The sequence below is a fragment of the Siphateles boraxobius genome, unplaced genomic scaffold, assembly GCF_051911475.1.
Source record: "Siphateles boraxobius isolate OS27281-9 unplaced genomic scaffold, OSU_SipBor_1 130, whole genome shotgun sequence".
Lineage (NCBI taxonomy): Eukaryota > Metazoa > Chordata > Actinopteri > Cypriniformes > Leuciscidae > Siphateles > Siphateles boraxobius.
Window position 1 is genome coordinate 28,440,902 of NW_027508734.1, and position 72,089 is coordinate 28,512,990.

Sequence of the window (72,089 nt, forward strand, 5' to 3'; positions counted from 1 at the left end):
CCTGAATGACTCCACTGCTTCCACAGTGCTGTTCATGATGGTGAGTGGGGGGAGTGCTGAGCTGTTCCTCCTGAAGTCCACGATCATCTCCACTGTTTTGAGCGTGTTCAGCTCAAGGTTGTTATAACTGCACCAGGCAGCCAGCTGTTCAACCTCCAGTCTGTAAGCAGACTCGTCACCGTTTTGGATGAGACCGATGACTGTGGTGTCGTCTGCAAATTTCAGGAGCTTGACAGTGGGGTCTTTAGAAGTGTGGTCATTAGTGTACAGGGAGAAGAGCAGTGGGGAGAGAACGCACCCTTGGGGGGCTCCGGTGCTGATTGTGAGTGTCTTGGATGTGTGTTTCCCCAGTCTCACTCGCTGCTGCCGGTCCGTCAGGAAGCTGGTGATCCACTGACAGATCGAGGATGGTATGGAGAGCTGGGTCAGTTTGGCTGTGAGAAGACCAGGCATGATGGTATTGAAGGCCAAACTGAAGTCCACAAAGAGGATCCTTGCATAAGTCCCTGGTCTGTCGAGATGTTGCAGGATATAATGCAGTCCCATGTTGACTGCATCATCCACAGACCTGTTTGCTCTGTAAGCAAACTGAAAGGGATCCAGCAGGGGTCCAGTGATGTCCTTCAGGTGGGCCAGCACCAGTCTTTCAAACGACTTCATGACCACAGACGTGAGAGCGACAGGTCTGTAGTCATTAAGTCCAGTGATTTTGGGTTTTTTGGGGACAGGAATGATAGTGGAGCGTTTGAAGCAGCAGGGAACTTCACACTGCTCCAATGATCTGTTGAAGATCTGCGTGAAGACCGGGGCCAGTTGGTCAGCGCAGGCTTTTAAACAAGCAGATGAGATGCCGTCTGGGCCTGAGGCTTTCCTAGTCTTCTGTTTTTTGAAGACTCGGCTCACGTCCTCCACTCAGACCTTAAGCTCAGGTTGGATGGCAGGAGGGGGGAGTGATAATTGGAGTGCAGGAGGTGATGGTGAATGTGTGAAGTGCAGATCAGACCGGGTGTGTGGTGTGAATGAGGGCTTTTCAAACCGGCAGTAAAATGAATTTAAATCGTCAGCCAGGTGTTGATTGTCCACAGATCGAGGGGATGGTGACTTGTAGTTGGTGATGTTCCTCAGGCCATTCCAGACTGATGATGGGTCGTTGGATGAAAACTGTTTTTCAGTTTATCAGAGTAGTTCCTTTTAGCAACTCTGATCTCCTTTGTCAATCTGTTTCTGGCCTGGTTATACAAGATTTTATCCCCACTTCTGTAAGCATCCTCTTTGGCATGACGAAGGTGTTTGAGTTTCCCAGTAAACCATGGTTTATCATTAGTGAATGATAAGAATGTCGTGGTAGGAATGCATGTATCCTCACAGAAACTTATATATGATGTTACAGTATCTGTGAGCTCATCCAGATCGGTGGTAGCAGCTTCAAAAACAGTCCAATCAGTGCAATCAAAGCAGGCCTGTAGATTCTGCTCTGCTTCATTAGTCCATCTTTTTACAGTCCTTATTCCAGGTTTAGCTGATTTCAGTTTCTGCCTGTAGGTCGGTATGAGATGAACCAAACAGTGATCAGAGAGCCCCAAAGCTGCCCGTGGGACGGAGTGATACGCATTTCTTATTGTGGTGTAACAGTGGTCCAGTATATTACTGTCTCTGGTGGGACATGTAACGTGCTGTCTGTATTTTGGTAGTTCACGGGAAAGATTTGCTTTGTTAAAATCCCCAAGAATGATTAAAAGAGAGTCTGGGTACCTTTGTTCCGTTTCAGATATTTGTTCAGCCAGCTGTTGTAGCGCCGCGCTCACGCACGCGTCTGGAGGGATGTAAACATTCACGAGAATGAAAGAGGAAAATTCCCGAGGCGAGTAGAAGGGTTTACAGTTTATGAAATGTGCCTCTAAATTAGGAGAGCACATCTTCTTCAGTGTTGTTACATCTGAACACCAACTTTCGTTAATGTAGAAACACAATCCACCACCTCTCGTTTTCCCCGTTAGCTCCGCGATGCGATCCGCTCGGAACAGCTGGAAGCCCGGCAGATGTATTGCGTTGTCCGGTATGGCTTCACTCAGCCAGGTTTCAGTGAAGCACAAAGCAGCAGAGTTTAAAAAATCCTTGTTAGTGTGGGTGAGGAGAAGTAGTTCATCCGTTTTGTTAGGAAGGGATCGGAGATTCGCGAGATGAATACTGGGGAGTGCAGTGCGCAGGCCGCGCTCGCGGAGTTTAACCAGCGCGCCGGCTCGCTTCCCGCGTTTGCGTCTGAACGCGCGTTTGAACAACATCGCTGCCCCTCCGACGAGAATGTCCAGCAAAACGTCCGAATAATCAAAAGCTGTAGAAAAGGTTTCTGGTGTGTGTTTCCTAATGTCCAGTAGTTCGTCTTTGGTGAAACTGATAGGAAAAGAATGACTAAACGCAGAACAAACGAACAAAAACAACACAATAGCTGGAGAGCTCCACACCGAGGCAGCCATCCGCGGCGCCATCTTGGATGATGACAGCTGACTATCTAATATTGTGCCCAGTAAATTGACTTTATCAACCTGTTCTATAGGTTCCCCAGACAAGATCAAACTCATCTTTGGTGTAAATGACAGTTTATGACTCGATCCCAAGATAATTGATTTGGTTTTCGAGATGTTCAGCACCAACTTATTTTGTTTTATCCAATCAAAAACCATATTTAACTCAGCTGATAAAACAAGTTCACTGACAGTTTTTCAGCATAATACAATGTGGAATCATCAGCATACATTTGTATAGTTGCTTTACACAAAACTGATGGTTAATCGTTTGTGAAGATGGAGTATAAAAGTGGTCCCAGGCAGCTCCCTTGCGGTACCCCACAGTCCAGGACATTAGAGTGAGACCAGCTGCCAATGTAATAAACCCATTGTGTCCTACCTGTGAGATAACTCTTCATAAACTGGATGTGTTTGGACTAAATCCATAGCATTCCAGTTTACCAATGAGTAGATTGTGATCTATGACATCAAATGCTGCACTAAAATGAAGTAATACTGTACCAGTCATCTTTAAATTATCCATTTCCTTGAGCCAGTCATCTTTCAATATTGTAAGGGTGAACAAATTGAATGGTTATGTCTATAAGCATGTTGGAAATCTGTGTTCAAGCAGTTACATTCAAAGTATTCCTGTATTTGTGAGTGACCTATTACCTCCATCAGTTTACTAAGAACTGGGAGAAAAGAGATAGGTCTACTGTTCTTCCCCGTAAGTGCTAGTCTGTCATCTTTAGGGTCTATCTAAGGGAATAATTTTACCTTCTTTCCATATAGTGGGAAAAACACCTTTCATTAAGCATGCATTTAATATTTTACATAACGCACCGCAAACATAGTCAGCTGCCAGGCCAAGTACTTTACTGTCCAGCTTGTCAGTACCTACTAAGCTGTATTCTGGCAAGGACTTCAACAACTTCCTTACTTCCCACTCCTCCACACTATTGAACTGGAAAGTGCAACTCTTATCTAACATCACATTATTTTTTTATGAGCTTTAGGTAATTAGAATCAGTATTGACCATATTCTGCCTTAGTGCATGGACCCTTTTTATGAAGAAATCATTAAAATAATTTGCTATATCAGATGGTTTGGTCAGAAACTTGCCTCTGATTCTTCAAAGGACGTCCCCCAGTTGTCCGTCTCCCCATTATTTCATTAAAGGGATACTCCACCAGTTTTTCTTATTAAACTATGTTATTCCCTTAACTAAGACGAGTTGATACATACCTCTCTCGTCTCAGTGCGTGCACTATATCGCTCTGTATTGCCGCAAAACTATGTTAGCACTTAGCTTAGCCCATGCACTAAATATGGGCCAAGCAGAGAAGCGACCAAACACTTCCACGTTTTCCCTATGTAAACACAGTTACTCGAGTAGTGTAACTTGACCTGGGCTGGTGACACAAAATAAACCGTTGCGCTTTTCTAAGCATTTAAAATTGATGACTATATTGTATGGCGGAATATCATAACAAGTGCTTTTGAGCACTTCGACTTGGCGCAATAATATCTTCACTCGTGAAAAGTCCTCTTACCGGCTCCCGCTTCCTCTCCCTCTGACATTTCCGTCAATACAACGAGAGGAAGCGGGAGCCGGTAAGAGGACTTTTCACGAGTGAAGATATTATTGCGCCAAGTCGAAGTGCTCAAAAGCACTTGTTATGGTATTCCGCCATACAATATAGTCATCAATTTTAAACGCTTAGAAAAGCGCAACGTTTTATTTTGTGTCACCAGCCCAGGTCAAGTTACACTACTCGAGTAACTGTGTTTACATAGGGAAAACGTGGAAGTGTTTGGTCCCTTCTCTGCTTGGCCCATATTTAATGCATGGGCTAAGCTAAGTGCTAACATAGTTTTGCGGCAATACAGAGCGATATAGTGCACGAAATGAGACGAGAGAGGTATGTATCAACTCGTCTTAGTTAAGGGAATAACATAGTTTAATAGGAAAAACTGGTGGAGTATCCCTTTAAGGGTTTTCCAGAGCTCTTGCTTTACAGCATTTATTCTTTGCATGTAATATTCTTTTTTCATCGATTTATTCAATTTTTTAACCTGATTTCTCTGTTGACAGTACTTGAATCTGTCCTCCACTAATCTAGACTTTACTAATATAGATTTTGGTTCTTCTCTTTCCTTCATGAGACTCTTTATAGTCTCATTTAGCCATGGGGCTCGTCTTGCCTTTACAATACACTTTCTCATAGGGGCATGCCTATCAACAATCTTCATGAAGCTTTCCATAAAGATATTTAAGGAAGCCTCAGGCTCCTCAGCTGCATACACATCAGTCCAATCAATATCACCAACATCTACCAAAAAACTTTCCGGACTTTACGCCGCTCTGCCATAGGTTGCTTTTCTTGAACATCCCTTTATGTACTATATTGACCTTATATTTGGGAATTTTAGTTTTCCTGAATCTAATTTTAGCTCAATTAAGTAGCAAAAATCTATAAGTATGAATATCATCCACCGCTTTGCAAATGGTTTCTTGTAAAATATAGAGTCTCATGGTGGATATTTAAAAAAAAATTAAATTATTAAGTTAAGATGAAACACTTGAAGTGTTGAACACTTTGCAACAGCGAAAAAAGTGATGCCATCACAAGGGGATATATATATATATATATATATATATATATATATATATATATATATATATATATATATAATGTGATTATATATGCCTGTATGATTGCTGACCCTTCCTTGCAAGGGAATAAAAATTCTTTAAAGACAATTGGTACATGTTTGTCTCTTATTCAGTGATAGAATTTTGTTTGCCACCACAATTTGACGTTGTTGGTAGGATTCCTTGGATGTGCCTCTTGGACCAGAGAGTGGACGGTGACTGATCATCCTGGACTGCAGTTCCAGCCCTACCTCGCAAACTTGAAAGAGACGGGCCGACCGCAAGGGCCCAGGAGGGACACCACTGGAATCATCAAAAGAACTAAAGTGGCGTAAGCTGAGACTGGTACGAGACTGACTGTGCGTTCACACAGCCGTTGCTGAGAGCGTCAAAGTGGCCGGAAGTCATTCATTTTCAATGTGAGCTGGCACGAGTTCCGGCGAGGGAGGCGCGGCGCGTCTTGGATGGCGAGGAGACTTGAAGTCAGGTCAACTTTATGGTAATGAGCTATGACACAGTTCGGCAGCAACCAATCGGAATGTAGAAGTCATCCGCTTGAGAGGATTCCAGAGAATGCAGTAGGCTACTGTAAATGAAAAGGAGTAAAGGGTTGCTTAGGTAGCTAGCTTGAAGCCAATGGGGCTGTCGGTAAGAAAAGGTCCAGTCTAGTCACTCAGGTATCAAGGTCTTTATTTTACATCCAAGCAGGTATTGTATGTGTGTGTGTGTATGTAGGGGTGTGTGTGTGTACGCGCGTTTGTGTGTGTGTCTGGTTTATGCTCAATTACGTACATGCATGAAAAAACAAAGAAAGGAGAAAAACTCAGTCCTCTGCACAGTACATCCGTGTGCAACAGAAGGAAGATGCTGTGGGCACAGGTGCAGTTAATAAAACCTGATAGAGTCTTAATTGGCTTGAGATCAGGTGGGTGGAGCTAGAGGTTAATAGGGAAATTAACAGGCTAACTGTGCGTTCGAGCTCCGGCGAGAGTGGCGCGGCGCGTCTTGGACGGTGAGAGCGGCGAGGAGAGTTGAAGTCAGGTCAACTTTATGGTAATAAGCAATGACGCGGTTCGGCGGCAACCGGCAGCAACCAATCGGAATATAGAGGTGCTCCGTTTGAGAGGAGTCCAGAGAACGCAGTCCTGTAAACTTTGGTTCCGACCACATTAGTTCCCAAGCAAAATTGAGGAGGTTGATCACTTGAATTTGATAAGGCGCGCAACACTAGTATTTATAGGCAATATTTTCGCGCTAGAACGCTTGTTTTTCAGCGGGAATGCAAATTATAATAGCACTTAACCATGAACACAAAAGCCACACCACACAAATGGCTTTTAATTTGTTTATTTCATTAGCAAACATGTCACTATAATTGTTACGTTTTTTCCATTGATCAAATTTCTGCAAAAATAACGATCGACATGCTTGTTTACTTTGTGGGCCCTTTAAATACAGTTGTAAAAAAGACCACGCGTTCGATCTACGTCAGAGCATCAGAGCGTCCACGAATCTTTCCACGGCGTCGCTGGCAGGGCGGCGAGAGCGAATTTTGCCGCTCTCGCTGGCGCCGGTGTGAACGTACAGTAAGAGGGGTGTGACATGCTTTGCATCTTGCAGCTAAAGCCTGGTTCACATGGGACGATTTTAAAATTGTCGGCCGATTTTCCAAACCTGAGAGACCCCACACACGGTGATACAAGTGATCGCGCGCGCTCTGTTTCTGACGCATTTCAAGCACTCGCTGGGCGGGGGAAGATTGATGTGCCGGACCGGAGTCGGGGGACTTAGTTAAGTTTTTTGCTTTATTTTGTAGTATTTTGAATTAATGTTTTTAAAATAGTATTAGTAAAAAAAAAAAATCTAAAAAAAAAATTCACTCGTTCACTCATTTTGGCGCCCCTAGCATTTGCCTAGTCCGCCTATGCAACGGGCCGGTGTTCTGACGATTCATGCTACCCATCGAGATGTGCTACTTACTGGTTATGCGCATGTGCAGACTAATTTTTCTTCTGCTTACCACGCCCATAAATCTATGCATCCTTGCTGTGGAGACTTCTAGGAAACTTTGACAGGTCAAAGATGAATATTTGATGATAATTTTTACTTTTCACACTGTTTTAAAAATAAAAACAGTACAGTATACTGTACTCTTAACTTCTAATTTTATTATAATTATATTTCATATAATAATGCCATTTTTACTTGTTATATCAAAAGTGATAATTGATATATGAACTATAGTTCATTTAAAACATCAAAATATGCTTCCCACACACCTACCCTGATTTAAATGAAATAACGATGTCATAATATTGTGAGATTTACACAATTATGGAAACAATAGAGAATGTATCAACATTCTCTGCGATCGATTCGCGCTGGGGTAGTATTTTTTTGCGAAGGCAGCACAATTCGACAGACTCTGCTATCGATTCGCGCTAAGGTAGCATTTTTCAACAAGGCAGCACAAATCGTCAGAACACCGGCCCTGGGTCTAACAGTTTTGGTCGTACCGTGTGTGGTGCGCAGCCACACTGCAAAATCAACACATCACACACGAACCGATTTGACTCCCGAGCATTCCCAGGTCAGACGGAAAATCCCTCGAGATCAAACGTGACTTCAGAGTAAACAATCATGGCGGACGAAGAGGATACAGTGGCGATAGTTTGTAGTTTGTTTTTAACCGAATCCATCTCCGACGTCCACCGGAATTTCTGGTGCGCCATGCCACCGGCTGTTTGATTTAGTTTTCCGGTGCTTCCTCTACGCCTCATCGTCACCTCGCTTTCTGATTGGCTACACGCCACAGGCTGCGTGCTCGTTTGTCCCCGGGGGACACTACACACAAGGAGAAATCGGGCCAAAATAATCCAACATGTTGGATATCCCCGATTTTAGATCGGAGCCGTCCCGACTATGGAAGCAGAATATTTTTAATTATAATTCACGCAAAAACATAATTCACACATGCGTAGACAATTTCACATGCATGAAACCTAATTCACGTACACACAAAAAAAATTCACGTGCGTGAAAAAAAATGTATATTCACAACAAGCAATTCATATGCGCAAAATAAAATTAGATATTAATAAAATACATTTCACAAATGCACAACACAATTCGTAGATATACAACTGTGCACAAAAACCTTTGAATGTTTAAAATGTACGAGTATCGCCTTGGATGTGTGTGTGTGTGTGTGTGTGTGTGTGTGTGTGTGTGTGTGTGTGTGTTTTTGAGACTTTCCTGGCAGCACTCTCCTCCTAGCAGTTGTACTTTTAGCCAATCAGATTTAAGCTTATCAATCGACCAATCAGTATCACGTGAGGGCGGGCCTTCCTGCATGTTACATCATCAGCTTTCGACTACAGTTCATAAGCAGAGGTAGTGGTTTTGGAAATAAATTCATTCAGGCTGTTGAAATGTTTTACAAAGGCATTAATAGTTCCGTTATATTGCAGAACAATACTTCTAGAAGATTCTCCATCAACAGAGGAGTGAGGCAGGGTTGCCTAATTTCTCCATTTTTGTTTTTAATTGTTGTTGAACTATTAGCGATTAGTAGGCTATAATTAAAAATCCAAATTTACATGGTATAACGTTATTTAATAGAGAAATAAAAATGTCACAATTGGCTGATGATACAACTTTATTTCTAAAAGATAAGACTCAACTTAAAAATGCAATCGAATTAGTTCAAACTTTTTCTGATGCCTCAGGTCTCCAGTTAAATATTACAAAGTGTGAAATTCTCCCAGTGCATGATTCTTCTGAACAGTCAATGTTTAACATTCCAGTGAAAGAATGTGTTAAAAATTTAGGAATTTATATATCTAAAAATTTGACAATTAGACAGCAACTCAATTTTAATAACAAGATTAAAAAAACAAAAATTATTTTTGACAATTGGTTAAGAAGGGATTTATCTATTTTAGGCAGAATCTTATTAACAAAAGTAGAAGGTTTATCAAGATTCGTTTTTCCTGGACTGTCTTTATTTGTTCAAGATTCTATAAAGAAATTAGTCGATTATTAGTTGATTTTTGCTGGAAAAATAAGCACCACCATCTTAAGAAAAATGTATTAGTCGGAAAGAAATCTGAAGGAGGTTTTGAAATGCTAGATTATGTAGACATGAACAATACTTTTAAGATTATTTGGATCAAAAGGTGTGTTATTGATATTGATTCAATTTGGTCGTTTATTCCACATAATATTTTTAAGAGGGTCGGTGGTCTTACATTTCTTTTAACTTGCAATTTTGTACCATCTAAATTACCTATAAAACTGTCTAAATTTCATGAGCAAGCATTCTTGGCCTGGAAATTGTGCTTTGTGCATAATTTCTCTCCTCACAGAATGAAAATATGGAACAACGAATTGATTACAGTTAAAGGCAAGAGTTTATTTTTTGAGAAATGGTTGGATCACGGGTTAATGTATTTAAGTGATTTATTTGATTCATCTTTAAAAATTCACTCTTATGATTCTTTTTTGTCCAAATTCAATTTTCCTATAAAATTTAAAGAATTTTCTGTAGTAATTAAAGCTATTCCTTCTGGGCTTATTAATTTAATGTGCAGCCATATGACTTATTATAAAATTGAAAATAAAGATTACGATCACCTTATAAATGGTAAATATATTTTTGATAAAAAATTTACCAACAAAGATATAAGACAAGTATTTAACGAACAAAAGAGAGTTACTCCAAGAGGGAAAGTTTACTGGAATTCCATTTTAAGAGATGTTAATTGGAGGAAAGCATCGCTGCTCCCTTACAAATTTTGTATCTCTAACAAAGTAAGAGAAATTCACCTGAAGATTTTACACAAAATATATCCTGCAAGACCATCCATTATGACAGTTGTTTCAACAAGAGGTTGCTATGCATTCATTATTAAATGTTCTTGTCAGAATAAAAAAGATTCAAAGACATAGTTACATGTGATGTAAACGCAGGGCCGTGCAGAGACCTCTGGAGGGGCAGGTGCTCAAAGTATAAAAGGGGGCACATGCGGAACAAGGATTTAAATAGGGCTGTGCTCAAAATATCAATACAGTAATATATCAATACGGATGATTCTGTATCGATACAGTAGCAAATGCATTGATGCAGTTTTGAAAAAGAAACAGAACAGAAAAGACAAATTTTACGTTTAAAAGTTAAAAAAATAATTAATGTGCAGTGTGCTCCTTAATAATTAATAACTCTGGGATTAGAAAGTGAAGTATCTTAAGTTGTCCCAACCTGATGGCTTTTTCATCTCTGTTATACAGAATAATAAAGAACAGCTGTTATAGTAAACTGTGTAGGACAAAATCAACGTGGCCCATGTTTCGTACAGTATAGTTTTATTTAATGCCATATCAGCATCTATGGCTATTTTCATGGCATAAACTGATTTACACAAATACAAGAGTTACATTTATACAATGAAAATAAAAACAAAGCAAACGGAAACAGCAATTAATACTTTACAAGATTTTTAACATTAATGTGATATCTGTTCTGGTACATTCTTACTAAAGTCCTTAAAGTTGCAGTAGGGAGTTTTGAGAAAATGTTGACTTAGCCTGAAAATTTGAACAAGCACAACTTACAGGTCCAACCCCCTTGCTCTCTGCTACGCTACAGCTCCTCCCTCCACAGCTCCTCCCCCACAGCGGAGCCTGCCGTGAACGCGCAGGCTAGTAAGCAGGACCCCCGATGATGGCGGATTATAAATGTTATGGAACATTCACTAATAGGGACGAAACATCAACAATATGCTTTGCATTGACTATGGCCTCCCCATACTTTGACTACAAACTTGGTCCTCAAATCATTATGTATTTTGCAATACATGTAACTTTATAACGCTGCACTCTTTCTATAAGTTATAAATAGCTAGTAAGATAACGTTAAAGGATTAGTTCACTTTTAAAAAAACTTTTGCTGATAATTTACTCACCCCCATTTCATCCAAGATGTCCATGTCTTTCTTTCTTCAGTCGAAAAGAAATTAAGGTTTTTGATGAAAACATTCCAGGCTTTTTCTCCATATAATGGACTTCAATAGGACACAAACGTTTCAAGGACCAAATGACAGTTTCAGTGCAGCTTCAAAGGGCTTTAAACGATACCAGACGATGAATAAGGGTCTTATCTAGCGAAACGATCGGTCATTTCAAAACTTTAAGTTTTATAAGCACAAATGCTCGCCTTGCTCTGTTCTGTGATGCACGTTCGTGATCCTGTTCGAACTCGTTCATCAAAATGAACAAATCTTTTTTTGCGTCATTTCGTTCGTTGAATGAACGAAATGACTCCAAAAAAGACTCGTTCAAAATGAACAAATCTTTTTTCGAGTCATTTCGTTCGTTGAATGAACGAAATGACTCGAAAAAAGATTCGTTCATTTGGATGAACGAGTTTGAACAGGAGAGTCACGAACGACGGTACGCGCTCGCGCTGTGCAAGAGAGGGGTGATCAGCGCGTACACGAGCGTGATTGACACTGCTAAGACATTCCTCCTGGCTCTGATTGGTTGTTTCTGACCGGGAGCGGTGTATTTCTGCAAATGGCAATAGGACCACAGGGAGGAGCCAGAGGAGCTTGATTTTTTCCACAGATTATCTGTCTCATATTCTACTGTCAGGACATAATGACAGTTTTAACAAATATTTGTTTACAAAAGTGACCTACTGGAGCTTTAAGCGAGTTTGCCGCCTTTGCTGTTGTTGTTACTGCTGCTGCTGCTGATACTGCTGGAGCTGATCTGAGACTGTAGACATTAAAACAAACATATAGAGATATATTAGCTGATTACATCATTTTTATGTGACCATGACAAGATGTAAAGACTGCTGACAGTGTTTGGAACCTTCACTAGCTCACTGACCTGCTGTAAAGCTGCAGATTCTGCCCAGGCTGCTATAATATAATAATATAATAATAGTAGCCTATATAATAGTACAGGGGAGATGTTCACAGAGGCTTCTGCACACAAAACATAAGATATTGGTAAGCCTAAAGCCTGTTTTATGCTTCTGCGTCGAATCGACGGCGTACCCCCGCAGACCCCTCTGCGTCGCCGCGAACCCCACCGCCGTAGCTCGACGTGCACCTCCAAAAAATTATAACTACCCGTCGAGGCGACGCAGACCCCAAGGGCTGTGATTGGTCAGATGCACCACGATGCAACTCAACCTGACGCAGAACCATAAAACAGCCACGGCGCCGTAGGAGTGACGGCGTAGCTACGCCGTGGAGTTGACGCAGAAGCATAATGAGGCCTTTCAGGCATAAAACAGGCTTAACGGTATGTGATAATAAGCCTAAACTCTTACCAGATTTGTGATTATAATTTTTATGGCACTATACGTTTTTTAAATAAATACTGTAATAATAATAATAATAATAATAATAATAATAATAATAATAATAGTTTAAAGTAAAAATAATAGTTTTTAGTCAAATAACATAAAAAGACCGGAACCCTCGACGCCCGTGAAACTTTTCTCCCTCAAACAGCAAGCTAACGTTACTTATACAGCCTACACACAGCAATATAAACAACATCTCAGCAAGCTCTTCACGTCGTTCTTGTAAAATAATAATAATAAGTAAACAAACATCAAAATCACTTCGCTGAGAATAAAACACCACTTACCAGCAGCCGCAGAGTTGAAGATATCCTCTGGTAGTGCGCGTAGCCGCGCGAAATTAAAAAATGCGCGTGCAGCGTGAGGAATCGTTCCGGATGAGTTCGTCAGGTGAAAGGCCCCCCCACCCCCCATCTGCACGTGCCTCCTGTGTAAACGCTTTATTAATTTGAAAGTTTCTAAATAATTTGCGAATAAAATATATATAAAATGACTTGATCATGATTAATGTTCCTGTTATATATGAAGATCATGAACTGACAATCTTAAGCATGAAGCACAGCATTCAGTACAGAGAAATATAGGTCTCTTCCAGTTGTGAGATCCAGTCAGAGTCTTCTTTGCTTTTAAAGTATATAAGTGCAATACATCAAGTGAAAAGTTAAAAAATGAATTGTGTTCAATCCAGCCATCAGTAGACCTCTCTGTTAGGAGTTTTTAAAATAATAAAAACCTATAGTACAAGAGGTGCAGACAGGGGATTTGGGAGATTAAGTGATGGTATTTGAATAGAGTTTGCTGAGTAATCTTAGTTACATGATCTTAATTGCCTCTCTATGATAAGTATACATTTTTCTGATCAGCATAAAATAAGATTTGCCTGTTTCACTAGGCAAAGTAAAAGTAATAGTTCACAACATTGTCCTGTGACACTAAAAACCTTGAGATGACAATACAGCACAAAACATAAGGAAAGGAATGTTGAATATATTGGTACCACTTTTACAATAAGGTTCATAAGTTAACATTAGTCAATGTAACTAACCATGAGCAATATATTTGTTGCTGTGTTAATCTTTGTCAATGTTAGTTAAAAATACAGCTGTTCATTGTTAGTTCACAGTACATTGACTAATGTTAACAAGATTTTAATGAAGTAATAGTAAATTCAAATTAACAAAAAATAATAAATGCTGTGTACATGTAGTTCATGATTAGTTCATGTTAACTAATGAAACGTTAATGTAAAGTGTTACCAATTAAGACATTAATACAAAAAAATAAAGTATAAAAGAGAATAAAGAAACAACATGAATTAAGATGTTTGTGATTGCTATCCAGATGTCATGCCAAAGGTGAGTAATCGTGATAAATGCAGGGAAACAACAGGTGTTTATTAATTTAACAACATACACAAATGGCAAATAAACAATGGGTGCTCATTAAAATAGGTATATTCACTATTTAAAGAACAATCTCGATGGGTATTGACCCCAGATTATTGTTTTGCAATCATTAGCGTGATTGTTGTAGCTGTGAGAGCTGTCTGTACCTGCAGCTAAAATAACAAAACAAGCATCATTCCTCTTCATTTCTGACACCATATGGAACATCTGATTGTCACAGCACTTGCTTACATCAATTAATAGTTCATAAACTATTGCTTCAACTAATGTCGAACTTATTTAACTTCAGTAAACGCACAGAAATGAACTATTCAGACATACCTCTGCTTTTTAAAAAAAAATTTTTTTTTAATTTTTCGACATGTGAATAACATTACATAAAACAAAACAAAACAGCGCTTTGGTGGCCATTCGGTCTGTGAAAGCGCTATATAAATGCAGTCCATTTACCATTTACAAAACAGGCATGAATAACAAACTCCAAAGATGATTAAATAAAAGAAAAATAAATAAAATAAAATAAAAAGAGACATTCACAAGACAGAAATACAGCAAATACAGATTCATAATATCTTTACAATAGACATAGCTTTTGAGTTTTTTACAATTTTAAGAGACTTCATTAACAGAGTGAGTTCGTTAGAAAAAAACTTGTATAAGGGAGGAGATTTTGACAATCTACATTTATGAATGAAAAACTTGCCATTCAAGATGATAAAATTTACAAAATTCTGAATATTTTTATTATCATTCTCAAAGTAGCAAATAATTTCTTTTACATTCAGTGTTATCGTCAGATTAATTTTAACTGAAAAAGTAAAAAAAAAAAAAAATCTTTCCAAAATGATTTTACAATCGCAATCAACAAACAGATGATTTAAAGACTCCTCACAGTTGTTACAAAAGGAACATTCTTTCCCAATATCCATAAAATTAGAAAGCCACATATTATAACTGTTTTGTTACAGAATTACAGTAGGAATGGTAAGATCACAGAACTGGTTGTCTGCAACTTTATACATCATCCGTCTCGGAAATCTGAAACCATACAACTACATAATGTGGCAGCTTAAAACAAAACAGATGTCTTCTGTGCACGCCATTAAATAGGCTACATTATCATCAGTTGAATCTGTGGTGGAGGACATGAAAATCCATCAACACTAAAAATAAATGTTTATGTTCACATGGGGACTAAACAGCAGTTAATAAACTATGTCTTCAAATAATGTTGAACTTATTTAACTTCAGTAAACACACAGAAATGAACCGATCAAACATACCTCTTCTTATCAGTGACGGATGCAGAACGTGACAGATGGGTGCATGGGCCTGGATTAAGTCGAGGTGGGCCTATATTTATGGAGATGAGAAAACCGCACTGTGCAGCTATGATCAGGTGTTCGGCCGAGCTTTTGAAGTTGTTAATACGGAACGACCGATGCTGACCGGTTGGTTTCTGTCAAATGACCTTGCGGCACTCTCTGAAAAGTTGAGATGCTTTTCATCTCGCCGCGGCATATAGGCGCGCCTGGAAAAACGAGCGCGCTGCAGTCTGCACCACATGCGTATGGCAAGCAGTGTTGCCAGATTGGAAATGTCCAATTATCGTACCAGAAGTTCAAAATGATCGTATTTGGAAGAACATTATCGTACACGACGTAAACGTGCAGAATACAGCTATTTATCCCAACATGTAGGATGGATTAGATGGAGTAGTGTTGACGTGCGGGCCGGGCAACACGTGTGCCTGTGTGTGTGTGCCTGTGTGTGTGTGTGTACGTGCTTGCGTGCAGGCAGGTGAGCCTGCAAAATGATTCTGGGTCAGAGAGAGAAGCGGTAGGATGTGTGTTTGGACGAACGACTGAAAACTCTGAAATTATCGTACATTATGGGATTTTTTTCATTATTGATCGTACATCGTACAGAGGTCAAAATTATCGTACAAACAAATACGATAATTATCGTACATCTGGCAACACTGATGGCAAGCTATTCATAAAGCATGCGGGACGCGCGATTTGCCATAAAAGCGCGCGTTCTTAACGTGCACTTTGTGGTCACGGAAAACGCGCGCCAGAAATTTGTGGTTTTTGCATTAAAAAAATAAAATAAAATAATGTATGAAACTTTATAGTAAAGTGTTACCGGAATTACAACTGGAAAATTTAGGAGATTTGTCTAGAAAGAAGGGATCAAGGGACTGTCCGAGGTGCTGAAATAAAAAACAGTGAACTTGAAACCGAGAGTTGTTTTTCTTTTCTTGTTACAAAAACACTTCAGAGGCATAAGACACCTGCAGACAGAAACAATATCATTTAAATAGCAGATCACACGTCGAGGACGCACGTTTTGATGCAAAAAACGCGCGTTTCTGACGCGCTTTTTCCGTGACCACAAAGCGCACGTTAAGAACGCGCGCTTTTATGACAAATCGCGAGTCCCTTGGCAGTCGAAACGCATGCGTTTGACGAGTCAATCAGATGCCTGACCACGTCTTTCACGACCGCGTCGCTTCCATTATGAACGCATACATCTGAAATAAGAAACTTGAGCGCGCAAAAGACGCGATATGTGAACGGGCCCGACTTTGTCTTTCCAAGACACGGTGTTCATGTGAACAATGAGCCTCGTCCCCTCTCCTTGCAAGGGTGTCAAAGTCTGGACAAAATATGTACAGTGACATGACATAACTGCCAGATTCAAACTGTGCGTTCGCGCGTTGGCTGGCGCTGAGCCAGAGATGGACGCGCTCAGGCTTGTCATAAAGTGTTCGGCGGGCCGTATATGGCCAAACTTAATTCATTATTATTATTATTAAAATAAAAAAATTTAAATTTCGTTTTTATTAATCTGATTGGGTGGGCCACCTGTCACCCAGGCCCGCCCATAAATTCGCGCCTGCTTCTTATGAGGCTTGTTCGACTTGAACCGGCGCTGCACAGACCGATCGGTTGATGACATCAAAGTACCGCGAGAGCGATTAGAGAGCAGACGGCTCCTTATGCTTTTGAATCGCTCTCGCGGTACTTTGATGTCATCAACCGATCGGTCTGCGCAGCGCCGGTTCAAGTCGAACAAGCCTCTGAACTGTAGTCGAAAGCTGATGACGTAACATGCAGGAAGGCCCGCCCTCACGTGATACTGATTGGTCGATGGATAAGCTTAAATCTGATTGGCTAAAAGTACGACTGCTCTGTGTAGGAGGAGAGTGCTGCCAGGAAAGTCTCAAAAACACACACACGCATCCAAGGCGATACTTGTACATTTTAAACATTCAAAGGTTTTTGTGCACAGTTGTATATCTACGAATTGTGTTTTCCATTTGTGAAATGTATTTTATGAATATGTAATTTTATTTTGCGCATGTGAATTGCTATTTGTGAATATAATTTTTTTTCACGCACGTGAATTTTTTTGGTGTACATGAATTAGGTTTCATGCATGTGAAATTGTCTATGCATGTGTGAATTATGTTTTTTGCGTGAATTATAATTGAGATAATTGCTTCCATAATCGACATCAGAATAAAAGGCAAGGTCACATATGACTATGATTCTTATCATATAAAGCCGCTTTGAAACATTCAGTATTATATTAAGTGCAATATAAATATGTATTACAGTATTTATACATTGTCATGTTTTTTCAATTACCCAATAAAGCCAATTACCATGCAACACTCTCCAACATTATCAACATTACATTTATGCATGCAAACACCATTCATCCAAAGCGACTTACAAGGGATACATTTTATCAGCTGATACATTCCGATCTTTTGACCATATCCGTCACGATTAGATAAATACGATTTTGTTTTTTTTGAGAGTCTGGAAGCTGCTCTTAAAGTGTGGGGGGGGGGGGGGGGGGGGGGGAGATCTGTCACGGTTAGCCACGCACTCCCTGGGTGATCACGCACTACATTTCCCTTCATGCATCTCCCTGGACTGGTTACACCATACACCTGCACTGCGCTGATTACACCTGCATCTCATTCACACACATACATATATAAACCACTCCACGCACCACACCGGTGTGAAGTCTTGACTTTCCTGGCTATCATAACCAAGCGTTTCTTCCTGTGGATTTATTATTATCTTGACCTTGGACTGTGTATCCCGTTTCTGCTTGTTCTCTGCCCGTCCCGACTTGGATTGCTTACTGGACCTTGCTTCTCGCTGCGTACCCCCGACCATTGCCTGTTATCTGGTTTGTCTCTGCCTTGTCTCCATTGCCCTGTTTGCTGTTGTTGATTCCTGCCTGTTTGACTACTCCAATAAAAGCCGCAGGTAGAGGTAGAGGAGGAGTTCCGTGAACCCATAGTATCTCCTCCTGCCGAGACCGAGATCCTTCACGTTTCTCTACCAAGCCTGAGAATCTTCGCGTCACGCCAGCCATCAGGTCTGCCACCGGATCGGTCTATGGGCGTTCAGAGCTGATGTATAGCTTGGCAGATCCCCCGCTAAAGTCCGCACGATCTGCAAAGATCACCGTTCCTCCTGAGTCTCATCCCGCCGAGACCGTTCTGCCTGAGTCTCTTCCCGCCGAGCCTGTACTCCACGTCAGCCAAGCCTGCGCTCCACGTCAGTCCAGCCGTGCCTGCGCATCACGTCAGTCCAGCCGAGCCTGTGCATCACAACATGCACGCCAAGCCAGAGACTGTTCACGTCACGTCTGCCGAGCCAGAGACTCCGGACAAGATGGCCGCCGCCGAGCCAGCGTCTCAGGACAAGATGGCCGTCCCGGTGTCTGTTCCTGAGCCGGTGTCTGTTCCGTTTGTTTCTGAGCCAGGGTCTGTTCCTGAGCCGGTGTCTGAGCTGGGGTCTGTTGCTGAACCGGTGTCTTTTCCGTTTGTTCCTGAGCCAGTGTCTGAGCCGGGGTCTGTTCTGGCCCATAACCCCATAGCTGCCCACAAGAAAATTTTGGGGTGGGCAGTAGGTCCCCTGATGGAGGCCACGCCTCTGTCTGGTCCACATTGGCCACTTGAACTGTCTGATCCACCTTGGTCCCCTGAACTGTCTGGTCCAATCTCTGCCCGCCCCGACTTGGATTGCTTACTGGACCTTGCTTCTCGTTGCCTAACCCGACCATTGCCTGTTATCTGGTTTGTCTCTGCCTTGTCTCCATTGCCCTGTTTGCTGTTGATTCCTGCCTGTTTGACTACTCTAATAAAAGCTGCAAATGGATCCCTTTGAGTCTGATGCTTCATTACAATATCTGATTTATTGTCCCACCTGTTTACACTCACTTTAGGCATGACCGGTATCCGATATTTGTGTTTACATTAATTCCCGCCCAAAATGATTGTAGGTGATCGCTTTACTAGGCAAATCATCAAATCAAATTATTATCGTTCTTGGTGTGAACAGGCCTTAACCGACTGTAGGTAACTGGCCCAATGACGTGACGTGCAATTTTGATGTCCAAACCCCTTTATGAAGTCAAAATAAGGAAATGTTTAATAAAAAGCACATTTATTGAATCTATTAATCTCTGTTTATCAAATGATATGAACATATAGTGAGGGTATTACAAAGTGTAAGAATTATTAGACATTATAGTCTTATAATGTCATACCGGATAACTGTTCGGACCTTAGAGTGACATACAAAAAAGCCAAACAAACTGTAAAAAAATTAATAAACCCTAACATCTCTGCCACAGGCATTATTGTATGAGTCTTGACAACAATATATTTAAATATTACAACGAATATGACATCCAGTAGATTGTTATGCTTTGGTGCATTCTGTCCCAAAACTGGCTGCCAGCCAATGTCATACGGGATAACAAGCAAATTGGAGCAATTTTATTGTAAATTTTATTTTGACACGATGTGAGACAGCATGTTACACAATCAGGAAGACCCTGAAGGACCCCCAAACAATGGTGAAAGTCTTTTATGTCTTTCATAAAATGTGTTTAACTTACCCTTTTTCCTCACTAGCACACTATGTAGTAAAATCCTGTGTCATATGGGATAACGCTAAAATAACATATATAATGTGGATTTTATGTCAATATGTTTATTTAGCATGAATTTATATATTTGGAAGTTGAAGGTAAAGGTTGCAGATTTCTATAGGTAGCCAAAAATACTGCCTGATTAAGATTTAATCTGAGTTTTGTCATACCGGATAACAATTTTGTCATACCGGATAACAGTTGTTAGCCCATAATGTCATCCGTTATCTTGGATGACGTGTTTGACAATATATTCTTATACAGTTTTCAGCTTTAATTTGCATAATTTCCATTCAAATGGTGATATTAACATATCATTAACATTGTTTAGTTGAATATTAGCAAATTATATAATTCATAATAATATTCAATTACAGTTACATTACATTTACTATAGACAATGTCTAAAATAACATTGTGTTCATTTAATGTAATTTAGTGATTCAGTGTTTAACCCATTAATAAGCTTTTTCTTTATAAATATGTTGTTCAATTAGATGCTTTTGTAAATTTGTTCAGTGAAATGAGTGAAGGTCGCCTACTTTAACCCTTTACATTATTTATGAATATTGATGTAGATTGACTATTATCAGTAAAATGGTTCAAGGTACTTTTCAGTAATAAATGAAACCTAATGTTGAAAAGTTGTGCTGTTTTGATATTCATAAACATGAAAAAAAATGGTTTAAATGTATTTACTTGCCAAATCTGGGAAGAAACCACACTGAGTTTGTGTGTAACAGTTTACACACTGAAAACCACATCTCTATTTCTTTAAAGTGGAGCCTAATTAATTTCCTTGGAAAAACATTGCATAACATTAATTATTTATGAACATTATTATGTGTAAGTGTTGTAAAAATGACAATTCATGTGTTAACTCATATGGTGTCATACCGGGTAACAATTTAAGTCAGGCGGGATAACGCAGTTTTTTCCCATTGAAATGCATAATTTCACTTCATGGAGTTGAGGAAACAATAATAACATGATATCAAGTCCTGTAAAACTTTTTCAGACATTTTGCATTTTAAATCACATTGCAGTGTTAAAATGTGTGTAAAGAACTTGAACAAATAGGGTCACGTTTAAAGAAATCACAATATAATGAGAAAAAAATAGTTGTGCAGATTTTTTTTTCTGAGCTTTAAATATTGTTTTACTGCATCACTTTACATATTCATTAAGTATTTTTGATTTGAAAAGTTTTAATATTATAATATTTAGAAAATGCATTAACGTTATCCTGTATGACATTTTGACTGGTGTCGTCACATATTTCTCACTTAAACCGCTTAAAATACATTGTTTAAAATTGAGATTTTAGTAATAAGTAAAAAACATCCCCATAAAGATAATAACTACTTTGATGTGCAGTTTTAACCTATTTGAATTTTTAATCAGTTGAAAACCTTATTTGTCACTGGCCCAACTACTAATTATTATTAAAATTATTATTCACAAATAAAATTTGTATATACTTTCTGCTGCATTCAACATTTTATAATAATTCAACATAACATGTAAAATAACATTATACTCAAGTAATTAAAGGGGTCATATAATGCCATTTTTGTACAAGTTAATATGAATCTTTAGGATCTAAATGAAAACTTTGTAATATACTTTTATAAAAAATTATCATTAGTATTGTAAGAAAACACTCATTTTACCTGGTCAAAAACAGCTCTGTTTTCAGCACGCCGATCAGTGCATATGCCTTTAAATAATGAGCTTTGCTCACTCCGCCCCTCTGTTCTTTGGGGCGTTTTGACAACGCACGTGGAGTGATGCCTTGACAACAGTTGAGGGTATATTTTGGAACAAGAATGGCAGCGGGAGTCTCTAAGGACACATCTGTGCAACCATACCAATTTGAACAGGAGTTGGACCAGGAACAAGATGACGGCCCCGAAGAAGTTCGACAATTAAGGCTCTAACAGGACGTTTCAGAATGGTTGGTTAACGAGTTGTTCATTATAAATGTGGGATTATGAATTATATTGGGAACGTCGTAACGTTACATAGAAAACATGACGCGATATACCCTGAGTGTAAACATTAGCCGCATTCCTCGAGAAGCGTGCAAGCGATTTGCAAAGATTAATATTTAAAAGTTAATAAAACTTTACACACACTTCTTCTGGAGGTGCAGCAGGAACATGAATAGTTGGTACCTATTCTTTTTTCAGGACCAGCTTCTTAGCAAAACCAGATTTACACTGACTCTCGTTTATAAAGCAGTCTGGTGAGAAATGATTAGCGCAAACATAAAAGCATTCATGTCGATCGTTGGGAATATTCCCTTCAAAAATAAAACTCAGCCACTGCGTCTTCAGCGTTCGAATTTAGGAACATTAAAATGACTGCTGTGTTCCTTATTACACCCAAGAACAGAACACCACAATCGCTTAGACGCCATTCTGCTCCAGTGTATCAACAATGGCGGACTATGATGACAGCTCGCTCAGGGCGGGTCTGTGTTGAAACGCTGCTGTCAATTATCAATCGTGGGAGGGGCGTCCGATCTAGTGTCGTCACAAGATCGAACGGCTCAATTTGAGGCAGGGGAAAACATATAAGGAGATTAAAACAAAAACACTGCATAGATTTTTATCATTATATGATGGTTGTGTACAGGCACTGCAACACACATTTCAGTACAATCAGCTTGTAAAAGTGCATGTACCATTATATGATCCATTTAAAGGACATTTTAGAAATGAATATTTAAGAGGAACATGCAGGATACGAAGGGGTTTAAAATACACAATAGGTACACAATAGGATTCTTTTGATAACTGAGCCACAACATCTAAACTAATGGATGATTACATTCAATAAAGAAAATTACTAGGAAACTTAACACAAGGTTGACTGGATACTAAATGAAGTAAAGACTCTGACTGTTTCTGGTTTGTCAGCATGTGATGGCACCATACTGTGACAGGGAAATCCACACCTGTTCTTCAGTGATGATTGAAGGTTACACAAGACTGAACTTACTGAGTAATGAAAAAAAAAAAACACTTGCATGTTTATCTTGTTTTCTTTGAATGTTTCAAAGATAATGTTTGTATCCATACCAGCATGTACTGTTTTGAGCATTCCCACGTCTGAACATGTCACTGGAGATATGAATTCAGGACTCATAAATTACTGCGGTCACAATTTCAAGAAATTTCAAATGCTTTTATATTATTATATTTGCATAAAATATGACTCAGATTTGAGCTGATAACTATAGATTTAACTATATTATGTTAGTTATAGTGTTGGGTCCGAGTCCACCTTTGTCGAGTTCGAGTCAAGTCCAAGTCCTTAACAATCGAGTCCGAGTCCAAGTCCGAGTCCAAAGAGGGCCGAGTCGGACTTGAGTCCGAGTCCTTAACATCCGAGTCCGATTCGAGTCCAGCCAAGTCCACAAAGATTTAAATTATTTGAAATTGACCTTTCACAAAGACCCGCCCCTCTTAGTTACTGTTGCTACGTCCGACAAGCCGTTCCGCTCTCAATCCAAATGTTCTCATACAGTGAAAAATATATTGCGTAGCAAAGAGGACACTGAATAATCGCCAACATACAAGACAGAGCAGCCTACTTTTGGTATGAAATAAAGTCTCATCTTTTACATTTTTATAATTATTATGAAATTCAAACAATAAATCCTGTTTTGTGGTGCTTTAATGTGTAGGCCTCAGTTCAAGCAGCGCATGAACTGATAATCTCTTAGTTATAGCACAAATTAAACATGAATGAAAATCAGAACTACAAAAAGATATCAATACACACCATTTTTCAAGGTCAAGTCCACTGACTTTAATCTACTAACTGATTTTGTATGTTTGTCGGACAAAAATGGCGGTATCTGCATTATGATTGGTCAGATCGCCTGTCAATCAAATTCTGGCGAAAGGTCTCAACACTGAGCTCTTAAAATAATATTTTAAACCTTACAAAATGATTGCAATGTCTAGTCAAAGTCAAAGTCATACGTTTACCTATTGTACATCTTTCAGATTCTTCAAGGTAATGCTCAAGAATGCAACACGATGCATTAAGAGCCAGGGGTAAACTTTTGAACAAATGGTGATGTTTAAAGTTTTCTTATTTTGTTTTACATGCTAATATCTTTTTTAGCCTCTGAAGGGCAGGACTAAATTAATATAAATTTTCAACAAAATAAGAACAATTCACATCCAGTTTCATACTTAATGGACTTATTGAGCATCACTATAGTGTTTGCAGGGTTTGTAATAGTTGTGTATGAGTCCCTCAGTTGTCACCAGTGCGAAAAGATGGATCTCACAATCATAGTCACTGCTAGTAAGGAGTCAAATATGCAGAAGATGCTGGAAAAGCTAATAATGTGCAGGAGCTGGAGGATTTTTCCTCATGAACAACCATTACAAAAACAAAAAAACAAAAAAACAGTTGTGGATACAAACACAAAATACAAGATAAATTACTTGATTGTAATATTGTGTGTCAGGTAATGATATTTACAATCAAGTAATTTGTCTTGTATTTTGTGTTTGTATTTTGTCTTGTGGACTAGGCTATTAAACATCTGTTATGTGAAAAAGCTTTTTCAGTGCAGTACTAGAAACAATGTTTTTATGACCCTACTTATTAATAAATAAATAAAAATTCCATTTTGGAGATTTTGAAAGGTGTATGTAAACTTATGACTAAAGTGTAAATGTAACAAAAATCATTAAATTATTAGACACCAAAATGTTGCTATGGTTATCACTTTCTCATGTTGCTATGGTTACTATGTCAATCATCGCAATTTCAAGACTCACAGGACTAACATTTAGCGGATTCACTCCCACATTTAAATGCATTTATCACTCTTTATAATTTGCAGTGTGAACGTAACCACTGGTCCTCTAGAAGCACGAAAAACAAAACTATTATTTAGATTGTCGATAGCGCTCCCTTTAAGCCATCACTTACCGCGTTCTGCACTCTCCCTAAAACTCTCGTCATAAACACTGAAGTGTCCACACTGCCCAGTGAATCTCTCATTTATATCGCGTCAAGACTTTGTTTATGAGGGGATTTGCGAAAGGATAAAGCTTGTGCTGATTCTGAACATAAATTTTAAGCGAATTCTCTGCATGTTGACTCTAAAATGCCTCCGATTTGCCACTGTGTTCATGCGCTTAATATACATGTCTGTGATTGGCTAATGCTCAACGCGGAAACAATACAAGTAGTTTGGTTTCGTTTTTGAATAATATTGTGTCCTCTAGTGCCCGGACTCGACTGGACTCGGACATTTTTCCGAGTCTAAAATGTCCGAGTCCGTGTCAAGCCGAGTACAAATTCATCCGAGTGCGTGAATTCAAAATTCCGAGTCCGAGTTCGAGTACCCCAACTCTAGTTAGTTGTTAGTAGCAACAGCCAAAATGTTTAAAAAGTAGTTACCTGCAGTTAAGGCCCATTCACACCAAGAACGATAACTACATATATAACTATAACGATAAGTATATTAGTGTCCAATGCACAATAACATTGTGTTTAATATAAGTGCATGCTGCAGTTCTGTCATCTGCCGCTTTAAATGCTTGAGAAAAAGGTTATATTAGGCATTATATATAAAAATATTTATTATTTAAGGTGATTAGCTTTTAAAATACAAAATACAATAAAAAATTATTTATGAAAAAAAGTGTTTTAAGAAGAGAACCCATACGTTCTGATGCATTCATAAGAGTTGTTTATGACACATGCTCCTATGAAGGGAATTTCACACCTGTTCCTTTTCAAACAAGGTTAAACAAATCTGAACTCTTTTGCCCGTATTTGTCAAGATCATTTTGATATGGACTCGAACCATGGTATAAAACGTGTTGCTCTATGAAGCTTGAGGGACTGAGGTGAGAATAGTGGTATGTTTGAGGTGTCTGTTCAAACATTTTCCAATTTATGAAGTTCATGGATTTTTTGAGCAGAATAGGAAATGAGGAAGGCAACATATATTTATTGAATACTTAAATAGTTTTTGTACCATTTGAAAAGGTTATGGTGTCCACCCGAACTTTTAATTTAATTAAAAAATTATACTTTTCATGGCTTTGTATTTTATTTGAGATTTCAGGTTTCACACGACCAATAGTGTATATGTAAATTCTGTCTCACCAAACTGCTGTGCCCTGGTTCTTTCTGCAGGTCTTTTATCTCTCTCATCATAGGTCTTTGGCTGCCATGTTTGTGACTAGGGTTACTTTTGGCCTGTTGGCCCTGCTGGTCTTCTCCATCGAGGGGAAGGTAAAACACATAATTATACATGAACACACGTAGTACTTTGAAAATGATGCATGCAATTTCTTCATATACTAATTTATGTAATATTGAAGAATATAATATGCTTTGACTTCACTTAATGTTTAAATATTTATTTTCCATGTCCGTGTTGTGTGTGGTGTTCTGGCTTAACTCACATTCAGCCTGGTAAGTCAAATACTCCAGAAGCTCTCACTGTAAATATGAGATTGTAAAAATCTTTGAACTGAAACATTAAATAATTCATCAAAGAAACAGTTCCTACATTATGAATTGACTGAAGTAATGGTGAATGTGTTGATGTGTTTTAATAATAGTCGAGGACAAGTCTGCTGAGCTGTCTGTGTCTGAACTGCTGCACAGAGCCAACAGAGGCATTGGTATATACGCACTCATCACTTACTCACCAATAGACATGTTGCAATTGTCCTTCATTAAAAAGTCCCAAATTAACTGTTTATGTGTTAGTTCCTGAACCTGATGAGCCCAAGCTAATGGATGACATTGCTGTGAATGAGAAAAATGCTGATCCCTGTACCTCCTACGGCTGCCTCTGGTCCAAATACAGCGATGGCAAGATTTATGTACCTTACGTCATCGCCAACCATTACTGTAAGTCACTGATATTATGATAAATGTTTTGTAGGACAAATTCATGAAAGTAACCTTTGCATGCTGCTGAGATTTAATGAAAGGATGTAACTCTCCACAATAGCAAACTCTGATCTCTTTGCCCTTTCAGCGTCCCGTGAGCTGGAGATCATCCAGCGTGGTCTGGAATCTTTCTCCTACAGCACTTGTATCCGCTTCTTTCCCCGCAGCAATGAGAGAGACTATATTAGCATTGAGTCTCGCAGTGGGTACATAACGCAACTAATCTTTTCAAGATAAGACAGAGACAAGGCGAAGACTATACAAAACTCAAAATTATTTACCATCAAAATGTAATTTGTGATGAAAAGTAAATCAAGATGATGAATAGGTGAAGATAATATCTAAGATTGGGAAAAATTTTACAATTTATGGATCTCTGTCTCACAGATGTTACTCGTACGTTGGTCGTCAGGGTTATGCCCAGACTGTGTCTCTGGCCCGTAATGGCTGCCTTTACCACAGCACTGTGCAGCATGAGCTGCTCCACGCTCTCGGCTTCAACCATGAACAGACCCGCAGTGACCGTGACAATCACATCCAAGTCGTCTGGGAGAACATCAGTGATGGTATTGTTTTTGTTGTAAGAAGAATGCATGTATATAGTGTTATTAGGTTAGTTTATTTAATACAATAGATTTCTAGATCCATAGGTAAAAGTTGCGTTTGCTCATCAGACATGAAGTACAACTTCAACAAAATCAACACCCTGAACCAAGGAACTCCCTACGACTACAGCTCTGTGATGCAGTACGAGAGGTGAGTGAGCTCAAGAGGAGATGAGGTTTCTCTCAGTGTTCCAGATTATAATCTAACGGCATCTATGCCACTTGCTCTATCAGATATGCTTTCTCCAAGAATGGCCTTCCCACCATGATTCCCATTCCTAACAATAATGTTGCGTTGGGCACATCTACTCAGATGAGCCAGAATGACATCATCAGAATCAACAGGCTCTACCAGTGCTGTGAGTGTAACGACACAAACATTAATTTATCTCCTTCTCATTCTGGAACTCATGCTTGCAAAAGTACAACAAAAAATACACATTACATTTGGTGGAAGTTTGGACATTTCAAAACATGACCAAAATGTCTTTAATTCACATTAAAATGTTCAGTTTTTTATTTACATATTTAAATGTAAAGCTTAATTAAATGCAATTTGTAATTAAATTAATTTGTTCGACCTTGGTGGTTTTCTCATTCATAGGAGCAACAGAACTTGCCTTCAGCACCTAGATCTGCAGCCCAAACTACAACAACAATCACTCAAGTATCATGGATGGTGTTGACTTCTGCGCTTACCTGAATCACCAATAAATTTTCAATCAAAGAGAACACCAAACCCAGTGAATTTTTTAAGACTCTGGCCTGACTGACTGTGTGACAAAAGGGATAATTCACACTGATTTAATAATTATAAAACAGTGTGAATCATCCATTTTTTGATGTCTTCTGTAGTTTGCTATTTTAAAAATGACAATGTAAAGAAAAGAACAATTTTAATGGTTATATTTTATTTAATTGACATGAGAACATTTTACAAACAATTTCCAAAAGTTCAGTAGGCCTACCATATTCCTAAATTTAAAGTATTAAATGAAATTTTGAAGCTGGTGGGTCATATTAGGCTGAAAATGTCATGCTTATGTAACCTTTGGTTCGATATAAATATACCGGACTACGCCACCTAGGTTCCGTCTCCACCCAGGAAAGTATAAAGTAATAAAAATAACCCCCCCCAAAAAAGACAATTAAACCAAAAAGAATTACAACAAAAGGAAGGACCCTGCTGGTTCGGTTTGCACTGAAGACAGAGACGTGACTTTCCAAAAGTATACCAAATTTATTTATCACAGGGAATAAAATCATCCACATAAAAACATCAAAATAACAGGGTTCCCACTCTAAACCAAATGTCAAATTCCCTGACTTTTCCCTGACTAAAAAGATGAATTTCCATGACCTATAATATGGAAGTAAAATAATGCCAAATGTTTTTGAAACAAAAAGCCTGTTGAATTGCAGATGGAAATTAGCCTAAGGCTATAATCTGACATATTTACATTTGTGAAAATGTTCATTAATATGTATTGTCCCTTTTGTTTTTTCAAAAAAAAAAAATTGTACTACTTGAAAAAAATATGCATTGCATTAACCCTGCTTGTATTTTAATGCATTGTATTTTTAGGGCTTGCATTTTTATGGGCTGAAATTCACCATGGTTGAATATTTAAGCTGTGAATATTTAAATTCAAAACATTTCAAACACATTTTCATTAGTAAAATTTCAATAATCCATATTAACCCTTCATATTTCACTTCCAAAATATTCAAACTGATAAAAAAATACAACCTATAATATTCAACAGTTGGTTTTCGGTCCATTTTATTTCGCTTTGCAAATTTACTTCTACAAATTCAGTGGTTCAAATTCGACAGTAAATTCAACATTGACGTCCAGGAACTGCAGGAAAAGCAGTAGATTACCGAGCATAATCTCCATCTGCTGTTAGTCGACCTCACCAGAAGGGGGTGCAAGCGCGTGTTGTTGACGAAGACCAGAGCAACAACAGTTAGAGCAGCCATTCATTCATAGAAAATAATTTACAACAATGTAAGTGTATCTGTGATTATTATGTTTTATGTGAAATTCAGTGTCTTCACAATTACTTTTCCTGTGTAGCCTACATGCATCTCTACCGTGAACGAGATTATAATGTTATTCCCCCGATGCGGATGTATACAGATCCAATGTTACATTTGAGTGACATATCTATTGGTTGTTTAGTTGCCTCAACCTTATATTGCGGCGATTGTGCTGCATGCAGTAGCTAGGGTTTCCCTCAATACGTCAGGATTCCCCTGCTGGACATATAAAACGCTTAACGTAGCTTAATGGACTAACAGTGATATAAAAGACCAAACTCGCAGGCAAGCAGAAGGACTCAGAATATGAACTTAACGCGCAAAGTTAAAAGCTCAGCGTTTCTCAGTGATACTGGCATAAATTGGCTTGACATTTGGGACATTTAGGGACCGTCTCTAAAGTTACATACGACATTGGTATACACGTTTCTAACTTCAATAGCATTTGAAGAGAACGACTTGCAGTCATAAAACCAACTGTAAAGTGTCCATGTATGTGTACAAATAAATTGAAGTTAGAAACGTTTAGGCCTATAGGACTACCAATGTTACTTTAGAGACGGTTTAGAAATGTGCGAATGTCAAGTCAATTTTACATTTAGTCTTTTAGCAGACGCTTTTATCCAAAGCGACTTAAGTTACAGTTAAACTAACAATAACGTTATAGGACAACAATATGAAAGTGCTATGACCCTTCCCAGATTAATCATGTATGTAGGAATATTAACATGTAAGTAGGCATACTTCCCCAATAAGGTGCGAGTTTGGTCTTTTATATCACTGTATTAGTCCATTAAGCTACGTTAAGTGTTTTGTCCTGATGGAAGGGGAATCCTTGAGTATGATGAGATATTGAGGGAAACCTATTATAATCCCATTCATGGTAGAAAAAGTTGATAACATGTAAGGCTACACAGGAAAAGTAACAATGAAGTTAATGAATAAAACATAAAAACAGCTTTTGTGCCTTTATCATCTTTTCCGCATATATAATAACCCAGATAGATAATCATCACAAAAAACTTAATGCATGCTCAATTGTTGTAAATGAGTTTTTATGAATGAATTGCTTGCTTTTAACTGTTGCTCTGGTCTTTGTCAACAACACGCACTTGCACCCCCTGCTGGTGAGAATCGGTATAGAAAAATCACATTTTGATAAATGGAAACTAAAATTTAAAGCAACAAACTAAATTCCCTGATATTCCATGACTTGGACAAAAAATATATAAAATTCCCTGACTTTTAATGTCTGGAATAGACCTTTTAAAATTCCATGACATTTCAGAAATTCCATGACCCGTGGGAACCCTGAAATAAGTCTCCAATACAGCTTACCAATTAATATCGACAGAAACAAGAGACCACAATTTGACCACTTTAACAGAAGGAAAGAAAACACAGCAAATCAGTGAATAAACAAAACATAAAACACGTGTCACACCAAATAAAAAGAATATCAAAAGAAAACCAATACACTCCCCCTTCTGTTAAGCCTCAATATCGCAGTTCTAGCTACCAGCGGGTAGAACTGGCAAATGGATTTAACACAACAACAACCGAAAAGAAAATAATTACAACACTCAGTCACAGTAACGTCATATTTCACTTCTCAATTAAGACTTGAGGTTAATATTGTTTGCGCTGCTTGACATGGACAAGGCTACCAGCATATCAGTGTACTATAACTTAATAGCTCAAACATACATTAGGCTACGTCAGTCTTTCACCACATTTCTTACGAGCAGCTCGTTAAAGAGCTCGATCGTTAGCGGTTCACAACCGCAATATCCGCAGCCGCCAGTTGCACTAGGACCATGAAACAGTGACCGAAAATAAAGATAATAATTAAAAAAAACAGCAAAAAAAACACAGCAGCTAGCGCTCTTGGGCCGCACCTCGTAGGGGATTTTAAGCTATAATAACCTTTATGTCCCCTGCCCTCTTCACTTCACGCACACACATTCCAGAGAGTCGACGCAACTAGAAATGGGTAGCCGGTTACTTCACCCCGCACAGAGAAGAATAACCATTAACCAACCTTAGACATGGTTTTTATCACACCACTAGCCATAGACGCGCCCGCCTGATTGCACCGCGCAGGTATACTCAATATAAACCGCGGCTCAACAACGGTGGGCGTGTCCAGTCATTTGCAATGTGTAGCCCAATTCTCAGGAACAACACTGAACGTTAGATTATCAACCGGTCACAATCTACCCCCTAGTTTTTAAATTCGGCGACCCAACGATAATCAACGCCAAGGCCTAAAGAGAGTAGTATCATTGCTAATGACAGTTACATGCGAATTCACAATACCTCCTCTGCCCCCCATTGTCACTGGCAAATGATGGGCATTGGAATGGTAGCCTGCGGTTTTTCGAGTGGTCCGTCGTAGTGGTGCCCCTTCAGTAATGGAGACACCCCCTGACGCCATTGAGGGATCACTAGAACAATGCTCATGGACCACCGAATGCTCAGGAACTCTACTAGAGGGTATGGAGGCACACTCAGGGATTTGGGTCAGAGGTGGCACACCACGTGTAGGTGAAGGGACAGCAATGGGTACGGTCACTGGGGGAGGAACTTCTTGTTCTGGCAGCACCACTAGCCACGCATCCAGTATATCCTCCTCTCCAGGGTCCACCGATGCTTGATCTGAGTCTGAAGAAAGAGGGCTAACATGTTCTGCCAGATTCCGGCCAGCTGGTTGGACTCTTAACAACGTACGATGCACATGTCTAACCTTCTCCAAATCTTCTACAGGCGCAATGGTGTACACGGACCCACCAGGTGTCGGGGCTCGCAGCACTTTATAAAGGACAGAACTCCAGTGATCTTGGATCTTTGCTCGGCCTTGCACACAAAGGTCCCGCAGGTTCACCAATTGACCTTGGCTCAAAGGCTCATCCTGTACCCTCCGATCATGTCACTCTTTCCTACGGCCCGCTGCAGCCTTCATACGACTTCTAGCTCCATCAAAGGACACTTGAAGTCTTGCTTGATGGTCATAAATCCAATCATGGACACTGCCCCGAGTAGGAGTATCGATTCTGCCCAAAAGAAAATCAACCGGCAATTGTGGATCTTGCCCAAGCATTAAGAAATATGGGGATTCACCTGTAGACTGGTGTGGAGTAGTGTTATAAGAAAATACCACTTGAGGAAGATATGCTGCCCAGTTCTTCTTGCACGAGGGCAGAGTACGCAGCAGATTGTACAAAGTGCGATTAAATCGCTCGCATTGACCATTTCCAGTAGGATGGGCTGGGGTGGTCCGACTCCGTTCAATGCCATACAACGCACACAACTGTTGAATAAGGGTGCTTTCGAAATTCCTTCCCTGGTCCGAGTGGATGCGACTAGGAACGCCAAACTTGTAGAACCACTCATTAACTAATACTTTTGCCACTGTAGATGCTCTCTGGTCCCGGGTAGGCACGGCCTGGGTGTACTTCGAAAACACATCTGTCAGAACTAGAACATTCTCCATTCCATTCTGTGATGGCTCGATCAAAGTAAAGTCGATGGCCAGAATTTGGTTAGGCCTTGAAACCAACAAATGACCCATATATGCAGGGATTAAAGTGAAAAAAATTCTTCTGACTGAACTTTTTTTCAGGCCAAGTCATATTCCTTTAACTTTATTTAAATTGTCGAGACCAATAGCGTTTTAAGGGGAGATGTTTTAAACCGATTTAATATTGCCAGTTTGCGTATTTTAAAATCTATTTTAATCTATGAAAAAGAATTACTTAGCTTGACAAATAATCAACCATCTACATAACTTTTCAGTGCATGTTTTTATTTATTTTATAAGACCAAACATGCTGTATTAATATATAGTTTGTTCCATGGCAAATCGTTTTGGCTGAGGGCAAAGTGAAGTTTCATAACTTTATATATTTAGGCTATTTAACTTTAGTCAGCTCTCTAATAGGCTACAATGTTAATGTTTGACTGAATTGTTTGCTTTATTTCTCATTGTATAGCTTCTTATAGCCTACCTATTAGGCTACTTATACTTTTATACTGGATATTATTGATCATTAAAACTGACATTTAACAAAAAGAGACAGGGTTGTGTAATGTTATATATTCTAAAATATATAAAATATTATTTATATATATTTTAATATGCATTCTCTTCACTGTATGTGTACATGTATAATAAAATAAAACGATACAACCCTGTGTTTGTTAAATGTCAGTTTTAATGATCAATAATGTTTGATATTTTTAAAATGAAAACAAAAAGTAGCAGGGTTGTGTTTTATATTTCGTGTTGTTATAAATATATGCAGTGAAGATAATCAATGTGCGTTGCCTGAACCACATTTGTTTGGCCAATATGTTTATGATAATATGTTCATTTATTATGAAAAGAGGTGTTTTATATAAGTTACATTTCGTTGTATTGTTGATGAAAAGAGGCAGAGTTGTATTTTATACCATATTTCGTTTTATTGTTGCCTAAAATATACATAAAGACATAACCGGAGTAGCAGAGCGAGCTGAGTGACGCGATCAAGAACGCGCTGTTCCATTTGCAGAATAACCGGACTCGCGTCCTCTCGTCCTCCGGAGTTCGTTCTCCTGAGTCGAACTTGGCAAGTCTGAACTACCAAGGACGCAAGTCCGAAGTTTGCGTAGGTTACTTGGTATTGAGAAACGGCCAATATTGACCCGCGTTCTGTTTTCTAGCATGCGCCAAGTTGAGTGTGAAACAAGACCAACGCTGCGGGGGGCTCTGGGAACAAACGCGCTCGAATTCGGACCGCAGCAAACCAGCTGTAGCCTGACATGCACTTCTCCAAAAGTGAACACGGAGCAGTTTTTCCGTGCGCGGGATTTGAAAACCCGGAGTGGACCAAAAGCGAAGCGATTACAAAATGCTTAGAGTGGATGGAACGTGCATTCGCTCCAATCCAGGCTTTATCACATCCTCCTCAGCAGGGTGAATAGGCCTACACCTCGTCTTTCCTTAATTTAAGACCTCTGCAAACTAAAATTAAGACATTTATCACACTATTTGAGAAACGAAAGCCTATTTACGGCCTTAAAATTATGAAAAGTGAATTTAAGGCATGGACAGACGGGAACCCTGCAATTGACGGAAATCCGTCATAGACTCGCTGCAATTAACGGAAATCCGTCGTAGCGACGGAGAACTTTAATCCCTGTATATGTCTGTACTCGAGGGAAGACATCTTTAGCAACAGTACAACGTTCACATTGTTGGCACCAACGTTTCACATCCTCACCCATACCTGGCCAGAAACATCTTTGTCTCACCAGCTCTGTCGTACGCTCCACTCCTTGATGGCCATGCTCATCATGAAGCTGCTGCATCACCATAGTTTTTAAGGATGTTGGGAGCAACAGCTACAGAAAGGCCTCACCGCCCTGGGGATGGTAACACTGACGGTACATTACACCATCCTTCATCTGCAATCGCTTCCACTGTTTCAAGAGTTTACCTACATCTGGACACAACCCCTGCCTCTCTCCATGAGAAGGGTATGTCCCTCTTCTCCATAACTTCAGGAATACTCCCAACACTGCATATCTGCTTTCTGTAGGCCATGTAAATCTGCAGAAAATAGCCAGGAAAAGCAGTAATGGATGTTTGCACCCCGCTCATGGGTCCAGTAGAAGCGACTTGTTGGAGAGGCTCTGGCAGAGAACTTCCTGGAATCATAGCTTCCAGAACAGGTCCAGCCGGGTGCTGTCGTGAGAGTGCATCAGCATTACGATTACTACGTCCAGAACGATACTTAATACTGAAGTCAAAAGCGGCAAGTTGGGCAGCCCTTCGCTGTTCTAAAGCCCCGAGCTTAGCGGTGTTGAGGTAGCTCAGAGGGTTATTGTCCGTATATACCACACTTGTGTCCCAGTAAATACTCACGGAATTTCTCGGCCATTGCCCATTTAAGGGCAAGAAACTCAAGTTTCATGGAACTATAATTGGAGATGTTCCTCTCCGTAGGCCTTAACCCACGACTGGCATAGGCTACTGGTCGAACTCGGCCCTCCTGTTCCTGTGACAGGACTGCTCCCAATCCGCTATAACTGGCATCCACTTCTAAGATGAATGGCAAAGAGAAGTCAGCATACGCCAGCAATGGAGCACTCACCAACTGTTGCTTCAGGGCATCAAAACTCTGCTGACACTCCTCTGTCCAGGACCCCCTGCAGGACCGGGCTGGGATCTTCCTTTCAGCTCCAGTCAGGTCAGCTACCAGGCGATGAAGTGGAGCAGCCAGTTTAGCAAAAGACTCCACGAACCTCCTGTAATAGCTTGCGAAACCCAGAAATGACCGAAGTTCCGAAACCAGCTGGGGAGGCTGCCAATTGGCAACTGCCTCAATTTTCTTCGGATCGGTAGCCACCCCATGGGCAGTAATCAAATGTCCCAAATAGTTCACCTCAGACTGAAAGAACGAACACTTCTCCAATTTGGCTTTCAAACCTTCTCGTTGTAGACGCTTATGGACCACCTCCAGCCGTTGTAGATGCTCAGACACTGTGGAAGAGAAGACAATAACATCGTCCAGATACAGCAACAATGATTGAAAATGCTGCGAGCCAAACATACGCTCCATCAGTCTCTGAAATGTACTAGGGGCGTTGCACAGGCCGAAGGCCATCCTATTCCACTCATATAACCCAAAAGGTGTAGAAAGCCGTCTTCATCTTGTCCTTTTCAGCCACCGGGACCTGATTGTAGCCGCTAGCAAGATCCATTGTAGTGAACCACCTGGCACCGGCAAGAGCGTCCAAAGATTCCTCAATTCTTGGTAAAGGAAACGAATCTTTTCTGGTCTTGCTGTTAAGTTGGCGATAGTCAACACATAGTCGCAGACTACCATCCTTTTTCTTCACCAGGACAATGGGAGAAGCATAGGGGCTGCTATTCTCTCTTATGATTTGAGTTTCCAGCAACTGATTAATATGTGCCTTAACGGCTTCATATTCTGAGGGAGGAATGAGTCTATAACGCTGCCTAACAGGAACCTCATCAATCAAAGGAATGTCATGGGAGATCAGAGTAGTACAGCCCAAATCGCCATCATATGCTGCAAACACTGAAGAGTACTTAGATAGTAAAGCCCTGACTTGACACTGTTCTTCAGGGGTCATTGGGGACAGATCAACAGAATCTATCTTGTCTTGTAGGGGATTTACAGTCATCTGGGAAGAAACTGTGGCCTGCACACTCAAGGGAACATCCTCTACACCCCTGGGTAAACTCATCACAGTTACTTGACTAATGGTACCAAGAACGGTTCGTGCATAAAGGTTAACATCCACTAACCCCACATTAATTACTGGAATATAAACCTGTCCACGAACTACCCTAACCACGGCAGGGGAAGTCAAAAGACCAGCTGCCAGCCCACCACTTGAAGGCTCAAATACTACAGTCAATCCCGTATGTTGCTGAGAGCAAGTAGCCGGGATAAACTTCATGGTACGGCCTGATACACGAACGCACCTACCGCCTCGAACCCGAACACGGGCTGAAGAATCTAAAGGAGCATGAACTTGAGCTTGATGGCACTTCTGCAAGGCTTGTTGCCAAGAATTAGGGGCATGCTGCACTAAAGCGGTTTCGAAAATAGTTGGTCCATATTGTACAAACAAATCGCGATAACATTCTCGAATAACATTCATACCCAAAATACCGGAAGCCTGAGTAGAAGTACCTGGGGAATCTTTAACTATGAGCACTCCACGTTTAGTGATCACTTTGCCAAAGACTTCCACATCCAGCTCTAGATAGCCTATGTATGGAATATCTAAGCCATTGGCCGCCTTAAGCTGCAACCAATTACAGGAGTGGAGCTTTTCTACCCCCCACGGCTCAAAGTTGTGCAAATAAAAACTTTGTCACTGTAGACACCATTGAACCGGTGTCCAACAAACAGGAAACTAACACCCCACCCATACTAACAGTCACCTGGGGGCATGGTGATAATAATGGGGCCATGTGCTCTATAGCAGGGAAAACAGCATCGGAGCCCAACACATACCCTTCTGAACTGTGGCTCGGGAGCACAGAAGGTTCTAGTTTTCCTGAAAGGTAACAGCGGGCTGGGACCTTGGCGCGACTGGCTGAGGGTGACGGGAGGAAGAGGGATTAACCCTTGGTGACAAACTTTAAGAACTACATTCGCGGGCAAAATGACCAGGCTGTTGGCACTTCCTACAAATAACTGAACCCCTATTAAAGGAACTTTCGGTGAAAGGGCGACTCCTTGGGGCATTTTGAAGCAAAGTCATACTACGGGTTAACTGATCAAGCTGCCCTTGTTGCTTTTTGAGCATCTCTTTTAGCTCCGAAAATTCAGGTTTGGTGGAAACTAGCGCAGACCCATAAACCCCATATTGCAGCCCATAAGAAGAGGTTGACAAACTACGACCCCCAGTAGCCCTCGACATACCCTCCCGTTCCCATCTAATAGCTTCCCCTCTCACATCAAGTAGGGTAGCCCCAGAATGCTGGCGTACAAACTGTTTTAATCCCCTACGAAGGGCAGAATCCAGCACGTACTCAAACTGGTCACGCAACAGGACATCCGAATTGGGCATACCGTTTGGAGCATTTTGTATTACTTTTGACATCAAGTCAAGAAGGGCATGTGAAAATTCTTGAAACGTCTCCCCCTCCAGTTGTCGTCGAGGGAAGAAATTCTCCTGCAAAACAACATATGAATCCGGGCAGCCATAAAGCTCCGTAAGTATTTGAATAATTTTATCTGGGTCTTCCCGGTCTTCACTAGGCCTAAATTTTATTTCTTCCCTAGCTTCCCCCTCTAGATGGTCATACAAGAAGTGTGCTTTATCAAAAATGGATAGATGGCGAACACGCATACTGGCCTTCACTTCCTCTAGCCAAACAGCTAAAGAAATTCCGGTGCGGCCCCAAAAAACAGGACATTTCCTCTCCCTAGGAACATAAATCAACCTTTCCGTCACTACTGGATTACCAATGGAGGAAGATCTTGGCCCCACATCTAAACCCGCCCCCCTATGATTAGACCCAGAGGGCGCAATACTCGGACTTGCCTGAACCTCCAAACGTTCTTGTCGCAGGAGTTCATTATCAGCCTTAAGTTGGGCTACCAAGTCTCGCAATTGCTGCATCTCATCCTCCATAATGACAATCTAAGTGACACATCAAAAACACAGGAGAGGAAAGTAGCAAACAGTATTCTAATGCGCTAGCTGCTGAAAATAAATATAAAAAAAATATATATAAAAAAAAAAAAAGTAATAAAGTCACGTCTCCGTTTCACACAAAAGGTTACCCTGCCGACTGCGCCATAATTGTAACCTTTGGTTCGATATAAATATACCCGACTACGCCACCTAGGTTCCGTCTCCACCCAGGAAAGTATCAAGTAATTAAAATAACCCCAAAAAAAGACAATTAAACCAAAAAGAATTACAACAAAAGGAAGGACCCTGCTGGTTCGGTCTTGGTGAAACAAGAGACCAAAATTTGACCACTTTAACAGAGGGAAAGAAAACACAGCAAATCAGTGAATAAACAAAACATAAAACACGTGTCACACCAAATAAAAAGAACATCAAAAGAAAACCAATACACTCCCCCTTCTGTTAAGCCTCAATATCGCAGTTCTAGCTACCAGCGGGTAGAACTGGCAAATGGATTTAACACAACAACAACCGAAAAGAAAATAATAACAACACTCAGTCACAGTAACATCATATTTCACTTCTCAATTAAGACTTGAGGTTAATATTGTTTGCACTGCTTGACCTGGACCAGGCTACCAGCATATCAGTGTACTATAACTTAATAGCTCATCAAACATACATTAGGCTACGTCAGTCTTTCAACACATTTCTTACGAGCAGCTCGTTAAAGAGCTCGATCGTTAGCGGTTGACAACCGCAATATCCGCAGCCGCCAGTTGCACTAGGACCATGAAACAGTGACCGAAAATAAAGATAATAATTAAAAAAAACAGCACAAAAAAAAACACAGCAGCTAGCGCTCTTGGGCCGCACCTCGTAGGGGATTTTAAGCTATAGTAACCTTTATGTCCCCTGCCCTCGTCACTTCACGCACACACATTCCAGAGAGTCGACGCAACTAGAAATGGGTAGCCGGTTACTTCACCCCGCACAGAGAAGAATAACCATTAACCAACCTTAGACAGGGTTTTATCACACCACTAGCCATAGACGCGCCCGCCTGATTGCACCGCGCAGGTGTACTCAATATCAACCGTGGCTCAACACCGGTGGGCGTGTCCAGTCATTTGCAATTAGTAGCCCAATTCTCAGGAACAACACTGAACGTTAGATTATCAACCGGTCACACTTACATCCGTAAACACCTTTCCAACCCTTGTTACCGTCTGCGGAATCACCCATTGTCAAAATAAAGAAACTTCAATGCTGTTGCACCGAATAACTTTCTTGTCATATTCATACCAAAAGCATAATTGAGAGTTTGTTTTGTTTTTATACAACAGTATACACTTTTACATCAATAAACAAGAAATGCATATCGAATAAATTATTCCAACCCACTTTTACAACCACTTTAAAAAACATTCAAAGTGGTTGTGGCCTCATAAATATCACCTGGGGTGAAAATTTTGAGAATTTCTTCTTTTATAGTTTTTTCCCCCAAATTAGATTTGAGTTAATAACTACAGATTTGACTAAAAATGTTTGTTGGCTACAGTCACAAATCTATCACAGTCATGGTATTTTATCTTATGATGTTTAAAAGGTATTTGTACAGTACATTATTTATTAATTTATCAGTTTATCATGAGGGATGTACATTTTTTATTTTATTCTGTGAACAGATTTTGACTGTTGTGGTTTAATATAAACATGACATAAAAACATAATCTACATAATTTTATAATTTTTTAATTCAGTTTTAAGATTCATAAACCAGAAAACTAACATGCTAGAGGTTGAATGATGTTGATCACAACTAACTCTGTAATGTCAGACATGACTCAAGTCTTTAAAGGGATAGTTCACCCAAAAATGAAAATTCTGTCAGTATTTACTCACCCTCATGTTGTTCCAAGCCCGTAAAACCTTCGCTCATCTTCGGAACACGAATTAAGATATTTTTGATTAAATCTGAGAGCTGGCTCACTCCTCCATAGGCTTCTAAGGGATTGACACTTGCCAGCCCCGAAAAGTTATTAAAGATATCGTTAAAATAGTCCAAGTGACTACAGTGGCTCAATCTTAAGTTTATCAAGCGACGAGAATACATTTTGTGCGCAAAAACAAACAAAAATAACGACTTTATTTCAACTATTCATTTCCTTCTCTGTTGGCCTCTAGTCAGTTAACTTAGTATGATTGCGTAGAGCTACGTCACACGTAGGCTCACTATTGGCCAACGCTGGTCATGTGTGTGATGCGTGTGACGTACAACTAGTGATGTATGTCTCGAGTTCGGTCACTTTTACGGTCTTGTCACGGCCTTGGTCTTGTCTTGGTCCCGGACCTCTCGGTCTTGTCTAGGTCTCGCTGCCTCAGACCGACATAGTGGTCGGGGGATTTAGCAATACAATACTAAAATGTCCACGACGATATCCGCAACGGATTGAAGCGCGCGTCCGAGAAAACACCATATCCGCGCCACTGATCGCAGCGGCAACGAGCACTTTGATCACTTGATTTAAAAAACACATATCATGTACAGTTTTTGATGTATTAATATTTAGTAAAACACATATCAGTGACATGATGGGTTTTAACTTCATTCAGGAGATTTTGGGTACAATTTGTGTATGTGTGTGTGTGTGTGTGTTTGTGTGTAACCATAGCGACAAAACAACCAACTTTCGGATCCTGCACTTAAGCCTATAATTTCGTTTTTAAAAATATAATTATGCATTTAAAAGTTGCAGAATGGATTCATTTGGAGACTTCGAAATCAGCAGAGATAGGCAGGCAATGCAAAACAAAATCTTTCAAGTTATTGCTTAGCTTCAACACTAGTCTAATTTTTAACGGTCTCGACTTGGTCTGTCTTGGTCTGTCTTGGTCTTGATACCCTCTGTTCTTGGTAGTGTCTTGGTCTCGGTTTAGGCGGTCTTGACTACAAGTCTACGTACGACACAGAAGCACTGCGCTATTACACTAGTGAACTGACTCGAAGCCCACAGAGAAGGAAATGAATAGTTGAAATAAAGTCGTTATTTATTTATTTTTTTGTGCACAAAAAGTATTCTCGTCGCTTGATAAACTTAAGATTGAGCCACTGTAGTCACTTGGACTATTTTAACGATGTCTTTAATAACTTTGAGGCCGGCAAGTTTCAATCCTTTTGAAGCCTATGGAGGAGTGATCCAGCTCTCAGATTTAATCAAAAATATCTTAATTCCTGTTCCGAAGATGAACGAAGGTCTTACGGGGTTGGAACAACATGAGGGTGAGTAAATCCTGACAGAATTTTCATTTTTGGGTGAAATATCCCTTTAACTCATGACTTGAGAACTGAATCTTCTTTAAAGGCTAAAGGTAGAGATCGCTGAGAGTTCAGACACACTAGAGAATGTCACTGATCTATGTTCACATTCAGAGCTCACAACAAAGGGTATAGGCCAAACTCTGCCCTCTAGCTTGAGAGAAAAAAGCCTCTCAGCTTCCATGCTCAACCTTTTCTGAAACGGGGACTCTGGTCCGAGCCACCGCTACAGGACAGCCCAGAGCCCGTAAGAGCAGAGCTACCAGGGGAGACTATAGACATATAGCCTCAGCTAAGTTCATAGCACTACATCTAGCAGCCGAACATGGCAATAGCTTCAAGGCAACTCCAAATATAACCCAACCAGACCTGAACACAAGCTGAAGGGAGCAGCATACCAAAGGGAGGAAGAATTCTTCAGCTTGCAAGAATATCCCGACTACATGAGCTGGAGAGAATGGGTCGCTAAACGTGATACAAACCATTCCGCAATGCCCCACTCTGACCTTCAAGTAGCCTTGCTTCACTAATGGGAGAGTGGAAGTTCTTCATTTTGGATCGAAAAAAATGAATGCATCACAAAGAAAGCATTAAGCTCCCTCCTCAGCCAAACGTGTTCTGTGCAAATGCTTAATTGAGGCTCCGATCAATGGGGCCTACAATCAGTCAGTTTAAAAAATAAACACAAAACCTGTACTAATTCAAAGAAAACAAGTTGTCAAAAAGATTGAATTCAAGATCTTGTGATAATATAGTACAACGAGAGATTTATAAGCCATTTTTTGTAGGCTGGTCAGTTTTGACCAGGAACACAAGTGTAACGGTATTAGTAATTCCCCAAAAGTTCAAAAATAATCAAAAATGAAGTCTGTAAATTTTAGTCCAATGCGATAACATACATTTTTTCGTGAAAAAGAAAATCCTCTCTGGATCAGAATGACCCAAACACAAGATAAGGGTTAAAAAGTATCCATCCATTATTTCTTGATTACTGTAATAAATATAAGATTTGATAAGAAGGGTAAACCATCAGCTCTGATAGATCATCAGTTTTGTGTCTGACGTGTGTTCCTATGAAGCAACAAATGAGGGAATTTCACACCTGTTCTCTTTCAAACAACGTGTCAGCATGTTCACTGTACTATTGGCCATATCTGTAAAGATATAGATACCGTCTAGGTATAAACCCCACTTATGGCCATAGTGTTGCACTGGCTTTGGAAATTTAAGGTAAGAGAACTGGTTGGTTTCCCATATCTATTCAAAGTCATTTATATTTTAGCAAATTAACACATTATTTGAGCATCAGATGAGAAAAGGCACAGGTTTATAATGGTCATACAGTATATAATTAAAATTAAGATGAAAATGTTTGGTGACCCATCTTATCAGATATTCTCGTTGCATCTTCCTTGTGTGTCTAAAGTATTAAAGTACTACACAAGTAATCAGAAGTTATGTTGAATATCAGTGTTATGGTGTTACTTTTTTTTTTTACAAACAGTGTTTGCATGTCCTGTTTAAAAGCCAAAGTAATTCTTTTGCTCTGAGATATTATGATATGAGCCCTGTGTTTATATGCCTTTGCCCAGTGACCATATAGGATAAACGGGTATACAAAATAGATAGAAATGATAATTTGTTGATAAATATTAGTATAAGAACTGAACTGACCTTCATTTGAGGCATTCTGCCTAAACAGCTGTGCCCTGGTTCTTTAATCAGGCCTTTCGACACAATGTTTGTGGCCAAGGTGACTTTTGGCCTGTTGGGCCCTTCTCGTCTTCTGTGTTAGAGCTGAGGAGATGGTAACACACACGCACGCACGCACGCACGCACGCACCCACACACACACACACAGTATTGCATTATGCATTATGCCTCTCTGATACTGATTATTGTAGTAATGAAGAATGTAAAATTATGAGTTTTGTTCTTTTCAATGTGTGTGGTGTTCTGGCATAACTCACATTCAGACTAGTAAGTCAAATACTCCAGAAGCTCTGACTGTAAATATGAGATTGTAAAGAGTTTCGAGATGAAACAATTCTGCAAATATTGAAAGTTTCTACATCAACGGATTTAAGTAATGGTTTGTTTGTGAATGTGTTGATGTGTTTTAATAATAGTCGAGGACAAGTCTGCTGAGCTGTCTGTGTCTGAACTGCTGCACAGAGCCAACATAGGCATTGGTATATACGCACTCATCACTTACTCACCAATAGACATCAATATGTTGCAATTGTTCTTCATTAAAAAGTCCCAAATTAACTGTTTATGTGTTAGTTCCTGAACCGGATGAGCCCAAGCTAATGGATGACATTGCTGTGAATGAGAAAAATGCTGATCCCTGTACCTCCTACGGCTGCCTCTGGTCCAAATACAGCGATGGCAAGATTTATGTACCTTCGTCATCGCCAACCACTACTGTAAGTCACTGATATTATGATAAATGATTTCATTCAGAGACCAAAGAGAATAAAATTGCTATTGCTGTTGCTAAATTTCAGGGAATAACCTAATGCTTGAGTCTTAGAATCAGTGCAAAAGCATGTGAGTGTGAAGTAGGGCACATATTTCCATAGAAACCTTTGACCTTTGCCCTTTCAGCCTCCCGTGAGCTGGAGATTATCCAGTGTGGTCTGGACTCTTTTGCTTCTGTCTCCTGTATCCATTTCTTCCGGCGCAGCAATGAGAGACATTATATCAGTATTGAGTCTTGCAGTAATAGAATTAAAATTAAAATCAGAATTAAAATCTGAATCAGAAAAACATCACAGACTACACAATAGATTATATTTAAGTCAGAATAAACATTTCATGATCACCAACATAAAAAATTACAAGTAGAAGCCTTTAATGAGAATTACATTTGAGATGTGGGATGAGAATGAAAAGGATCCTTATCTGATATCAAGAGATGAATTTTATTGTCTCACAGATGTTACTCGTACGTTGGTCGTCAGGGTTATGCCCAGACTGTGTCTCTGGCCCGTAATGGCTGCCTTTACCACAGCACTGTACAGCATGAGCTGCTCCACGCTCTTGGCTTCAACCACACTGGAAAAAAGGCCACTCCAAAAATAAGCAAAAAAAAATTAATACAAGATATTTTTGCTTGTAATAAGCAAAAAAAAATCTGCCAATGGAACAAGTGAAAATTCTCTTGGTAAGATTTCTTGAAATAAGACATTATATTTAAGCCTTAAAAGATATGAGTGATCTTGAAATTAGCTGGGAAAACTCATTTTTAGCTATATTTTACTAGTATTGTGATGTTTTATGTCTCATAATAAGCTTGTCATGCTCAAAAATAGTATTTTCCCCTCAAAAGTAGCATTTTCTTTTGTCATCCTGTTTGTTTCAAGTGTATTTAACTAATTTTTAGTTCTATAATGGTTATACTGTTCTAGATTTAAGTCACCACCAACTTGAAATAAGATTGGAAATGGGCATTTTGAGACAAAATGCCTTGAAGTTAGCATTCCTGACTCATATTAGGCAGTGCTTTTTTGCCATAAGCCATAATTTACCATCCTGTCATCATCTCAAGTGTATTTACCTTATTTTAAGGTTAACAAAAGTAATACTGTTCTAGATTCAAGACATTTTACCTACTAGATTCAAGACATTAACTACTGTTTACTAGACAGAAAAAGTGAAAAATAGACTTGCATTTAACCATTTTTTTTTGTTTTGTTTTTTAAACAGCAAAAAGTCCCAGAGGACTGCATAAAAGGGAAACAGCTTCATTTTTCTCAACATTTTGGCTCACAGTATTTATGGAACTGCATTATGAAAACATAGTAGAACATTTTACAGATTATAAATGTAAGATCCCTTTACCCTACTCCCACACCTAAACATACCCATTTTATAGACAATATTAAAAGGATAAAACATAATGAACATAATGTGTAGGGAAATGGCAGTTTTATTAACAATAAAGCATTAAAATATAGTTTGAGCCACTAATCCTACCCCTACACCTAACCATTTCTTAAAACTATGTAACTAATGTTACAATTATAAAGAAAAACAACAGACATAACGTTACACGTTTAATCGCAATCATTTATTTAGTGAGAAAATGTCAAAACCAGTACCAAAAGTCGTTCACAGGACGATGTGTAGGCTATATAATATATTTGTATGAGGTAACGTTACAGAGCAGAATTTAATTTATTAATCCATGAAAACGCTAATCCGGTTTCGGTTCGCTCTCTGAAGGCGCGCGGGATTCTCCTTTTCAAATGTAGTACACCAATTAAACACGGCATGTCGCTATCTGTGACGAAACATGCGAGAGCCAATGAGCGTCTGATATCACTGCCGTAAAACATGTCGTAACGCTTTGGGCGCAATTTTTGAATTTGAATTCACCACGAGCGCGGGATGCCGGGATTTGGCGTTTACGGTCTCTGCTGAGAGAAATTATGAAGATCACTGGATGAAGGGCTGAATTTGGATCTGTTTCTTGCAAACAACACATGGATTCTAAAGATTTGGATTACACCAAGCTAATAAAATAAATGTCTTTTGTGAATTTATGTTGTGTTTTAGTGTATTATGGGTCTATAGGAGAAAAACGCCTTTTGTGTTTCACGATATATATGACTTTTACATGACAAAAGTATGCAAATGTGTATGGTATTACTCGAAATATATAAAACTCATATAAAATTCATATATAAATCATTTAAAGTTCTTATATTGAATTATATGCTAGTCAAATTAAAGTCATATAGAATTTATACACATTTTGTGTCATTTGTTTATGTGTTTCATACAGATTTCATGTTTTGATGATCAACATCTGATTCACTTATATGCAGTTGGCAGATTCTTAAAGGGATACTCAACTTTAAAAAGAAAATTCTTTCATCATATACTCACCCTCATGTTGTTTTAACCTCTTAAGTGTCATGGGCCCACCGGTGGGCCCAAATCCATTACATATTTAAAACAGTAATAACCTATACTAAACCTAAACTAATCTTGACAAACTATATATCATTTGAAAGCTTACAATCTCTAGTTTCCATATTTGGTTAGAATCATATTTGATTCTCAAAACAAATTACAGAGGAGCCGTAATTTATTAATTTGCAACAAGAATATTTTCATACTCCTAGGCGTGTTCAGACCTTTATTTTGAAATAGCAATGAACATGAAAAATCATGAAAGAAGGGTAGAAACCAGTTTGTTTTCATGCCAAGAGTTCAAAAGATGGCAAGCATTCAATTATTTTAGAAAAAAAGGTCTGAAAATGTTTTAAATATAAAGAAAAAATAATAGATTCACCATTTGTGATGTGGCCGCGAGCTATAACGCACATATGTGTTCTTTTATGTGTTTATTCAAGGTTTAATTCATATCAAAATCTGCCAAACTTCCAATACTACTTCTGAATAGGATGTCTACTTTATAAATTGTATGAAAATTGTGAAAATGATGGTTCAGATCACTCAAACCACATATGGAAATGGAGGCGCCCTTATATGGGCAGTAATGGAGTCTGGTTGTGACCTAGTGAAAAAGTTTGGTACTGCGCCCAAACAAAATCTTACTGAAAGCTCATTTCTTGAGATATCAACCTAAAATTTGAAACACAACTTGTTCAGATTTTTGGCTTTGATTTTTTTGCAGTTTAAGAGTTGTCCAGGTTTTGAAAAAATATATTTTATATAAAATATGAATAATTAATTTTTTAAATTGTACATTTTCATAAACTCAAACTTCTGTAACTTTTTTTCTGTTTCACTTTCTTTATTTCACTTCTACAAAAATCTGCCAAATGTCTTCTTTAAAACAAGACCAATTTTATGTCTATATTCCAAAGGATTCTTATCCTATACCATTTAAGTTTGGAATGTGCATTTTCATGTCTATTCAAAAAAAGGGGGGTGACACTTAACAGGTTAATCCTTAATGAATTTCTTTCTTCTGCTGAACAGAAAGGAAGATATTTAGAAGAATATCAGTAACCAGACAGTTTATGGTCTCATTGACTTTCATAGAAGGAAAAAAATATACTATGAAAGTCAATGAGACCATAAACTGTCTGGTTACTGATATTCTTCTAAATATCTTCCTTTCTGTTCTGCAGAAGAAAGAAATTCATTAAGGATTAAAACAACATGAGGGTGAGTATATGATGAAAATTTTCATTTTAAAGTGGAGTATCCCTTTAAATTGTACAGTGCAGATGCCGGTTAGAGGATTACTGTCAGAATATCACTGATCTTTATGAAGACTGTTAATTTTTCTACAGGATTTGAAAGAGCAGTTGAAAAGAAATGATATTGTAAGATCGTGTATTAATTGTGAACTGTCTAGGCCTGTTGTTTGTGAACAAAATCATAACATATTATTGCAAATGAACAAAGCTGAGTCAAATATGTTTCTAGAACAGTGATTAAAATTGGCTGGAATATGTTTTTGTATATGTGACATGAACTCTGGTGGTGATGCACTCTAAAAACATTTAATATGATTTACTCAATTTTTTTGGTGAAACATTTTTAAACTTAGAATATTGATTAGATTTTTAAGCAGTGAAAGCAATTACTTACACTGTATTAACTGAGTAAATGTTAGTAAAACAAATTAAATAGATCTGAGTGACTGCATTTGGTACATTAACAAATAAACATGAGTAGAAACAATTACGGGGAAACATATAAAAACAAATGTTTATGAGTAATATAAACTGTGTTTATATGGCAGTAATATTAACTTTTTTATTTCCTCTAAACCTTTGTAAAAATATTCCATACAACCACCGGTATAACTACATGACATTGGCCTTTATTGTCGATTAGTAGCCTAACATTACAGCAAAACAGCATATATTTTATACTATTTTTAACACGTATACAATATTGCCTACATCTAAACTCATGTAAGAAACATTTTCGAAGTAAAAATTAAACATTTAGGCCTAAACATTAAAGTAATTCAAGTGTAATCAACCAGTCTGTTATCCAGTATCCACCGGATCAGCGCTGGTTCGCGTGCCGGAGATGGACTCGCCTCTGCGGGGGAACCTCTAACTTTACACCGCCGTCCAGCGTCACTCACAGCCGAAAGATGCTGCGACGCGACTGACTCCTTAACCTGCCAATAAACAAACAGTGCACAGTTCTGAGGGCATTTTATCATCCAAATTAGTTATATTCATTATCTTTAAGAATATAGTCGTGTGTTTTATATGCAAGGCCTTACAATCACGCGAAAAGGCAGGCGCGAGTCGACACTCGTTTAAGGTGAGTAACATTGCGTCTCTGTATGTTCCTTCGCATTAAATAAAATTATTTAAAGCACATTAATGATTATACAGATAAAATAAAACATACACACCTGAATTTCACAGAGGAAATGCACCAATTATGCGAGGCTGAGGAGAGGAGAACTGTTCTGCACTGGAGAGAGTTCAAACAGCGCGCGCTCACTCGACTCAACCGTCGAGTTGTCGTGACGTCAGAGGGTGGGGGAGGGGTGCGTTGTTGTAATCATATGGCGCTTTTCCATTACCAGTACCAGCTCGACTCGACTCGACTCGCCTTGGCTCGCCTCGACTCGGCTCGCTTTTCGTTCCGTTTTCCATTGCAGAAAGTATCGCCACAAATAGTACCCGGTCGTCATAGCGACGACTTTCGTTCCTCGTTGCCCCATCAAGCTCTCGCTGGATCCTCTCTTCGGCAACCAAACAAAGGAATGTCTGCACCTCCTCGTTTGACCACGGCGTATTCTTCCGAGTTGCCATAATAATAGTAGTAAGTTTAGTAACTGTCTCTGGCTAAACTATTTAAAAAAGGCGGGGTTATTCTGGATACTCCATCTGGCGCGTGCAATGATGACGCAGTGAATAGTGACGATTCTCTCTGACCAATCAGCAGTCGGCATTGTTTTCACGTCACATTTTAGTATCGCCTTAGCTCGCTTAGAAGGCTTGTTCGACTTGAACCGGCGCTGCACAGACCGATCGGTTGATGACATCAAAGTACCGCGAGAGCGATTCAAAAGCATAAGGAGCCGTCTGCTCTCTAATCGCTCTCGCGGTACTTTGATGTCATCAACCGATCGGTCTGTGCAGCGCCGGTTCAAGTCGAACAAGCCTAGAACCTCGCCGGAGGTGGTACGAAAAAAAGTACCCGAAAGCAGGTACAGGTACAACTTTTACACAGTGGAAAACCAAACAAAGGCGAGTCGAGTCGAGCCGAGCCGAGCTGGTACTGTGTAGTGGAAAAGCGCCAATAGACAGTAAAATATGAGTAAACTTAATCAATTTATTATGCTTGTTAAATATTAATAATATTGATTTTATTTAAGTAATATTTGTGGTTCTTGAAACAGATTAGTTTAATTATCCATTCTCAAATATTGTGATGGAAATTTCACAAATATATTAGCTCAGTGTATTTTAAATAAATAATTGGTTAGTCAAATACTAAATTATTTTAGTGAAAAACTTCAAACTTAAATATAACTGTAAATTTCAGACAAAATTTATTGTTGGAGTTTTAGTCAATTATTTCGGTAGGCTATGTTCAACTCAAACTATCAAGTAAATGATATTCAGAGATTTTAGTTAATAAAGTTAATTATTACTGTGATATTTACTAAGCCACTGAATTATTTTTTAGGGTGATACGCATAAGAATCACTTCAACATTTAGGAAAGTTTTATGTTTGTAGGTTAAGAATAGAACTGTTGTATAGCGTAGTAGTACTGTGATAAAGTTTAGAGAAATTGTCACAAATGAAAATTAAATCTGGTGATGCAGGATTTAAAATGAAAACTATTGATATGTGAAATATGCAACTGTATATTGTAGAACACATTCTAATAAAATATTTTTGTAATTAAAATGTGTGCTTGTGTGTGTTTAAATGTTTAAAACATTATGTGGTTTTTGCAGCGTATATGTCCCTTACAATATTCTGTTGGAACATATAAGAATCACAGGAGTTTTTAGCAAATCTTTTCCATATGGGGAGTAACATTAAACCATTAATAAATGCGACTGAAAATTTAATTGATAAGACAATTTAATGCAATAGAGTCAAACCCACGATTTTAATATGCATAAGTTAAATAGGAATACATACAAATTTGTACGTCGGTAAAGTTGTTTATACGTAAATAAATTACGTTTTTTTTTGCTGTCAATATATGTCATTGTGAGTTGTTGTGAGTTGGGCATGTTGACCTGCAGTTTTCAATAAAGCAGATTTGTTGTCTCAATTCAAGTCAAGTCTGTTTCTTGAAACAAGACGATTCATCTTTTACAAATAACACAGCAGCTTAAAAACCTTATGACATGTCAAAAAAGCTTGTTTCATCTGAGATATGACTCAAAACAAGACATTTTTAAGACAGTTTCACTTAACAAGATATTCAAGATGCACTGTCTAAAAACAAGCTCCTTTAACTCACTTAAATCTTGGTCTTTAGGTGATTTTGTCTTATATTAAGTGTGATGGGATATTTTGACTAGAAATTAGAAAAATATACTTGGCAAGATTTTGAGTTTTTGCAGTGCATGAACAGACCCGCAGTGACCGTGACAATCACATCCAAGTCGTCTGGGAGAACATCAGTGATGGTATTGTTTTTGTTGTAAGAAGAATGCATGTATATAGTGTTATTAGGTTAGTTTATTTAATACAATAGATTTCTAGATCCATAGGTAAAAGTTGCGTTTGCTCTTCTGACATGAAGTACAACTTCAACAAAATCAACACCCTGAACCAAGGAACTCCCTACGACTACAGCTCTGTGATGCAGTACCAGAGGTGAGTGAGCTCAAGAGGAGATGAGGTTTCTCTCAGTGTTCCAGATTATAATCTAACGGCATCTATGCCACTTGCTCTATCAGATATGCTTTCTCCAAGAATGGCCTTCCCACCATGATTCCCATTCCCAACAGCAATGCTGCGCTGGGCACATCTACTCAGATGAGCCAGAATGACATCATCAGAATCAATAAGCTCTACCAGTGCTGTGAGTGACACATTACTCTCAAAAGAATAGACCCCTACTATTTAGCGTTGGATGTATAAATAAGTGATGGCCAAAGATTGCATATATTATCATTGCATTGTCTAGCAAATCTGTGATGAAATTCTACACTAAAATATTTTTACTAATGTCCACATTACCTTTGTGAGTATTTATGCAGAATGTTTTATGTTTACCACCAAAATAAGTAAGGGAAACTTTAAAGTGACCTTTTGTGATTTACCCATCTTTTAGGAGCAGTGGAAGTGCATTCAGAACCCAGACATGAAGCATGAAGAGAAAACAATTCACTGAAGATCCAATCACATGGTGTTGACTAATGTGTTGAACTTGCATCATTCTGTCAGATGTATTAAGCAAAGAGATACGCCAAATTAAAAGAATTTGAGTGAGTTTCTGTGAAGAAATACATAATTCACACTGTTTTTTTTTTTTTTTTACAACTACACCGCTTTACAACTATAGGACAGGAAGAGTTAAATAAACTTATCATTGCATCTAAACCAATAACATGTTTATTAGATCCAATACCCACTAGACTACTGAAAGATGTGTTACCTGTAGTGGAAGAGCCTCTTCTCAATATTATTAACTCGTCTTTATCTTTAGGTCATGTTCCGAGAATATTCAAACTGGCAGTAATAAAACCAATTAGATCCAAATAACCTAGCAAATTACAGACCCATTTCAAATCTTCCATTTGTGTCTAAAATACTAGAAAAAGTTGTGTCTGCTCAATTGTGCTCTTTCTTGCAAGAAAATTATATCTGTAAAATTTCAGTCAGGATTCAGACCGCATCATAGCACAGAAACTGCGCTAGTTAAAATTACAAATGATTTACTTTTAGCTTCTGACCAAGGCTGTATCTCAATACTAGTTCTAGTCGATCTTAGCGCTGCGTTCGACACTATAGATCATAAAATACTCTTGGATCGACTACAAAACTACACTGGTGTTCAGGGACAGGCATTAAGCTGGTTTAGATCGTACTTATCAGACCGTTATCATTTTGTCTGTTTAAATGGGGAAAAATCAAAGATAACGTCAGTAGACTATGGAGTTCCGCAATTGATCGGTGTTAGGCCCTCTGCTATTCTCAATATACATGCTGCCACTTGGTAATATTATAAGAAAACATGGAATTAATTTCCACTGTTATGCTGATGACACTCAATTATATATTTCATCACGACCAGATGAAAACACTAACTTATCTAAATTGACAGAGTGTCTAAATGATATAAAATGCTGGATGACGTGTAAGTTCCTGCTATTAAATTCAGATAAAACGGAGGTATTACTTATTGGTCCAAAAAACTACCCACAAAACCTCGTGCAATACAACTTTAATTTAGAAGGATGTCCTGTTACTTTATCCACTACAGTAAAAGACCTGGGTGTTATACTAGACCGCAACTTGACTTTCGAAAATCATATTTCATATGTTACAAGAACAGCCTTTTTCCACCTTAGAAACATTGCTAAGCTCCGTAACATGCTATCTGTTTCTGATGCAGAAAAGTTAGTTCATGCATTCATGACCTCGAGACTAGATTACTGTAATGCTTTAATGATGCGAGTTCTTACTAGGTCAAGAAAATATGATCATACAGTATAACACCAATTTTATCATCTCTACACTGGTTACCTATTAAGTTCCGTATCAATTACAAAGTATTCCTACTGACCTATAAAGCCCTAAATGGTTTAGCTCCTGTGTATTTAACAGACCTTCTATCGCCATACAATCCATCGCGCTCTTTAAGATCACTAAATTCGAGGCTTCTGGTCATTCCTAGGATATCTAAGTCCACTAAAGGAGGGAGGGCGTTCTCGCATTTAGCTCCTAAACTCTGGAATAGCCTTCCTGATATTGTTCGAGGCTCAGACTCGCTGTCCCATTTTAAAACTAGATTAAAGACGCATCTCTTTAGCCAAGCATTCACATAATGCTTACCTTTTATACCACTGCTGAATCAGATCGAATGCATTAATATTATGAACAGCAGCTATGCTAATTATCTCCCATCTGCTCTTCTGCTTTTATCTCGGGACGCTAGGGACGATACAAATAAATTTGAATTGAATTGAATTGAATTGAACTGTTTTTTTAAATAGGCCTAAAGTATATTAACAATTTAATTTAAATGTAATTTAATAATGAAGTATAATAAAGTACATTTTTTATTGTATACATTTGCTCAAATAAACTGAAAGCATAATTAAACAAAACTCAAATATAATTCTTAATTCTTCAACATTGTTCTGAAGAAGCTGACTGATCCTCACTCAAAGTCAGTTAATATGTTCATTAATCATTGATGTGATGCATGGTTTTCGGTAAAGTTTTAAAAACTTACAGGCAGAATTGTCTCACTGTATCATAAATCTATTTTCAAAAAAGTAAAAAAAACTTTCTTCTTCTTCTTCTTCTTCTTCTTCTTCTTATTATTATTATTATTGGTATTCTTAGTCGCTATAATGAAATATTGACATCCTTGGCATGAAATAATATTTTTATGGTCATAAATAAAGACTACAGCGAAACAGAAAACAAATGCTAAATTTCTAAAAATGTATTTGACCTGCAAATAATTTTATAAATAAAATTAAAAAGTTAAGTTAAATATGTTATAAAGTGTCTCCACATATCAAGCATAAAGATTTGTTTGTTATTCTATTATCACCATATGGCATTTGATCTTTTTGTCAACTTGTTAAGGTTTTGTATTTCTTTTTGGAACTGATTGATAGTAGGCCTCATTGATCTGAGTTTATGCACCTCAGTTTTAATGGGAAAATGATATGGGAAAATGTTACACTGTTTATCACACTGTGTGTTCTTTAATGTTTAAACAGGAAGTTTGTTTTCAAATGCTTTTATTTTGTACAAAATGGAAAAAAAATCATACATGTGGTGTTCCCGGTCAAAAATGACCGGTCTACAAAAAATAGTTTATAAATCTCTTGTTATGCTATATTATCACCAAATATTGGATTCCATCTTTTAATCAACTTTTAAATTAGGACAGGATTTATATTTATTTTTAAAACTGATTGATCATAGGTTCTGTAAAATACATTTGGTTTCACCTGATACAAGCACACAATCTCAGAGTTGACTTTGTGATGCATGTAATTGCAAAAGATCAATGTGATTGCAAAAGATCCCAATGTTGATAACATTTAAAATAAAATCCCATATGCTTTTTTCATCAGACCATACACTGGTTTATCATATTGATCTTTTTTGTGCATTTTATTCTGAGATTTCCCCATGATGGTCACTCTTTTCTGTGGTTTTTCCCTTGGCGCTCCTATATAACTCTAGACGTCTCTAGAGAGATAAATTTCACCTAAATGTAAAAAGGTGAGCACTCACAACTTGCTCACAATTTTGAACACCGTGGATTAACTGAACCCACCAGACTAGTAATCTGTACTAATCTGGACTAGTAATATGTACTGTGTTTCTTTGACCTTCATGAGTAAATCCCCCTCAGGTACCTTTTAACAATGCTTGGTCTTATTTAAACTTTATTTAAAGAGGCCGCAAAGCAAACAAGCACGTTGATCGTTATTTGTGCAGACTCAAAGATATATACACTAGAAGTTGCCTTGGGTAAGTAGCCTATGCGTCAAAACCGCCGCCATCTTGGAACAGGGGTCTTGTCACAGGAAGTATGTAACGCTGAATTCATGGATGATGCCAGACTTTTGTGCTGCGTATAGATGGTCACACGAACGAAATCTAAAAACCAGACAGCAAGGGATTACATTTCACAAGAATGTGAAATTTTGTACGTTTTTTTAATTTCTCTGGACTCAATTATGAATACATGTCTGACCGTTGGAATGAGCCATAACAACTAGAAAATCACGTTCATGACAATTTATGGTGATCTTATTTAGACCTTTTTCTACATTGACGCTGATGCTTAAAGAGGAGGGGCTCCCCTGTTCCATGATGGCGGCTCAATTGACGCATTAGTTCCAATGAACTGCCGTAGCTAAGGCGACATCTAGTGTACTGTATTTCTATGGTGCAGACTGACCAATTAGGTTATAAGTTAACCTCATGGAATCTTTTAAATGTGAAAGAAATGTATCGATGGAAGGAACTTAAAAATTATAGTGACATATTTGCTAACGAAATAAACCAATTAAAAGCCATTTGTGTGGTGTGGCTTTTGTGTTCATGGTTAAGTTGTAATCTAATTTGCATTCCCACTGAAAAACAAGCGTTCTAGCGCAAAAATGATTGTTATAAATAGTGTTCTAATCAAATTCACATGATCAACCTCTCCTCTATTTTGCTTGGCAACCAATGTGGTCGGAACCAAAGTTTACTGTTGAGAAGAACTGTTGTTTTTGTGTCCCTAAAGCCTGGTTCACACGGCAGGATAATTAGGCCGATTTTAGCCCCGATTTACCCCTTCCGACAATCTTAAGAATGCTCCGATTATCGTAAAATAATCTGATCAGATATTCCTGCCGTGTGTGCTAGAGTGCTCTCATCTGCTCGGAAGGACGTCGGGTATGGAAGTAAAATAATGGCAAATGTTTTTGAAACAAAAAGCCTGTTGAATTGTACTACTTGAAAAAAAATGCATTGCATTAACCCTGCTTGTATTTTGATGCATTGCATTTTTAGGGATTGCATTTTTATGGGCTGAAATTCAGCATGGTTGAATATTTAAGCTTTGAATATTTAAATTCAAAACATTTCAAACACATTTTCATTAGTAAAATTTCAATAATCCATATTCACCCTTCATATTTCACTTCCAAAATATTCAAACTGATTAAAAATCCAACCTATAATATTCAACATGCGGTTTTCGTCCATTTTATTTCACTTTGCAAATTCACTTCCACAAATTCAGTGGTTCAAATTCGACAGTAAATTCAACGTTGACATCCAGGAACTGCAGGAAAAGTAGATTGCCGAGCATAATCTCCATCTGCTGTTAGTCGATCTCACCAGCAGCGGGTGCAAGCGCGTGTTGTTGACGAAGACCAGAGCAACAGTTAGAGCAAGCTAATTCATTCATAAAAATGTCCAATTTGTGGAAGTGAATTTGCAAAGCGAAATAAACTGGACCTCCGAAAACCGCCTGTTGAATATTATAGGTTGTATTTTTAATCAGTTTGAATACTTTGGAAGTGAAATATGAAAGGTGAATTGAAATTTTACTAATGAAAATGTGTTTGAAATGTTTTGAATTTAAATATTCACAGCTTAAATATTCAACCATGCTAAATTTCAGCCCATAAAAATACAATGCATTAAAATACAAGCAGGGTTAATGCAATGCAGATTTTTTTCAAGTAGTACAATTCAACAGGCTTTTTGTTTCAAAAACATTTGGCATTATTTTACTTCCATAGAAGTCTCTTATGCTCACCAAGGCAGCACATTATTTATTAATGATCAAAAATACAATAAAAACAGTAATATTGTGAAATATTATTACAATTTAAAATAATTATTTTTCTCTTTTAAAGTATTTTAAAATGTAATGTATTCATGTGATGGCAAAGCTGAATTATCAGCAGCCACTCCTCCAGTCTTCTGTGTCACATGATCCTTCAGAAATCATTCTTTTGACATTAATATCAAGACAACACTTGCATTCACCAGCTTTACTACTGAAAAAGGATTGCCAAAATAGAAAAAAAGAAGCCATCATAGGGGTGCTGAATTTTTTATTTATTTACTTGTTTTAAAGAACATTTTGAGTTCACATTATTTGCTCCTTTTCTTGATTTGTCACAAGCATCTAATACTGGAACAATATTATCTTTTATTATCATTAATTATTCTCATTATCTTATCCTATGTACTGAGAGGTATCTGATTTAGGATATTAAAGAAATAAGTAAAAAAGGAAATGGATGAACTTTTCCATCAGACACGTTCTTCATACAGCCCGGTAGCAGTTTATCAACCTGAGAATAAAAATAAATAAATAAAATAAACAATGAATATGAAATGAAAGACACGATTTTGTTGTGATTAAGAGTTAATAATAAATCCCACTATAAAGACCACCAGCCTGCTAGACATGCTTAGCATAGTGGTCTAAGGTGGAGTTTTCAGCACGGAATAACAAATGATGTTTTTTTATTCAAATGACAGGAAAGCTGAACGTACGGCAGTAGAGTCTGTTAATGCGTAGGATGTCATTGGGGCTCATTCGTTTAGCCGTACCAATCTCAACGTTCTCATCCGGAATGGGAATCATGGTTGGCTCATTATTCAAAGAGAAAGCTGTCCTAAAACCACACACATAAAGAAACAACAGTAAAAACTGTTTACTACGTTTTTAGCATAAAAAAAAAAGATTGCTTACTTTCGATAGTGCATCACAGAGTTGTAGTCATAGGGGGTATCCAGATTGTTGGTGTCTGCTTTACGGAAATTGTGCTGCTGTTCTGTTACACAGTGCACAGGAAAGTATTAATGACGGTAAATGTAAACCTGGTAAAAACACAGTGAAGTTTAATCTAGAGTCTAGACTATGCAATCATTGTGACTAAATGTAATATACAATGTTATATGCATTTTGTTTTTTTGTATTTTGTTCTATTTTAACTTTTTTTATCTTTATCTCTAAGTCTTAATCACTTAATATTAATTTACTTACTTTCCATTATATATACAGTACTATTATTTATACAATATATTATTTATATTCATATTAATATATTATATATTTTAAATACATATTTACATGTATGTACAATCTGTGTATGGAATTCTCATTTTTAAAACTCATGCTCTGTAAAGGTTTGCCAGCAGAATGCTGCATAATTTCAAACATTTCTCCAAAGACTTTTAACAAAAATACCAGGATAGATGTTCTGAAAAAGGATTCGGATGTGTCTGTCACGGTCACTGCGGTTCTGTTCATGATGGAACCCGAGAGCATGAAGAAGTTCGTGCTGCACAGTTCTGGGATTGACACACCCAGATTGCTGGAGAGAAACAACCTGCTCTCCATCTTGGCGCCCCAAATATGAATAGCATCTGTAGACCACATAACACATCAGGTTGTATATTTATCCGAAGGGATTTTACTAACATTTACTATAAAAACAGAAAGTGAATAGAAAGGAGCCCTGAATCCAGATATTTACCCAGAATTAGACTTTATGTGAATAAAGTGCCTCTGTCCTTGATGAGGTACGAATCGAATGCAGGACACATCTGCAAAGGACTGCATACCTGTTTCAATCACACTAATATCCTTTGGAGCTGTGGAAGGAATAGACTGTTGAACAGAACATGTGGTACCGATGAGATGATATCTAATTTAAATAACATTGCCACTTACAGTACTGGTTGGAGATGATGTAGGGCACATAGACTAATCCATTTCTGCTTCTCTGCCATTTGCACCCACGAGCGGTACATGCAGCTGCATTCTGGAGCCCGCTTGGTACGGCGATGTCTCCAAACATGATCAAAGGCTCATCCATTTCCAATTCTGTGTGGTATAGAATAATGCACAATAATTCAGAATGTTGATTCTGGTGTCATAATGTTTTAAATGATGAGGAGAGCCAAGGAATCTGCCCAAAAGATGTGCCTATATAGCCTTCAAACTCATACCTGCATGTTTGTTGTTTTCAGTTATAGTTGACAGTGGTATATAATCTTCCTCTGTGATGTTAATTGAGATGTGAATCAGTAAATTATTAATAAAACACTACAAAATTACAAGTTAGTTTTTCCTTTCTGTGCATCTTACCAGTCTTCCCAGGGATCTTTTCAATTAAATCCTGTTTTAGAATTTTAAACAAATATGTATTAGAAACCAGTGGTTAGAAATGAAAAGCCGCTCCCATTGGGACGACGCTGATGTTATCATTTTACATTTCAGATATTGATGACATTTTGTTGTCTGTTCTCACCTGAATAGTACGACTTTGAGCAGGAACAGAGCTCAGGAGTAGAGCGATGACCACCACCAAGAAGTACATGATGAGAGCTTTCTGAGAAAATGTTCTGGGTCAAATAGAGCTGACAGTTATATACTCATCTGAGAGCCTTAACTTCCTTTTCTGTGCAATAACCCAGCCTTCACGAATCCGGCGCTAAAATACCACATGGTTTAAAAGCAGAAATGTGCTTATATTTGTACAAACGCTTAAATGACTCATTCAGTTTAGTATTAATGATTTTTATTTGTGCTGTAATGTTGTAAATACATTTTGTAGGGTTGATGTCTGCCAATCCACAAGAAGAGGTACCCTTTCCTACATGGCTCCTAAAACTTTTAATATTTTCTCTGAAATTTTGTCCACAAGACTCCATTTTGCATTTCATCAAAGAATTTGGTCCATATTGACATGAAAGCATCAGGCAGTTACTGCAGATTTGTCAGCTGCAGATCTATGATGCAAATCTACCATTCCACCACATCCCAAATGTGCTCTATTGGATTGAGATTTGGTGACTTTGGAAGTCATTTGAGTATAGTGAACTCATTATGTTCAAGATATCAGTTTGAGATGATTTGAGCTTTGTGACGTGGCACATTATCCTGCTGGAAGTAATCATCAGAAAATGGGTCACTGTGGTCATAAAGGGATGGACAGTCAGCAACACTACTCTTCATCAATACTCATGCTGTCTTGTTGCTGGCTCTGATGTTAAAAAATGCTCAATTGGTGCTAAGGAGTAAAAAAAATAAAATAATGTAGCAATAAAATATCCCTCGAACCATTTCATCACCACCGTCAGCCTGAACAGTTGATACAAGGCAGGATGGATCCATGCTTTCATGTTGTTTAAGCCAATTCTGAGCAAATCCACAGAAATCAAGACTCATCAGAATATGCACCGTTTTTCCAATCTTCTATTGTCCAATTTTGGTGAGGCCGTGTGTATTGTTGCCTCAGTTTCCTGTTCTTAGCTGACAGAAGCGGCCCACAGTGTGGTCTTCTGCTGCTGTAGTCCATCTGTTTCAAGGTTGAGCGTGTTGTGCATTCAGAGATGTTCTTCTGCAGACATTGGTTGTAACGAGTGGTTATTTAAGTTTTTGTTGCCTTTCTATCAGCTTGAAACAGTCTGACCATTCTCTTCAGGCATCAACAAGGCATTTTCGCCCAGAGAACTGCCGCTCACTGTATATTTTCTCTTTTTTTGGACCATTCTCTGTGAACCCTAAAGATGGTTGAGTGTGAAAATCCCAGTAGATCAGCAGTTTCTAAAATACTCTGACCAGCCCGTCTGGCACCAACAATCAGGCCACATTCAAAGTCACTAAAATCATCTTTCATTCCCATTCTGATGCACAGTTTGAACTTCAGCAGATCATCTTAAAGTGTACAGTGTATTAAAGTAAATTATTATATAATTTATTATTATTATTAATATAATACATCTACATTTGCATGTTTTATTATAAAAAAAAAAAAAAAAAAAAAAAAAAAAAATATATACAAGTTCCTTGTCTGTTAGAAATTATACACAGGGATGTTTGTAACTGAGTGAAATAATATTTAATTATTTATTTTTATATTTTTAAAAAAAGATCCACTCTTGGGAAAAAACTCTGCTCCATTTACAAACTAATTATTTCTATAGGTAAATGTCTGTATATTTTTAATAAGACAAACACAATCAATTATTTTTCTTCATATCTTTACCTTGTACGATGTTGGAAAACATTTTCAAACCAAATTAGCACTTTCAAACTGCAATTCCTCCCCACAGAAGACCATGAACCTGGTTTACAAAGAGGAAGCTTTTATTTCTCTGGTCTACTGTTAACCAGATGTTGAGTCAAGTGATTGACCTATTCTTCCAAAAGAGGATGTGGCAATATTTCAAAAGATGCCTTGCACAAATTATATGGTTATACAGATTAATCTGAAACATTTGCTCCATCACATTTCACCATTTAACAGACCCTCATTTCAAAAGAAGAGGACATTGTGCAACCTTTCAATGTAGGAGACACTATATATGGATTACAAACAGAAGGCTGGTCACCAGCGCACACACAAACCATAAGATAGAGGAAGAGCAATATGTATTTATTTTAATCAGCTGTATGTTATAGAACATTCAATCTCATCTACATGCCAAAAGTCGCAACCCTCAAATGATTTAAAAACTCTGGAATTAAAAACAGCAGGGTTTGTAAAATGATGCTAATCACAAACTCCTAAACTGAATCTGTAAAATATTTTGTGAAGAGTAAAATGTCGTTTTTCAAAGTCCAAATAATAACACAGACTAAGTTTTGTCCTATTCTGAAAAATTAAACATGTATGCATACAAAATATAAATGTATTTCCTAATCAATGTTATTCAAAGAAGACAGCATTTTCACCCTATGCTGACAAGGCTTTCAAAATTGTATTCTTTTAAATGAATTAATAAGAGAAGGAAGGTCTTAATACATACTACAGTATAGTGTTTTAATACGCAGAATATAATTTTAACTCATTTTCTCAGGAATGGGGATGATGGTTGGCTCTCTGTTCTTGGAGAAGGCAAACCTGAAACCACACAAACACTCCAGTATCAAACACATTCCAGAAGCACACTTGTTTAGTAATTACAACCCTATCAGACGCTTTGGGGTATCCAGAAATTTTTTTTTTTTAAATATATATATACATAGTTTTTGTGTGACTAAACTATAGCAAAACGTGCCTTCCATAGTGCATCACAGAGCTGTAGTCATAGGCAGTCTCCAGGTTGTTAGTCTTGATTTTGTCAAAGTTGTACTCCTGCCCTATTACAGTGAATAGCAATCAAAGGGGAACAATGTTCAGACATATTAAAAATCAATAAATTCTCTAACCTTCTATTTCTGCTTAAAAGCTCAAACACAAACTTTAGAGACTTTTAGTTGCATTTAACAGCAAAATCTTCTCTACCCTAATTGAGAAGATTTGCAACTACAATGTAAAGGGTTTAGAACAAAACCTGCTGAAGAAATGTGTACCAATCAAATGTAGCAGGAATGATGTTTTTTAAAAGGATTTGGACGTGATTGTCGCGGTCACTGCGGTTGTGTTCGTGGTGAAAGCCCAGCGTGTGAAGCAGCTCATGCTGCACTATATTCAGGGAGATGCATCCACCACGGTCCAGAGACACAGTCTGACCTCCAATGCGACGGCCCAAAAAAAAAAGAATCACACCTATAGATCAGATCAAACATTATGGAAGGATTCAAACAACACTAGAATTCAGTACACAAGTAGAATTCAGTACACATACTACAAGTACAATTCTCCTGGATGAACCTGCATTTGCAGTAGGCTATGTGGCTTGCTCATGCCAGTATCAACCAGCAGGAAACATTCGATTACAAGCCTACACTGTAAAAACTAAAGGTGCCTCAAATATCCTGTCGGATACTCAAGGAACTTTAAAATGTAATTTAGGTGCCTCAAAGCTCTTTCTCCTATAGTAGGGTTACTGGTTGAACCATTGACTGTCTTTGCGGTTCTTGCAGGAACTTGTGGGAACCTTTAAGCACTTTGTATTCAGTTCTGAGGTTCTGGAGGCTCCTTTTCATTACCATGAGACCTCGAGGTGCTTTGGGGGAAGTTAGAGGTACTCATATTCTATGAAAGGGTTCTTGAAAGACCTGTAACATATACGTGGTTCCTGGAAGATCTCTTTTGTAAAAGCCAGCATCTGGAGGAACCCAAAAGTTCTGTGAGGCCACATTAAGATGTACAGCCATTCAGATGTACAGTTTATTTGCCTATTGTTGTTATCATTATTACTGTTGTTCATTATTATTAATGAACACACAGAGAGAGAGAGAGAGAGAGAGAGAGAGAGAGAGAGAGAGAGAGAGAGAGAGAGAGAGAGAGAGAGAGAGAAAGAGAAAGAGAAAGAGAAAGAGAAAGAGAAAGAGAGAGAGAGAGAGAGAGAGAGAGAGAGAGAGAGAGAGAGAGAGAGAGAGAGAGAGATTGTTTACCAGTTAGCCAGAAGACAAGGTTGATATCAGATCACACATTTTTGTACATTTTTGTTACATTTTTATTGAACAGATTATGGGTAATGCTTTATGTTCACTTTTGACTGTACTCATGTAAAACATTACACTTAATATGCCTAAACATAAAAAACAAAAAAAGCAATAGACATTTTACAACCAAGCAGATTTATTGGCTACTATAGCCTACAGACCTTGCCTAGTGGTACAGCATGTCCACAAAATACGTCACTAATTTAAATAGAATTTTTTTCTTCTATTATTTAAAAAATTTCATATTGAAATAAACAGTGCATTATTAAAAGTTAAATTTTGTTTAGTAGGCTACCATGAAATGAAATATAGATTTTACATTTATTTAATAGTAATAATAATAACAATATGCATTTGACCACAAACAGTACAAATGTGACCCTCAAACGAACAGCTGTAGGCTATATTAAATTGAGTATTTTGTCATTCTGAATTAAATAGCTTTCAGGACTGGCTATTGCTTAAACTGGTCAACAATTAATACAGTGATTTATCTTTATGTTGTTATTGCCATGATGAAACCTATTACAGAATATATATCAGAATATATATATATATATATATATATCAGAATATATATATATATATATATATCAGAATATATATTTTTTAAAGTGTAGTATTATTATAATTATTAATCGGAAGAAAAATACGAAGAAGAAGAAGATGAAGAAGAAGTGCTCTCGTGCGTTCTGCTCCCGCGCAACGCAAGAAGCGGTGATTTAAAAAAAAACGGCTTCATATGACTTCCCCATTAAAGGGGATATAAAAATAAAAGTGTAGTAAACATTGTTTTCTGTCGGATTGATTAGTATTTTGTTTAAACACAGTTGTACTACAAATACGAAATAGGCCTAACGTTACCATGGTAAAACTATGGTTAGTGTAGCAAAACCATGGTTCATTTGTGGTTACTATGGTATAATAACCATGTTTTTGTTTTATTTGTAGTAAAACCATGGTTAATTTTCGTTAGGGTAGACATAATGATTTTTATACTGTACAAACTGTATACTATTATTTAATATTTACCCTAACCCTTTCCTTTGATATTTTTCTGTCCTCAGAACATCCAGTATACTTTATTCCTCTGAAATACAGGTTTCACTGAGCTGCAACAAATGTAAGTGTATTTCTGGACTTCAAAATAACTGAAATGGTGCTTGTCAATTATGCATAATTACAAGTAACTAACCCTCAACCAAACCCTAGTCCTACCCTAACCCTATAAGTACATGCAGATGCTTAATATTACTCAGTACTTAAATATATAATTACAAAGTAACAATGACACCTTAAAATAAAGTGTAACAAAATGTTTTATAGTTTATTAAACCGTTATTTTCTCCATATTTGTAGGACTAATGGTCATTGCAGGAATCCTTCTCTTGCCGTACCTGTTACATGATGATCCTGCTGGACTGTACATGATAAACAAGGTCAGTTTTTATTTATACATGCAAATGTTTTGGGCCATTGACAATTGAAATAATCAGCTTAAAGTTTTGCCAGTATTATGCCAGTTATTGCTAGTGATTTTGTGCATTTAACTGTCACAAGATCAGGCGGAAGCAAGTGCAAGTTAACTCTTTTATTTTAGTCAGAAGACACAAAGACAATCTCAAGAATCTCAGCAGATGGTGGCGCAGGGACTCGGTGGTCAGCGTGCAGATGATGGTGAATCCAGAGAGGGTGAAGGTGAATCCAGTGCGGGTGAAGGTGAATCCAGTGCAGGGAAATTCCAGACGAGACAGGACACGAAGACACCGAACAGGAACTCAAACTGGAACAGACTGCAACAAGGACACGAAGCACGACACGGAGGACACCAAACCAACGATCTGACAAAGAGAGGAGATTGTGATGAGTCTTTATAGAGAGGTGAATTGGCAGCAGCTGGCGCTGATAATGAGATCAGCCGGTGATCAGATGAACGAGCGGTCACGCCCACTCACACGCGCTCATACTCACAAAACAACAATAACACGAGACATGAAGAAAACAGCGAACTCATGAATCGTGACAGTACCCCCTCTCCTAGGAACGCCTCCTGGCGTCCCCAGACTCCCTTACCTGTCGATTGTAATCATCAATAAGGGAGTGATCCATAATGTCTCTAGCAGGCACCCAACTTCTCTCCTCCGGACCGTAACCTTCCCAGTCCACCAAGTACTGGAACCCGCGTCCCCTCCTCCTTGAGTCCAGAATACGATAAACCGAATATGTGGTCTCCCCGTCTACGAGTCGCGGCGGTGGGGGAACCGGGACAGGCGGATTAATACGAGAACGAAAAACTGGCTTAATTTTTGATACATGAAAAACGGGATGAATTCTCCTGTACACTGGAGGAAGATTGAGGCGGACTGCCACCGGACTAATAATCTTGGTGACAGTAAACGGGCCAATGAATTTGGGAGCAAGCTTATTCGAAACGGAACGGAGAGGAATGTTCTTGGTAGAAAGCCACACTTTGGAACCGACGACGTATACGGGAGGCCTCCGCCGGTGGCGGTCGGCCTTGGCCTTGGTGCGCGCTCCCACTTGGAGTAGAGTCTCCCGGGCTCTAGTCCAAGTGCGGTGACACCTCTGGACAAAGGCGTGGGCGGAGGGAACCGCGACTTCGGGTTCCAGACTAGGAAAAATTGGTGGCTGGTACCCTATACTACACTCAAACGGAGATAGGCCCGTGGATGATACTGGTAATGAATTGTGGGCGTACTCCACCATAGAAAGTTGTTGACTCCATGAGGAAGGATTCTTGGAAACCATACATCGCAACGTTCTCTCCAAATCCTGGTTGGCTCTCTCAGTTTGGCCATTGCTCTGGGGATGAAACCCTGAGGACAGGCTAACAGTCGCACCCAGTAATCTACAAAACTCTTGCCAAAATTTGGACACAAATTGGGGACCTCTGTCGGAAACCACGTCTGTCGGGAGGCCATGTAACCGAAAGACGTGGTTAACGACTGTTACCGCTGTCTCCTTGGCTGAGGGCAATTTGGGCAAGGGAATAAAGTGGGCCGCCTTCGAGAACCGGTCCACCACGGTTAAAACTACCGTGTTACCCTGAGAGGGTGGGAGGGCGGTGACAAAATCTAGAGCGATGTGGGACCAGGGTCTCGAAGGGACCGGCAGCGGTTGAAGGAGCCCATCTGGGGGTCGATTGGAAGTCTTACCAGTGGCACAAACTGAGCAAGCCAAAACAAAACTGTGAACGTCGCGAGCCATACGTGGCCACCAAAATCGTTGCTTGACTAAAGATGTAGTGCGGCTAACTCCTGGATGACAAGCCACATTGGAACAATGCCCCCACCGAACAACGTCGGACCGTAATTCCTCTGGCACAAATAAGCGGTTCGGTGGGCAACCGACCGGAGGCGTTACCCCTTGTAAGGCCGTCTTGACCTTCGATTCGACCTCCCATTCGAGTGTAGAGATAATTAGAGTCTCTGGAAAAATGCACTCGGGAGTAGACGGGCGATCGGAACGGTCAAAAATGCGTGATAAAGAATCGGGCTTGATGTTTTTGGAGCCCGGGCGGTACGAGAGAGAAAAGTCAAAACGTCCGAAAAAAAGTGCCCACCGAGCCTGCCTAGAGTTCAATCTTTTAGCAGTTCTGATATATTCCAAATTCTTATGGTCTGTCCAGACGACAAAAGGTACCCCCGACCCTTCTAACCAGTGGCGCCATTCCTCCAATGCCAACTTGACTGCCAACAACTCTCTATTACCAATATCATAGTTACGTTCGGCAGGGGATAATCGATGAGACAAAAACGCGCATGGGTGCATCTTGTCGTCTGTGAGAGAGCGTTGGGATAGCACTGCACCTACCCCCACCTCTGACGCATCGACCTCCACCACGAACTGACGTGATGGATCAGGGGTAACCAAGATGGGGGCTGAAACAAAGCGGCCCTTTAGTTTGGCAAACGCAGCTTCCGCTGCATCTGACCACCTGAACGCCGTTCTGGGGGAGGTCAAGGCGGTCAGAGGCGAGGCTAGTTGGCTGAAATTGCGAATAAACCGCCGGTAAAAATTGGCGAACCCCAGAAACCTCTGTAGGGCCTTACGGGAATCTGGACTTGGCCAATCCACCACAGCCTTAACCTTCTCAGGATCCATACGCATTCCCTCAGACGACACAATGTACCCAAGGAAAGGAACAGACTGTGCATGAAAAGCGCATTTCTCCGCCTTGACAAAAAGCCCATTCTCTAGCAGTCTCTGAAGCACTCGTCGAACGTGCTGCACGTGTTCCTGGAGAGAAGAAGAAAAAATCAATATATCATCCAGGTAGACATATATGAATTGGTCGACCATATCTCGCAGCACGTCATTGACGAGTGCCTGGAAGACCGCTGGGGAGTTGGACAAGCCGAAAGGCATGACCAAGTATTCAAAGTGCCCCCTGGGGGTATTAAAAGCAGTCTTCCATTCATCCCCCCTCCTGATGCGGACCAAATGATAAGCATTACGTAAATCCAATTTTGTGAAGATAGATGCTCCTTGCAACCTCTCGAAGGCTGAAGACATCAATGGCAAAGGATAAGTATTCTTTACCGTGATGTTGTTCAGCCCCCGGTAGTCAATACAAGGTCGCAAAGACCCATCCTTCTTCCCCACAAAAAAGAACCCCGCCCCTGCTGGAGAAGAGGAGGGACGGATGAACCCCGCTGCTAGAGAATCAGAAATATATTTCTCCATAGCCTCTCTCTCTGGGACAGAAAGTGAATATAACTTGCCCTTAGGCGGAGACGTACCTGGCAGTAACTCTATAGCACAGTCATAGGGACGATGCGGAGGGAGAGAAGCAGCACGAGACTTACTGAACACCTCCTTCAGGTCTAGGTACTCCGTGGGCACGTTTGACAAGTCCGCTGCTTCCTCCTGAAACGTACAAACAGAAACAGACGGACAAGCAGACACAAGACAGGACTCATGACATTTACTGCTCCATTCAGACACTGATCTCTGCTGCCAGTCTATTTTGGGGTTGTGTTTGATGAGCCAGGGATGACCTAAAACAATGGGTGCCAGGGGGGAGTCCAGGATATAGAAAGAGATGGTTTCAGAATGGTTGCCGGATACGCTGAGTGTGAGGGGTCCAGAGGTATAAGAGATAGTGGGGAGTGTTTGTCCGTTGAGCGCGTGCACTGCGATGGTGTGACTGAGGGGTAGAAGGGGAACCTGAATCCTGAGTGCAAAAGTGTAGTCCATGAAGTTACCTTCAGCCCCGGAGTCCAGTAGTGCTTGACAGTCGTGAGTGTGAGCTGACCACCTGAGCCTTACCGGGAGGAGCGTTGATGTTGATGAGGTCTTCTCAGCGGAGATCCCACCCGACAGTAGCCTCAGTTTTACTGCCGGGCTTGCCCTTTTACCGGGCAGTTGAAAGCAAAATGTCCTGCAGAGCCACAGTAAAGGCAAAGGCCCTGGGACCTCCGCCTTTCCTTCTCCTCCCGGGAAAGCCGAGCTCGACCGACCTGCATGGGCTCATGATCGTAGATGGGGCTGACCGCGTCCACCACCCCGAAACCCCGAGCAGGTCCCTTCCGACCCTCGACTCGGGAGAGTCGAGAGTCAACACGAAGTGCCAGATCGATCAACTCGTTAAGGGTGGGGGGTAAGTCCAGTGCATAAATCTCCTTTTGGACGCGGTCAGCCAGCCCATGCAGGAACATGTCCCACTGCGCCTCCTCGTTCCACTGACACTCCGCCGCCAAAGTCCGAAAATCTATAGAGTAGTCCGATACTGATCTCTCGTTTTGCTTGAGATCCGCTAGCATCCTTGCTGCCTCCTTTCCAGCGACTGAGCGGTCAAAGACTCCCTTCATGGCGGCGGCGAGTGTCTGGAACGAGGCACAGCATGGATCTTGGTTCTCCCACACCGCCGTCCCCCACAGAGCTGCCCTTCCAGTCAAGAGTGTGAGCACAAACGCCACTTTGCTTCGTTCTGTGGAAAAGGTCCTGGGTTGCAAGGAGAAGTGCATAGAACAGCGTGTTAGAAATGCCCTGCAAAAGTTTGGCTCACCATTATAGGCCTCCGGAACTGGTAGTCTGGGCTCTGACTGGAAGGCGCTCTCTGGTGGTATAGGGGGAGCGGCCGGCGTGGGTGGCGCAGTGGGAACCCGCAAAAGTTGGACTTGCTGGGTGAGCTCGGACACCTGCGCCACAAGAGCTTGAATAGCCCGGCCCGAATCATTCATATTTCTCTCCTGGGTATCCATCCGTGAGATGCTGACTTTCACGAAATCCTCCCATGAGGTTGAAGTTTCGCCTGCTGCTTCCATGTTTGGTCAGATCGTTCTGTCACAAGATCAGGCGGAAGCAAGTGCAAGTTAACTCTTTTATTTTAGTCAGAAGACACAAAGACAATCTCAAGAATCTCAGCAGATGGTGGCGCAGGGACTCGGTGGTCAGCGTGCAGATGATGGTGAATCCAGAGAGGGTGAAGGTGAATCCAGTGCGGGTGAAGGTGAATCCAGTGCAGGGAAATTCCAGACGAGACAGGACACGAAGACACCGAACAGGAACTCAAACTGGAACAGACTGCAACAAGGACACGAAGCACGACACGGAGGACACCAAACCAACGATCTGACAAAGAGAGGAGATTGTGATGAGTCTTTATAGAGAGGTGAATTGGCAGCAGCTGGCGCTGATAATGAGATCAGCCGGTGATCAGATGAACGAGCGGTCACGCCCACTCACACGCGCTCATACTCACAAAACAACAATAACACGAGACATGAAGAAAACAGCGAACTCATGAATCGTGACATTAACTACTCCACAACCATAAAAGGACATTGGATATTATGTATATTTTTAACTCTGTGACCAGTTGCATTTGATGTTCCTAATTTTTAAGACACTTTGAATAAATGTTTGTGGAAAATTAATTAATGTAAATGTTTTGTAATAAAAATTTATCTTATCCCTTTTTTTCAACCAACAGCCTCCACAGAACCTCACACCAACTATGGTGATTACAGGAGACCCATTTGGTGAAAGCAGCATTGCGGTTTTTCTTGATGGCGAAGAACTGCTTGCTGATGAACCTGATGAGATAACAATGGGTGTAGGCCTTACTATGAGTGCCTACTTTCTGTTCAACATTAAGTACAGGAAACCAACTAAAAGTACACTGACTTTTCTGCAGTATCTGTTGGGCATTCAGAAGGAGAGCATCAAGCTACCTACAGTTGTGTTGAGGCTTATCAATTTCTTAAAATGTCCTGTGTGAATATTCCCAGAGTGAAAATGTTACCATTGACTGCATTGTAAATTGAATTGTAGTCAATTTGAATTTTAGGCTACTGTTTTTGAGGAACCTGAAATATATCCGAAAGTTTTAAGATATTTGAGTCATATTTATATTTTACATTTTTGTCAAGATTTAAACTCTTAATGTATCACAATATTAACATTATACATGTGCTTCCATGAATTAGATGTTGATACATTTATTTATTGACTATAAGGTGATTATTTATTGAACTTTTTATTTGTATGGATGTTATTGTTGTTTATCAATAAACAATGTTTGTTTTGTATTTGGTTTCAGTTCTTCATTGAGTTTATAAAATAATAATACATGTAAATAAATAAATAAATTTTATTTATTAGTAAAAGAAAGGGAGGGGGAGGGGGAGGGGGAGGGTGGGTGGGGACAAGAAATAGAATTCGAATTGGGAAATGGTGCCTTGAAGCACCAGAGGTGGTTCCTGATCATTCTTAATAAAAGGGTTCCTCAAGAAGCCTTTAAGGTTCCTCAGAGAACCGCCCCCTTTGAAAGGGTGCCTAGAGGATCTACAGACGGTTCCGCCGGTGTGGCAAAGTGAAGAACCCCAAAAGGTTCCTCCAGGCACCTTTTCTTTTTACAGTGTAAGAGCTTCACCCACTTCCCCATGCAGGCACAACATTTACAGTACTGACATAAAAATCATACTATGTAAAGCCTTTACTCGACTAAATGTCGTTATGTTTAACTACTTTAAAACAAAACCAAATGTAAATTTTCTGGTTTCAAACCCAGTCTAAACAGATTTGAT

At 39.1% G+C, this 72,089-nt stretch overlaps 3 protein-coding genes and 1 long non-coding RNA gene across 5 annotated transcripts; 3 read left to right on the forward strand and 1 right to left on the reverse strand.

The window, feature by feature from the left end:
* Nucleotides 1–26,119: 26,119 nt before the first annotated feature.
* LOC143737483 (high choriolytic enzyme 1-like) lies at nt 26,120–28,210 on the forward strand. Its single transcript, XM_077229007.1, has 8 exons — nt 26,120–26,197; nt 26,541–26,592; nt 26,681–26,824; nt 26,955–27,072; nt 27,254–27,432; nt 27,541–27,622; nt 27,706–27,830; nt 28,076–28,210. Coding segments are annotated over exons 1-8 (765 nt in total). The 5' UTR covers nt 26,120–26,134; the 3' UTR covers nt 28,078–28,210.
* A 15,511-nt stretch (nt 28,211–43,721) lies between these two features.
* LOC143737484 (uncharacterized) lies at nt 43,722–44,423 on the forward strand. The gene is made up of 3 exons (XR_013203663.1): nt 43,722–43,751; nt 44,128–44,190; nt 44,285–44,423. It is a non-coding gene; the product is annotated as an uncharacterized LOC143737484 (long non-coding RNA).
* A 434-nt stretch (nt 44,424–44,857) lies between these two features.
* LOC143736699 (low choriolytic enzyme-like) lies at nt 44,858–52,398 on the forward strand. Its single transcript, XM_077227340.1, has 6 exons — nt 44,858–44,877; nt 44,940–45,054; nt 51,547–51,608; nt 51,717–51,800; nt 51,884–52,008; nt 52,261–52,398. Coding segments are annotated over exons 1-6 (408 nt in total). The 3' UTR covers nt 52,263–52,398.
* Nucleotides 52,399–57,716: 5,318 nt separating this feature from the next.
* LOC143737478 (hatching enzyme 1.2-like) lies at nt 57,717–60,106 on the reverse strand. Of its 2 annotated transcripts, XM_077229001.1 has the most exons (9): nt 59,948–60,106; nt 59,785–59,815; nt 59,646–59,696; nt 59,368–59,520; nt 59,171–59,288; nt 58,882–59,060; nt 58,384–58,465; nt 58,185–58,306; nt 57,717–57,979 (listed from the first exon to the last, which is right to left on the reverse strand). In XM_077229001.1, exons 1-9 carry the CDS (start codon nt 60,014–60,016, stop codon nt 57,975–57,977), a joined length of 810 nt encoding a protein of 269 aa, XP_077085116.1. In that variant the 5' UTR covers nt 60,017–60,106; the 3' UTR covers nt 57,717–57,974. The 2 variants fall into 2 exon arrangements, with proteins under 2 accessions (XP_077085116.1, XP_077085115.1); XM_077229000.1 differs by lacking the exon at nt 57,717–57,979 and having other exon boundaries at nt 58,144–58,306; nt 59,948–60,067.
* Nucleotides 60,107–72,089: the final 11,983 nt, after the last annotated feature.

What these genes read in the sequence shown, in the direction of transcription:
- LOC143737478 (XM_077229000.1), bottom strand. Translation starts at nt 60,016, where the DNA reads ATGTACTTCTTGGTGGTGGTCATCGCTCTACTCCTGAGCTCTGTTCCT. An exon ending in AAAGATCCCTGGGAAGACTG is followed by an intron (nt 59,697 to 59,784) that starts GTAAGATGCACA and finishes TTAACATCACAG; the next exon opens with AGGAAGATTATATACCACTG. An exon ending in TCTGTGATGCACTATCGAAA is followed by an intron (nt 58,307 to 58,383) that starts GTAAGCAATCTT and finishes GTGTGGTTTTAG; the next exon opens with GACAGCTTTCTCTTTGAATA.
- LOC143736699 (XM_077227340.1), top strand. Translation starts at nt 44,858, where the DNA reads ATGAGAATTACATTTGAGAT. An exon ending in TCCACGCTCTTGGCTTCAAC is followed by an intron (nt 45,055 to 51,546) that starts CACACTGGAAAA and finishes GTTTTTGCAGTG; the next exon opens with CATGAACAGACCCGCAGTGA. An exon ending in GTCTGGGAGAACATCAGTGA is followed by an intron (nt 51,609 to 51,716) that starts TGGTATTGTTTT and finishes CGTTTGCTCTTC; the next exon opens with TGACATGAAGTACAACTTCA.
- LOC143737483 (XM_077229007.1), top strand. Translation starts at nt 26,135, where the DNA reads ATGTTTGTGACTAGGGTTACTTTTGGCCTGTTGGCCCTGCTGGTCTTC. An exon ending in TCTTCTCCATCGAGGGGAAG is followed by an intron (nt 26,198 to 26,540) that starts GTAAAACACATA and finishes GTCGAGGACAAG; the next exon opens with TCTGCTGAGCTGTCTGTGTC. An exon ending in CAGAGCCAACAGAGGCATTG is followed by an intron (nt 26,593 to 26,680) that starts GTATATACGCAC and finishes TTTATGTGTTAG; the next exon opens with TTCCTGAACCTGATGAGCCC.